The sequence below is a fragment of the Choloepus didactylus genome, chromosome 6 (genome assembly GCF_015220235.1).
Source record: "Choloepus didactylus isolate mChoDid1 chromosome 6, mChoDid1.pri, whole genome shotgun sequence".
Lineage (NCBI taxonomy): Eukaryota > Metazoa > Chordata > Mammalia > Pilosa > Megalonychidae > Choloepus > Choloepus didactylus.
In genome coordinates, this window is record NC_051312.1 from 143458788 (window position 1) to 143530876 (window position 72089).

Consider the following 72089-nt stretch of genomic DNA (forward strand, 5'->3'; position numbering starts at 1 on the left):
ATATTAAAGGCAAGAGCCCTGGACCCACAGGTACTCCTCTTCTCTCCTCTTCTAGGGACCTTTCCAGAAGCAGGTTAGGTAAGCCCAGGGCCCCTCTACCACCCTCATTCTTCCCTCTCCCCGTCCCGGGCCTTCAATCTAACAAAGATGTCATTTCCTGCATTCTCAGCTGGCTGGCTATCTGTGTTTGTGCCTCATCACCCAAAGAACTTTCACATAATATCCAAAATAAGTGAGATGTGGGAAATTTGTGGAGCAGGAATCTCCAGGTATCAGTCCTTCTACACAAACAACTACTAAACAGGCAGAAATAGCCTGAATCAAATACTTTGAAACTCCAAATCTAGTAGAACATGATTACATGGGATTTTCTCCATTAATACAAAATTGATCCAACATAAAGAAATCCATTAATATCATATATTGTATTAATAGATTAAAGAAAAAACATGATTATATTCATAGATAATAGATTCACAGATATTGAAAGCCTTCTGACAAGTTCAAAACTAATGTTCTTTTGTTTTACTTTTTATTACAGAAGTTGTAGGTTCACAGAAACGTCATGCAGAAAATACAGAATTCCCATATAACCCCACTGATATTTATACCATGCATTAGTATGGTACATATGTTAGGAATGATGAAAGGATATTATAATTATACTATTAAATATAGTCCATAGTTTACATTAGGATTCATTATTTTTGTTGTACAGGGCCTATAGTTTTTTTAATGATTTTTATTCTAGTTACATATACACAATCCAACATTTGGTCTTTTAACCACATTCAAATATATATTTCAAAATCATTAATTACATTCACAGTGCTGTGCTACCATCACAACCATCCATTACCAAACCTCTTATAACCCAAATATAGGAACTTAGCACAATTTAAGCACTATATTTTATGATATGTGAATATATCTTAATAAAAATTGTATCAATAACATGCTATCCTTCATAGATAAAAAAGCAAAATAAAATATCTGAATACTTTTTAAATTTTTTCAAAAAGTATCACAAAAACACAAACCAGAAACTTAAAAGATTGGTTACTATAAAGAACAGATGAAAATTAGGCGAAAAAAATTGGAATTGAGACTGGGTATACATGTGAATATTATTTTCTTTACAGTTCTGACATCTACAGCCCTTTTAACTTTTATGTACACAATAAATATATGAATAATTAAAATCAAACAGGATCTTGGAAAAACCCAAATTAAAAACTAACAGTAACAAATAAACTTAGCTTCATTACAAATAAATAGCATAATCACACTGAAAGTAATGGGGGAAAAAGAATTAAGCTATGTAACATGGGAAAATGTAATATTGACATATATTCTGAGGCAAAAGATAAAAAGAAGTAGATGCACCTATTATACTCTAGATATTAAATTTATGTTTCACAGAGGTATAAGTTAGCAATTCTGAAAGTACTATACAAGAATTAAGAATTAAGAAAATATACACTAAAATTTTCAATATACTTAGCAAGTAAATAGATAAATTATAAACATTTGGCTAATAATAAAAAGTCAGATTTCTCACGAATACAAAGAGGAGAGGTGGTTACAATAAAGCTAGTGGCTTTGGATTAGAATCAAAGATATCAACATAAACTCAAAAACTTTAATATATATCCACATAAATAGATAAAGAAATAGATATACATTCATGCATTTCCTTGCTCTGTTTGCTGAAATCCTAGAAGAAATACTACTTGGTAGCAATAAGCACATCTACTTTTCATATTATGGCTTCTAATAGCATTTTCCAATAAAAAGAATCTGGGTTGCTTGAAGAAATGGCTGAATTCAGAGCAAGGATGAAACTAAAATAGCTTGTGCTGACAGAAAATAAGGAAGTACTCAGGCAATTATAAGATATACCAAAAGGTCATATGAACAAGCCTGAAGGAGTTCCAACTGGTCAAATGTGGAAAAATTGGAGCAATAAAAGAAATAACGATGGTAACAGATTATAAACAATAATTCAATTAATTATCCAGGAGTCTATACATATATTTTAAAATGCTACTTACAAAGGAGTCCACACCCTAACTAATAATACCACCATCAAAGGTTCTTTTGATAAATGGGTTCTCACCCCCAGGAATGTGGATCAATCCTGGAATATGTCTTTCAGGGGACAGGATTCAAACTCAAACCGATCAGAATAAGGGTATTTAGAGGAGTCATCTTTTGCTTGTCTTCTCAAAGGAAAAATAATCCAACATACTATTCTAAGAAGGATAATCCCACAATTTTAATCAAAAAAATGCTTATTTCAAATTATAATTGCTCTCCCAGATGCGTTTGAGGTTTTATAACTTAAAATCCATGTGGGGTAACACACGAAATCCAACAAAAGTGTGATTTAGTTGTTTCCGGGTCCTCCGGCCTAAAGGCTTTAACCTTTCTTTAGGATCAAATAACTGAAAACATCATCTACCCAGGGAACTCCTTTAATATCCATAATATTCCTAGGGGCTTCCTTAGGGAGTTGGGAATATGGTAAGATTCAATTTCCCATCATTTTATAGTCTAACTTCTTATTTGAGTTTCATTGAACACTCACTATTTTATCTCCTAAAAGTACCATCCACTTTCTTCCCGATTCCCCAGAAATGTAACCAGAGCTTTTCCTCTTTCATTCCCCAAAACACTATAAATGACATGGTCATTGTGAAGTGTAAGTTTGATCAAAGCCTTATGTACAGCAGAGGATAATGAAAGCACACATGGCACAAGACACAAATTCAGGTTGCAATTTGCTTGTAAATGCTCTGTGACCGTTCCCACCCAGGGACCTGTAATTAAAGAAAATCTATCTCTTTAGACCCTGGCGTAGGACATGATGTTGGTCTCCTTTCTCTCTCATGTCCAAATTCATTGAAATGCAACCATCAGCAAACATTCCAAATTTGTTTTATTTTATCTTGCAGAAAAAAATCAGATTCCTATCCAAACTAATCATCTCTAAATTATACTAACCTCACAAACCTCCTCTCTTCCACAGAAGAAAACATTAAACTATTTTCATCAACAAAAATAGCAAATCCTCTCACAGAAATACTTGTAACCATACACGTTGAACAAAACACTGGAAACTTTCAAAAAGATATATTTTTTTTACCATATTTCAGGTAAACGGAATTAACAACAAAGAATAAAACAGAAGCACATTATATTAGAAAGAAAAAAAAAAAGTTGTATTCAGGACCTTAGAGATTTCTCTAAGCTTTATCAATGAGAAGTTGTGCAACTTTAAATACACCATTAACCTCTCTGGGTTTCACTTTCATGTACAAGCAATAAATATATATTGTACATTTATTATATATATCATATATTATATATATATATTTATATATGTATATTAAGGAAAGATATAAATTTCAAAAACCCTTTGTAAAAAATCTTAGTGCATAGAGTATACATTTCTTAAGGGGATTATTCTTGATTATCTTTATGGAACTTTTGATCTTTTCACCAAACCCTGGCATTTGAAGGAGACATATTCCTGTAAGTTGAAGATGAGAAGATAGTAGTGGGGACACTCTGTTTGATTCATGCTGTCACTGGAGCAATAAAACTGGTAGACAATGACTCACTGGTCTCCAATAACAAAGTGTAACCCTATAATAATTTTCTTCAGTCATTGCAGACCTGTTCATGTTATTCCAGAAGAAAAAAGAAAGTTCAACCTTCCAATGAAAAAACAGGTGAAATAAATTCCTTCTTTAATGTTATTCTCAGAGAAGAAAATGTTAGGAGAGGAAATTCTGCAAAGGGTCAGGAAAACTATAGCTATTCTAATAAAAGTAGAAAAAAATTGAGATGACTCAACTTCCCTTCACTATAATAAGAAACGTGAAAAGGATGCTACCAAATATATTGTAAATAAACACACTGAACCCCCTCCTCATTAAACTACCTTCAAGGAGATTCCATTTCTGATCAAAACTTTCTCCTATGTAAGGTTTCTCTCAGGGCAAGTTTAACATCTTTATTCCTCATGCTATAGATTAAGGGATTCATCATAGGAACCACACTGGTGTAAAAGACTGAAAAGATTTTTCCCTCACCCACAGACTGAGCAGAAGATGGTTGGAGATACACAAAGGAACTAGATCCAAAGAACAGAGAAACAGCAATTATGTGGGAACTGCAGGTCCTGAAGGCTTTGGACCTACCCTCAGTAGAATTGATATGGAGGATATTGCAGAGAATGAAACCATAAGAGATAAAGATGGTGAGACTGGGCAAAAAGATGTCAATGCCACTAACAATGAAGACCACCAGCTCATTGATATAGGTGCTCGTGCAGGAGAGCCGGAGCACAGGGAGGATGTCACAGAAATAATGGTTGATGGTGTTAGCATCACAGAAGGTCAGTCTCAGCATGCATCCAGTGTGGGCCACAGCACCAGAAAATGCCATGAAGTATGAACCAAACATAAGGTTGAAGCACACTTTATAACATTGCCATACAAGAGTGGATTACAGATGGCCACATAGCGATCATAGGCCATTGATGTCAACACATAGCATTCAGAGACGGCGAAAAAGCAGAAGAAGTAGAGCTGAGCCATGCACCCCTGGTAGGAGATAATATTCTTCTCTGATACGAAGTTCATCAGCATTTTAGGTGTCAATACAGAAGAATAACAGAGATCTGTGAAGGACAGGTTAAAGAGGAAAAAGTACATGGGGGTGTGAAGGTGGGAATTCAGCACAATTAGAACAATCAAGGCCAAGTTTCCCAGCATGGTGACCATATACATTGCTAGAAATAGGAAAAATAGGGGGAGTTGAAAATTTGGGTGGTCTATTAATCCCACCAGAATGAATTCAGTCACTAAAGAGCCATTTACAGGACACATTTTTCTCCAGGTGGATCTGTGGGATAAGAAAAAAGAGTTATATTAGAGGGCACCGCAGATATTCTCACAATACCTCTCCCAACAAGGGTGATTTAAAGACTGGGACTGTCCATGGCTAGCTCAACCCAGACTATAAAATCTGCCTTTACCATACTGTGATATTCAATGGTACTGAATTCTCCTTATTAGAGTCTTAAGGTGAATAGAGTTAAGAGCACCTCCAACTTAGTCTATAGAGCAAAAGACAGTGGTGCCATACAAAAACATTATTGATGGCAAAACCAATGGGGTTTGCAGTAGATGGACCAGGACAGAATCATCTTTCTCATTTCACGATCTCTCTGTCACCTGGGACCTCCCCTCACCATGAAAACTGGAAGCAGAGGTGTGATCTACCTAGAGATGGCCTCTAATGCAGATTAGAACTTCCTGGGGTGGTCACATAAATGATTTTGCAGGATCCACACTAAGGAAAGAGACTCTAAGAGAGGTTCAGCAGCTGCCCCAAGTCAGAGAGATAAAGACATACATGTACAAGAGTTAAAGTTCCCTCCATGGACTGGGAACTTACACACTGAAATACAGGAACCCAAAGTCTCTGAACACTCTCTGCTGCCCCCACAAACAGCTTCTTCTAGCTGATTCCTTTGAATGACAAGACTACACAAAATGAGAAGTGGCATGTCTTAGTCCCTGGATCTTCATATCAAAATAAGGAACACATACAGGAACATAACTCAGAAACTCACCTCCTTTAGACAAGAAAACCTACATACTTCTCAATCGCTGTTACTCTCCCCCATGTTCCTGGAAGGACAATTTGAAGCACTGAGATTGCATCCTTTGATTCTAATAGGATACAGACCAGATAATCTCTGATATGCCTTGGAAATAATTCTGATTAAAACTCTGAGTTCTCTAAGCAGCAGGGAAAAAAAGTTATTTATTATTATCACAATTACAACTTGATAAACCCAGGAGATTCAATTAAATTCATTCAATTATATGATGAACTTTGTTACAAAGAAGTGGAAATTTTGCTTAGTCTCCTCCCACAGAATAGATTCTTTGTGTAATAGGGAAATAGGGGGATTGTATTTACACACAAAGCCATGTTGTCTTCAATTATGGACTCAATATTTCTCCAAGTTTTCACTTCCCACTAGGGATTTGTATATGTCCCATTGGAGAGCTAAAAGAAACTCCATATCCACATCATATTCATCTCTGTAGGGAAATCTGTCTATTGTATTGCTTCTTTCCATCTTTTTGGTTGTGAGGATAGTTGTACACCTCTGTGAATACATTATAAATCATGGGGTTATAAATTTTAAATGTGTGGACTGTATGGTATGTGAATTACATCTCAATGGATTTATCAAAAAATAATAAAAGCAACCTCTTTATAAAAGGATTAAATAAAAAGTGAGAATATGAAAGTATTTTGAAATCAATGAAGCTGTAAATACAACCTATAATAAAAATGTGTAATATTTCAGTGCTTACAGGGATATTTATGGCACTTAAGTACCTATATTGGAAAAGAAGAGAGGTCTCAAATAAAATACTTAAGCTTTCATCTTATGAAACTATAACAGGAAAGGCAAGTTAAACCCAAATTAAGCAGACAAAAAATGAAATAATATTGAAGACAAGAGAAGATAACAAAATAGGAAACAAATAAACATTATATAAAGTCAATTAATCTAAAAGCTATGTTTTTAAGATCAAAAGAAGTGATTATCTTCTAGTCACACTGATCAGACATAAAAGACAAAAGACAAAACTATCACTATCAGAAATATGAGAGGACACAGCTACAGATACTACAAAATTAAAAGGAAAATAAGGGAATATTATGAAAGATGTATGCTAATAATCCTATCAACCAATGACATGAATGAACATTTGAAAGACACAAACAGCCAAAGCAAACTTATGAAGAAACATGTAATTAGGATGGCAATAGATGTATTAACGAAAATGAATCTTCCATTAATAATCTTCTCGGAAAGAAAACTCAAGGGCAAGAGAATATTACTTGAATCTACAAACCAATTATAGAAGAAATAATGCCAATTCTACACACACTCCTTCAAAAAAAAAATTAAAAAGGAGAGAAAACATCCTGATTACTTCTGAGACATGCATTATCCTCATACCAAAAACAGACAATGCATTTACAAGAGAGGAAAACTGAGACCAGCCCTTCATTAATGTAAATTCAAAAAGCCAAAGTTTTAGCAAATTGAATCTGCTAGTAACATTAAAAAGCAATACATCACAATAAGTATGAAATATCTCAAGATGAAAAACTGGCTTAATTTCTGAATATAAATCACTATTACACACCTAATAAAAAGAATCTACAAAATATATACAGATAATGTGACACACAGTTGAAATACTGAATCCTTAAACCCTTATTCAAAAACAATGTAAGGATTTCTACTCCAAGCACTCATATTTAGCTTTTTGCCAGTACTCATACATAACGTAATAAAGCAAGAAAAAGAAATACCTGGCATACAGATTATAAAAGAACAAATAAGATTATATCCACTAGCAAATGAAATGATTATCTTTCAGAAAATATCAAAAAATACAATCAAAAATCTTACTAAATAAATGAGTATACCAAAGGTACAGAATATAATGTCAATGATATTTCTATATATGAGTAAAGAAAAATTGGAAATTAAACATTTTAAAAGCAGTGCCATTAAAATAGCACCACAAATATGAAAACTGAGCTATAAATCCAATAAAATATATGCAAGCCCTGATCACAAAACACTAGTGCATGAAATGAAAAAACACATAAATAGGAAGATGAATTATGGATAGGGATTGGAATATTCTCTATTGTTAAGAGGTCCATCCTAATTGATACACCCCTCCCACACAATTACATTAAAATACTCAGAGAGTAGTTTGTAGAAAGCTGATTATCAAATTTACATGAAAAGCCAAAGGAACAATTCTCCAAAAGAAAAAAGTTAGGGTACTCATACCACCTGGTTGCAAGACTTAATATAATGCTACAATAATCAGTATAGCATGGTACTGGCCAAAGATAGATAGATTGATAGAACAGAATACAGAGTCCACTAATGAACCCACAAATACAGTCAATAAATTTGGGCAACAGTACAAAGACAAAGTAGAGAGATTACATTCATCTAAAACAGTGAGGCTGGAATAAGTAAACAGCTATAAAAACAAGAAGAAAGAAGAGCAAGAGGCAGAAGAGGAGGAGGGGGAGTTGAAGAGGGACAAGAAGGAAAAGAAAACAACAAAAACAACCACATCCATCTTTATCTAAAACCATAAACAAAAATGACACATACACTAACGGAATTTTATTCAGAGTTGGTAAATAAACCCTTACATCTATTGTCAACTGACTTTTGACAAAGGTACCAAGTCCAGTTAATGGGGAATGAATAGCTTCTTCAAACAAATTCTGTTAGGAAAACCACATATTCCTATGCAAAAGAAGGAAGATGGACCTCTTCCTACACAATATACAAAACTCAATTCAAAATAGTCTAAGACCTAAAGATGAGAACCAAAACTGTAAAACTCCTAAAAGAAAATTTTGGGAAGCATCTTCAGGACATTGTATTAGGAAACGATATCTTACACTTTACACTAATAGCATGAAAAACAACAAAACATAGGTTAATGGAACCTTATAAAAATTTAAACCTTTTGCACATTAAAATACTTCTTCATGAAAGTAAAAAGAAAACGTACAGAATGGGATAAAATATTTGGAAACCACATATCCTACAAAGATTTAATATCCTGAATATATAAAGAAATCCTATGACTCAACAACAAAAAGACAAATAACCCAATTATAAAATGGGCAAAAAACTTGAATAGACATTTCTCCAAAGAAGATATACAGATGGCCAGTAAGCACACAAAAAGATGTTCAACACCATTAACGATTAGGGAAAACCACAATGATATACCATTCCATACCCACTAGAAAGGACACTATTTTAAAAATGGGGGGAAAACAAAAAAGTGTTGCAGAGAATGCCAGTGGAGATGGGAACACCTGTTAATTGTCACTGAGAATGCAAAATGTTGCAATCACTGGGACAATAGTTTGGCAGTTCCTCAGGAAGTTAAGTACAGAATTACCGAATGACTCAGCAGTACCACTTCTAGCCATACACCCCAAAGAACAAAAAGCAGCGACTCAAACAGTGTTCGTAGCAAAAGCTAAAAGCTGGAAGAAGCCCAAATGTCAATCAACAGATAAAATGATAAACACACACACACAAAATGTGGTATATATACATGCAATGGAATATAATCAGGGATAAAAAGGAATCAAAATTGATTCGTGTGACATGGATGAACCTTGAAAACATCACATGGAGTGAAATAAGACAGATACAAAATGAAGGCATTCTATGATCTCACTTATATGAAATAATTAGAATAAGCAAATTCACAGAGTCAGAAACTACAATACAGATTATCGGGAATCAGGGTTGAGGTAAGCTTTCTATTTGCGGTGATGGTAAAGTTTTAATAATGGATGGTGGTGATGGTAGCACAACATTATGAATGTAATTGACACCACTGAATTGTTTATTCAAAAGCAGTTAAAAGAGAAATTGTGTATATGTTACCAGAAAACAAATTTTAAAAAATTCATAGATTTTACAACAGAAACAGTGAACTCTAATGTAAACTATGAGCTATAGTTAATAGGTGAATAATGTTGTTTCACAAATTGTAATAAAGGTAACACAAGAGTGCCAAGTTTTAATAACAGGGACATGTTGTGGGACGGGTATATGGGATCTCTATCATTACTGCATGATATTTCTATAAACCTGCAACGTCTCTAATAATACATAAATAAAAAAGGAATAAATGTAAAACTTTAATTTATAAGACATTTGGAAGAGAACAAAGGGAAAATCTTTGTGACATAGGATTTAGAAAAGATTTTAAATATGAGTTACCAGAAGCACAATCCATAAAACAAACAAAAAAATATTAATCTAGATATTAGCAAAATAAAAGCCTATTTCTCTGATACAGACACTGGTAAAGGAGAGGAAAATAAAAGCCACAGATCAGAAAAATATTTGAAATCATATATCTAATAAGTAATTTGTATCCAAAATATAGGATGAACACTTCAAACTTAACTATAAGAGGGCAAACAACCCAAAAAATAAATGACCTAACATATGTGAAACAATCACTTAACAAAAAAGATATAGACTCTCAAATAAACATGTGAAAAGATGCTCAACATCATTTTTCATTAGAAAAATACAAATTAAAAGCACATTGGGATGCCATCACAAAACTATTAGAGGGGCCAAAATTTGAAACTAAAATAAAGTAAAACTGACTCTACTTAGTGGTGGTAAGGATGTGGAGCAAACGGAATTTTCCTGCATTACCAGTGGAAATGCAAAATGGTACAGCTAGTTTGGAAAGAATTTGGCAGGTTCTTATATAGTTGTTCCACTCCAAGGTAATTATGTAAGTAAAAGTGTATTTTCACATAAAAATTGTAAAATCATACCTAGAGTTCATTTATCATTCTTCAGCTGATTAATGGATAAATAAATTGTAGTACATCCTTTCCATTAATCCTAAACAGACTACAGGGGATGAATCATAGATGCGTGAAATGACGTGGATGAATTTCAGATTCATTATGCTAAGACAAATAGTCAAACCAAACAACTATATACTTTAAGCTTCATTGTAAATGACATTCTAGAAAAGGGAAAACTACATGAAAAGAAACCATATCAGTGGCTCCCACTGCCTGGGGGTGGGAAAAGGGTGTAACTATAGAGAGACTGAAGGACCATCTTGTTTTAGGTGTGTTTTCTCTAATACATGTGTTTGACAAAACTTAGAGAACTCTAAACTAAAAATTGTTAATTTTACTCTATTTAAATTATATCTTTACAAAACAAAATTTAAACACACATACACTGAATTTCTACTTCACATTTCACATCTGTGAGAATTAGCTAAAATTAGAAAATGTGAGAATACAATGTTTGTGAAGATATAAAACAATTTTAAGTTACCTATACTAATTGTGGAAATGTAGAATAGGAAATAACATGGGAAATAGTATAGAAGTTTTTTATATAGTTAAAAAATACTTACCATATAATTTAGCATTTCAGCACCTAGATATTTCCAAAGAAAATTAATACATAGAAATCCAAAATGACTTAGCAGCATATTATGTCCAAAACCTGAACTTAAACCCAATGCCCATCAATTAGAGAATGGTTAAATAAATTGTAGTATATTCATATATTCATACAAAAGAATTTTACTAAGCAATAATAAAGCTAAACTAATAAGACATGCAACAAAATGGAATCTAATCTATCACAATGAATGAAAAAAATCAAACATGAAAGAGCATATATTCTATGATTCCATTTTTATGAAGTTCTAAAACAGACAAAAATGAATCATAGTGATAGAAGTTAAAGCAATGTTGTCTAAAGGTTGGTTATGAGGATTACACAAAGGCAAGAGGAAACTTTTTGCTATGATGGAAATAGCCTATATTGTGTTTGTAGTACAAACTGGATGTGTACATACTTATAAAAAGCCATCAAAGTGTATACTTAAAGATTTATAAATTTTACTATAAATATTCAAAGTAAAAATTTTAAAATCCCTTATTCTGAACTGTTCAATGAAAAATATTATGGAAAATTATTGTGTTTCTTTCTGGGAATCCATTTCCAAACTCTAAAATTGACATCACAGGGGAAATCCACACCCTTCAATGCTGCCATTAGAGGCATAATACCAGGTTAGCTGGAGCAGTTTTATGTAGCTTAGGACTTCAATGAATCCATAAAAGAATTCTGACACTTATTAAATTCATTTCCACAACTTGGAGAAAGCCAGTGTTTCTGAGGAAAACACAAAGGGAATGCAGAAGAGACACAATCAGATGAATCACAATCATTTCTTCCAATCTAAGCTTGCTATACCCGTAAGATCCACCAATTATTACCATGCGCTTGTGTTTCTTTCATCAACAGTAATGGCCAAGCATCAATCTGTAGGCTTTATTTAATAGCAGGGGTATATTTAAGGAATCATTATGGCTATAAAATTAATAGAAGCTAAAAGGCCCAATAAAGTGTCTCCTAAGGCTGACACCATATGTCACCTAACAGTGGGCTGTAACCTTAGCCAGGAGATTTTACTAGTTAGATCTACTTTAACATAGATGTAATTTTTTAAATTTTAAAAAGGATTATTTTTTGGAGATATTTTTATTCACTTTTATTGAGACAGATTCACATAGCATACAATCATCTATTGTATACAATCAATTCTTCACAGTACCATCATATGGTTGTGCATTTATCACCACAATTTCTAAGCATTTTACTCCAAAAAATTATAAAATAAAAATAAAAGTATAAAAGAACACCCAAAACATTCCATCCCCACATCACACCCTATTTTTCATTTCATCTTTGTCCCCATTTTTCTACTCATCTGTCCATACATTGGTAAAGGGAGTGTGAGCCACTAGTTTTTCACAATTACAAAGTCACTCCATGTAAGCTACACAGTTAACACAATCATCTTTAAGAATCAAGGTTACTGGGTTACAGTTCAACAGTTTCAGGTATTTCCTTCTAGCTATTCCAACACATTAAAAATTGAAAAGGGATATCTATATAGTGCATAAGAATGCTCTCCAGAGTGACCTCTGGACCCCATTTGAAGTCTCACAGCCACTGAAACTTTATTTTGTTTCATTTTGCTTCCCCCTTTTGGTCAGAAGACTTTTCTCAATCCCACTTTGTTGGTTCAGGCTCATCCCCAAGAGCCATGTCTGGCATTGCCATGGAGATTTACAATCCTGGGAGTTATGTCCCACATTGGGGGGGGGGGGGCAGTGGATTTCCTGCTGAGTGAGCTTAGAGAGAAAGGCCACATTTGAGTAACAAGAGGTTCTCTGGGGGAGACTCTTAGGCACCACTGTAAGTAGGCTTAGCCTCTCCTTTGCAGTAAGAAGCTTCATAAGGGCAAGTCCGAAGATTAAGGGCTCCACCTACCAAAATGGTAGTCCTCAATGCTTGCAAGAACATCAGTAATAACCCAGGAAAAAAGGCTTATTTTTATAAGAAGAGTTTATAGTTTTGTTTTTTTCTAAAACAAGTACCAGATAATTGACCCAGACTAAATATAGTTGTGACAGAAGGGAAAGGCATCCCCAATTTTGAAAGTCCTCTCTGGACACAGACCCTTTCAGTCACTCATTTGCATGACTCCCAGACTCTAAAGTGCCCAGATACTAAGTTCTTGCTGTTATTTTTGCAAGAGCGCTGTCTAAATAAAGTTGTTAAAATATCAGACGGTGTCTGAGTCTTATCTTTGATGTAGACTGAGCCAAGGGGTAAATGTCCCTGGGGACTCTCTGACTCAAATCCCCGAATACGACAAGAGGCGCTAAGCATGAGATCAGCATGTCAGATGAGAACTGGCCCCCACGCCTAGGAGACAATCTGGGGACAGTGACTGGGGACCGACCCTCCTCAACCCGCAGGATGGGAAAGCCCTGTGAGCGCCCTCAGTGGGTCTGGAGGGTGTCGTTTTACTTTCTGCTACTTTGCCTCCCTCTGTGTGCATTACGTATGTGTCCCTGCTGCGAAAATTGCCACCACGCAATGCCAAAATTATTCTTAAGACTGCTCCATCGCCCCAGTAGGACAGACAGACTGCCAGGAGGACAGTACAGACACCCCTGGCTTCGGGATCCAACTTATGTCGATGAGTTTCCAGCCGCTGCTGGGCCAGAGGAGCTCCTCCCCACAAGGGTCGGGGCACCATGAGGCCCTTAACCAATAAGCTAAGGTAAAAAATGATCTTTAAAAAGCGTATATACCGCTGTCCGCCATCGAGGGAGTTAAAAGAATCCCCTCCCCCGACAGACCCCTGAACTAACTTCACAGCAAAGTCCACAGAATCACCAAAGGGCACATTGCCGCAAACCCCGCCTGGTCCTTCCGCGCACCCCCATAAACCCGAGGGGATCCTAAAGGGGTGCCCCAACCCTGTGGTGCTTACCGGGTGCTTCTAGCTGGGCCCGAACAACACGCCCGAGTCCCACGGGCTCACCTTCAGGTGGCGGCGCTGAGTCCTGGGGGCGGTGGAAGGATGACCTGAGGGCCCCGGGTCGCCACCGGCTACACCACAGGCGCCGCGGGTCACACCCGGTGTGAGGGAGAGAAGCAGCCGCCACCGCCACCGCCAGCTCAGAGGAGGAGCGTGTCCGGGATACCACGGAAATACAAGATAAAGTCCGCCCCGAGGCAGACAATCATTCCAGGCCTGCACAGAGACCTGCAGCAAGGACCAAATAAAAAGGGCGCCGCCGGCTGTGCCACGTGACCCTGAGGAGGCGCCTCTGCTACCCACGGGCCAAAAGATGCCACAGCTGACAGCTAACTCCAGAAAGGGTAAAATCGGTTCATTACTTAAAGACCCCGTCAGGATGATCCAAAAACAAAGTCAAGTCGTGGCCCTACAGGCACAGAGAGCAGATATAAACTGTTCCTGCCCCTTGTTAAAATGGCTGATTATGGCCTGGGGCATGGCCTGTCCCTACAGGAGCTTACTCACCTCAGAGCCGCCTGTGGCTAGTGCCCCACTGAAGAAGGGCTAGAGAGGCCGCATGACCTGCTCCAAAGGGTCTACACAGAAGACACACTAAAGGGTCAGACAGCAATGGACAGACGAGTCCCAAACAAGCCACTCAGGCCCCCATGCCTTACAATTGTATTTAAGGGGAGCCTTTGCCACAGTCAAGCCAAATCTGTTAGCCCTGGTGGCAACAGCCCTCAGAGTAAATCATGTCTAACAGGTACTCATGACCCTGAAAAATACAGAACACAAACATCCATTAGTTGTTCAAAGCAACAGCCTGCCCTCCCAGCCAGGAACCACTCAGCAGAAAGGCTCCATTCTTGCCCATCCAGGACCTGTGCTGCCCACGGCTCAATCAGGGTGGCAAGTCCCTGGGTTCCTACAGACACTCCCACATGCTAACTGGCACACCACTCCACCCACTGGGACAAACAATCTCCAGATCCTCAACAGTGGCAGGACCTGTTCTTGTATTAGGGTCCCACAGCCATCCCCAGGCACCACCACCAATGAGGAGTACCTATTCGCCAAGCCTATGTTATTTTGAGGGCCTCAAACCCACAAATTGTCATGACTTTATTAGACACTAGGTTACATGTCACGCTGATCCCCACTTCACCGGCACAGTGCACCAGCTCCACAGTGCCAATGGGTGGTCACTTGAGAAACAGGAAAATTTCAGTTTAGAAGAGAGGGATAACTGAGTATGTCACTAAATACACAAGCTGAGAAGACTTAACGGATTAATTCTAGGCAAATAAGACGGAACCAGCTCAAAGCAGAGAGATGGAGAACCATGTGGAGAGAAGCTGAGAAGAAAAGAATCCATCTTATTGCATTCAAAGCTGTACGAGTCATTCAGGAGATGGAGAGGAAAAGGAGAGAAAAACCTAAATTTTATAAACTTATTTTATGTTGTTTATATTTTCTTTGTTTTTCCTTATTTCTCCAAAGTTTTCTTTGAAAATCCAGTGTGAAAAATCTTTTATACCCTGAAAAATAATATTAAAAGTAGGGTCCTTGAGATACAAAACTGGTTAACATTATATTCTGGGTTCAGGTAAAGAAATCAAAGAGAGGCACATTCAAAGGACATGAGGAAGTTCAGTAAAGATTATATACATAGGTATATAATTACATCTAGGTATTTTCTCCCACAGGATGTTGGGTACATTATTTAAATAATTCCATGATATGTTAAAATAAGTCTATCAAATATTTGTTTTTTAATTAGAGAAGTTATAAACTTACAGAAAAATCATGCAGAAAATACAGAGTTCCCATACACCCTCCTTCATTATTAACAGCTTGCATTTGTGTGGTATATATGTGACAATTGATAGAATATTGTGATAATTGTACTATTAAATATACTCCAGGGTTTACATTATGGTTCCCAGTTTGTGTTGTACAGTCCTTTGTTTTGTTTTTTCAATTCTTATTCTAGTAACATATATACAAATTAATATTTCCCCCTTTAACTACTTGAAAAAGCTGAAATATTTAATGGTAGCAAATCTGGAAAAGCTAACAAAACTAATATGTAGGATCTCACTTTTTAAACATTAAATAATCTGTTTATTCAAATACTTCTCCATTTGTGAAGACAATCACCAAAGTTAAACTATACATACAGTGAGTGCACCTAGCTTACTTACCCTAATTTAGGGCCAAATTTGATGCATAAGCTACTTAATAACTTACCTAACTGCTATTGTTTGGCTAGGTGATCAAGACCTAAATCCCCACTGAAAACACCACCACCACCAATAACAAACAGCTAAATACTCAATGAAGTATTCCAACAATAAATTAGTTTATAACCTGGGTGGAGATTACATTAATTTTTGCTTTAGTTATTAAAATGTACATGTATGATTTGGGAACTTTTCAATATATATGTTAAGTTTGATGTGCCCAAGGCATATTACTGTGGTATATTACTGTGGTATTCAAAACTCAAAATTATCCATCATGACTGAAAACAGAATTGTGATTATTTTCTCTCAGATAATATTTCAAAGAAAACATCTTCATAATTCTTAATGAAAATTTGTGCTTGCTTCTGGAACCTATCAGGTTTTGTGAATTAATTACTTGCAATTGCTAATCAGGAGTTCCTAATAATCATAACCACAATTTATTTACAATCACTAACAGTAATAAATATTGAATGCAGAGCTTAAAATCATTTTTAAAACCATGCAAAATGTTACAGCCATTGAAATGATATTTAAATAATTTAAGCCCTTTTCTTTCATTGACAAATTTAATATTGAAGCAATTTGGAACCTAATTTCCTTTGTAATTTCAAATAGTTCAAAATCACAAAGAAGCCCTAATGCAGACAGCTTGTGCACTGTTAGAGCAGTCAGTCACAGGGCAGCAGTTTAGGTCCCACTACAAAGACACATCATCTAGAAATGGACAGAAGTGCCTGGTCTGGGGAGACAGAGATGGAGGTGTAACATAATAATGTTTCTGCATTTTCCAATATCCCCCAACTCTTCCAACTTTGACAGTAACTATGTGCATCCCTGCACATCCTCTCCCAGTTCTATGTCTTCAGTATCTTTCTCCAAGTTTCACTTCATGGGACGTTGCACCCAGAGAGACAAATGTTAAGAAACAGTTAACTTTGTTAGCAATCTTGTGCATGTAGTCTCTTGGTTCCAAGCCTTCTATGTTCTTTGTCTATGTCCACTATAAAACCCTGACTTCCTTTCTCATCAATGCGGACCATCATGGCAAGGAATTGCTATCTGTCCTCCTGCAGCCAAGGATGAGGACTCCACGTAAGCCCCCAATAAATGCTCTACCTTACTTGCCAAGCTGGACTTGTCCAAGTCATTCTTTGTTTATTGTACCCTCACAGTTTGGTGGAAGGCTGTTATTACACAGCCCCTCACCTTACTCGGAACAGGGGGCTTCTGCTTGGAACAGTGACCATTAGTATTCCCTGCCTGGCTTCCTACCAACACAAACGGTAGCACCTGAAGCTGTGCACTGTGCTCCTTGGGCACTTGAAATGCACAGCCCTCCACAGCCCTGTGGGCACTTGTCCACAATTGGTACAGCCCCTTCTCATGTGTCTGCTGAATACATGGACTCACGCATCCCCACAAATGCGTGAGACACCTTTATAAAGTCTCATGCTATTTACAGATATCTTCTGCTGTTTGTTTCCCTAGAGAATCCTGACTAACACAAAGGGGGTGAATGTCAATAAAACAAAGATTTCCAATTTCATTTGATTTCATGGAGCTGGCATAAAAAAAGGATAAGACAGATATACATGACAATATCCATGTCTTTAAGGAATTCACCTATTTACAGATGCAAAACTTCCAAATATTAAGTAGCTATAAAATAAACGTTTTGAAAATATTTCACACCCAATTTTCTTATAAGAATTTTGAAAACACTAGGTTTGAATTTAAGCAATTTTAATGACAAATATCATAAAATGTGATTTTAATTAAAAGAGCGATTATGTTTTCCATGTAATAGAGAAATATATGTTCGATCTTCTACTTTGGAGCCTGGTGACTTTAGTGAAGTGAGCCAGGTGGTTGCCTGACCCACACCTCACCAGGGTGTGCTGGTGATGAGGTTATAGTATTTGGAACACAAGATGTGTGCCATGCCTACAAGACACATTTTATTTTTCTTAAGTACCAAGGATTTATAGACATAGATGTTATATACCATCTTTTATGCCTTATTAAAACTTGAACATTTAAAAATATGTGCTTTAGAGTGGAATAAAAAACAATTTTGAGCTATTTACCAGGCATATCAAGGATAGAAGTAGATAGTAGCCATTCAGTTTCTGCTTAGGGAATAAGTGTTTTCAACAAAATTATGACTGTGTGATGAGTATTATAACAAATATCTATATCACATGATTGATCTCACAGTAATAATTTAATCATATTTAAGTAACATTCTTACCTGTCATTATTTTACTCTAACACTGTATTATATGAGAATATTTTAAAACTTTTCAAAACACATGATGCATTTTGATAAGCATAAAAATTACAGATACACTAACTACAACTCCAAGGGATTATGTCTTCCAAGGAACATTTCTACATGCAGAAAGAACACTACTGCAATATGTTATTCACTTACATTATCGATTAAGGCCCAAAATACAGAACACTAACCATTAGGAAAAGAACAATAACCATCAGGAAAGAACCCTAAAATTTTCTAGAAATATTTACAACTTTATGATGTCCACAACTTTTGTCACCCCTCCTGTTTTAGTGCAGTTGTAAGTAGTTACATAGGAAAGGGCCCAATGTAATTGTTTCAGAGAACTACTGACCTTTCCAGGATATAAGATTCCAATGCAGTCAACTTGCAACCAAGTATTGGCTGGAGTTCTGGTGGAATAATGGCATGTTGGGCCCTCAGTGTTGGTCTTCGTCACTGGCATTTTGGACATTCAGTGGCAGTGCAAACTGTTTCAGCCTAGGAAAGTGAGAGGCCATGCTGCTGGGCCCATGGGTAGCCTCCACCTTTGACACCATGAAAACATCGTTCATGTGCACATAGCATCAGTTCTGCATTGCTGGTGATGAGGACTGGCTTTTGACAACTGGCTAAGCCCCATTTTATCCACTTGGTTTTAGTGCCTCTTCTATAGTGATTAATTTCTGATGGGTGTTACAGGTGACAGTAAAGTCTTCAGACTTCAGGCACAACATAATATGTCCATCCACATGTGTCTATCTGACACAACTGTGCCCTTGATATTCTAAACCATTTGATTCCAGACCCTGACATTGGCCACTGTATTGGCCAAGGTGAAGAATTGTAGATTCTCCTATCAGGCCACATCTTCTACTACAAAGAGTAAATAACCAGGTATCACATTCACTGTACCATCTATCAGGAGGATTTTTCCCTCTGTACTGCCTTTCAAAGACTTCCTTGAATACCTTTTCATCTTGTACCCACACACAGCAAACCCATGCATAAGCCTAGCTCAGGATATCTCCTTCTCGTTCTTCTGGCCACAGTGAACACAGACGTGGCCATAGGAATGTGCGTGGGAAGCAGTGCTGGTGGAAGAACGTTGGACGACATGGTGGTCTGTGACACTCACTCACGCGGCCTGCTGATGCCCTCTGGTTTGTTGGGAAAGAATCTTAATGGGCAATTTTCCTCCATGGGTCCCATATGACTCAGGAATTAGAGGTCTGATAATCCCAGTTCTTAATGGACAGTTCAAGAAATGTGCTGAATTGGTGTCTGATGATCAAAACTCTTAAATCTCTCAAAGCACCATAACAATGAAAAAGCTAATTTTTAATTGGGTCCTGATGGGGAGATTCTCATGAACTCAACACTGAACGTTTTCCCATCACTGACAACTTCAACAATTAAAACCCATTGGATTATATGGCCCAAGGGCAGGGCTGCAGAGCTGCCTGCTGCAAAGCCCTTTCCTGCTCAGAGACCCACTCAATACAGGCATATATCCACGTCACCCAGTGTATGGCTGAGAGCAGTATTCCTGAGAATGGAATAGTTTGCCTCCACAACCAAGAGTTCCATCAACTTCTGCGACCTTCTTTGTGATAGAAGATGCAAGGCAAGATAAAGCAATTTGTTTTTAGTTTGGGTGATGAGAAACAGGTTGTTTAAAGGAGAAATATTAGGTTGAATATATGGTAAGAGAATAAAAATATTAAAAATCGATGGAATTGTACTATATATACAGTGAATCCTAAGTTAAACCATGTACTTCATTAATAGTACAATTATAAAATCATGACATCAATTATAACAAATGTACTACATCAATACAAGCTTTAATAATAGCATGGCATATGTGTATTCTGTATTTTATGCATGATTGTTCTGTAAACCCAGAACTTCTCTAATAAAGAAAAGCTGCCTGTGACAATAACAGAGGGAGTGAATGTCATGCAGAACAAAGAAAACTGATGAACTGTCTGAAATTGAAGAAAACTAAAAAGACATAGAACTAAATGCAAAGGATGAACCTGGATTGTCTCATGGATTAAAAAAAAAAAGGACATAATTATTACAATTGTTTATATTTGTATGAGCACTGAATTTTAAACATTAAATTTCTGTCAGGATAACGGTACTGTGGTTACTAATAAAGTGACGGAAGAGCATAGAGGCATTCTGCACACTGTATTTGCAAAATATTTCATAAATAAAAAGTATTAAAAAACAAATTAAAATAAGAATTACAAATGGCATTATTTTGGTGACATTGGACAGTACAAAAACATCAAATTCTCAAATTACTTGCCTTAATATTTTTTATTATTATATTTTATCAAATATTATTTCTAATAATAAATATTTTATTTCTGTCATTGAAACAAAAAAATCCAATTCAACTACTTTTCCTTGTCCACACAGAAAGGGTGATATTCTGAATACATATAAAGCAGTAGAAGCTTTGGAGAAATAAGGAACCATAGCCTCTATCCTACAGACATTTATTACCTTATTGATTAAGTACACCAGTGTTTCTAGGAACATCATTTATTATCATTAATATGCACCTCTTTTTATGATAAACCTCATGGAAAATAGAAATGGATAAAAATTTTCATCTGACTTAATGCACAGTATTTTTCTTTGTGTGACAAACAAAATTCACAATAAGAAATATATGCTAATTTGCAAGATATTTGATGCCATTTGTATAGTAAAGAATGCAATTTTTATAATATAAACTGCCTCCCTTTATTATAGCATGATATGTAATTTCTCCTGAGATATATGTTATTACTCCTCAAATTATCCTGTGTTAATGCTATTTTGGCAATAAGATATGGAGTAATAAATGACCTCTTCAGTATTGAAACCCTGGGAGGTTGGACAGCATGTGGAACAGTTTGGCCATTCTCAAAAGAGAACAAGAACAGTCAGAATGACAAAAGGAGGGGGTTATGAAAAATAGAACAAAGGACAGGACAAGATCTGAGAATTTGATTGTACTTTAACCTACATGCACAGTTTGTAAGAAAGACATTTCATTGAATCCTACTGTCAATACCAGTAATGATATTGATAAGATGAGATTGTTTCTATACTACCTGACTCACATTCTGAGGGGATGGGCTGCAGAATTAACTCTACCTCAGGGGCTAGATAATGCATCAAATTTGTCCATATTAGGACTACCGCACTGTGCCTCTGCCATATATAGAAGATCCCAAACAGCACAGGTATTTATTTACTTATCTAGACACTTTTATCAAGTGGTAAATAATATTATCAAAAGAAACTTCATGGAAAAAAAATATAAAGAAACTTCAACCTAGGTGAACTTTTTATATATATGGAACTGAAGTGAAAATCAAAGAGGCTGACAATGGAGTCACGAAATGGGGCTTGAATGAGCATTTAAACCAAAAGAGAAGGAATTAGCAAAGGTGCACATCTAGAAAACAAAAATGCAAATCATCAAGGATAAAACTCACAATCTTGAGTGGACATCAGATAAATGGTAAAATAATTATTTTAGATAAATTAAAATCATCTGACTTGTCACTTGATAGACCATGTCTTGGTCTGCCAGGGCTGCTATGAAAGATACCAGATGATGGGTTGGCTTATAAAACAAGAATTTATTGTTTCATGGTTTGGGAAGCTAGAAGTCCAAAATCAAGGTCTCAACAGGCCATGCTTTCTTCTAGAGTCTATAGAATACTGCTGTTGCTTCATGGCAATCCTGGCTTCCACATCTTGTATCTCTACCTCTTACACGTGGCTCTCTACCTTATTTTCTGACTTCATCTGGTTTATGTCCTTGACAGACTTAGGATTCTTCTGTGTGAATCCAAATTCCCTATGCTTATAAGACCAACAATGGTGTAACACATGGAAGCCAACAAAAACAGATGCGATTTAATTGTTACCAGTTCCTCCAGCCCTACTGGCTTTACTTTTCCTGAATATCAAATAACAAAACCATCAATCTACACAGAGAAGTCCTTGATCACCATGATATTTCTAGGGTCTTCCTTAAGGAAGAGGGCAGGAGGGGCATGGGGTTTCATTTTCCCATCTCTTTATATTCTAAATTCTAACTGAGTTTCGTCTACCGTTTCCCATTCACTATTTATCTCCTCTCATTGTTCTACCTGCTTCCCCACAAATGTGACCAGAGCTTGTCCTCCTTTGTTCCCCAAAACACTATTAATGATGTGTAGTCATTGCAAAGTGTAAGTTATCTTGCTGCTTTATGTACACTGGGGGATAATGACAACATGCTATGACACCAGTCAAAATTCAGGATGAAATGCAGTTTCTAAACCCTTACTGACCATCCCAACCAAGGACCTCTTACTATTGACAATTTGTCTCATTGGATCCCAGCATAATAACATATCACTGATCTACTCTCACTTCCATTCCCATATACTATAAAATACAAACACTGGCAAACATTCCAAATTCATTTTATTTTATTTTGCATATATCAGTTTTGTATTTAAGCCGATCATCTATCAACTATACTAACCCTACAAACCGCCTCTTTCCCACAAAAGGAACCATCAAAATGTTTTCACACACAAAAAGAGCTAAACACATGAGAGAAATTCATGTAGTCTCCTGGAACAAGACATAGTCAATTTCAAATTGAAAGGTATTCTCATCATTCATGTTTATTAGAAAAAAGTTAATAAAATAAAATAAAAGCAAATTATTCTAGAAACAGCAATAGTCTTGAATTCTGAAACCTATAATTTGCTCTAGACTTCTTCATTGAGAAGCTGTGTGAATTTAAATGAAGGATTTACCTCTCTGGGTTTCACTTTCCTATCTCAGCAATAAATATATATTGACCATCTATTGTGTATTTGTTTATATGGAAATTAAAAAAATCTCTTTGAAAAAAAATGTATACAGAATTACATTTGCAAGTGTGGGTTATTTTTGATAGTCTGTATAGGACCTTCTTTCTCTGTATAGACTGGCATTTGAAGGAGACATACACCTGCTCATTGGAGAAGGGAAAGAAAGGAGTGGAGGCATAGTGTTTGACTCATGCCTCCTGTAGCACATTACTACTGGCACCAGAGTCCCTAACTCCTATAATAATACAATGTCACCATAGCGTTACTTTATTCATACTTTGGAGAACCACTCATCAAATTACAGGATGAAAAAAAGAAAGTTAAAATGGCAATGAAAAAATAGATACAATGAAGTCCTTCCTTAACGTTACTCCCTAAAAGGAAAAGAGGGTAGAAGGAAATAAATTGGGCAAATGTAAGGAAAAGAAGACCTACCTTAACAAAAGTGGCAATAAATTATTGAGAGAAGGCTCAAATTTCTTCACAATGAAAATAAAGAATAGGATAAGAAAGTTGCTATGAAATATACAGTAACTAAACACATTGAACTACCTGTGGAGGAATTACCAGCAAAGGAGGCCCTATTTATGATCAAAATATTCTCCTACCTAAGGTTTTTTCTCATGGCCAGTTTAACATCTTTATTCCTCAAGCTGTAGACTAAGGGGTTCATCATGGGAACCACATTGGTATAAAAGACAGAGTAAATTTTACCCTCATGCATAGACCTGGTAGAAGATGGTTGGAGATACACAAATGCAGTTGATCCAAAGAACAATAAAACAGCCATTATGTGGGAACTGCAGGTGCTGAAGGCTTTGGACCTGCCCTCAGTGGAATTGATATGGAGGATGCTGCAGAGAATAAAACCATAAGAGATAAAGATGGTGAGACTGGGCACGATGATGTTGATTCCTCCCACAATGAACACCACAAGCTCACTGACATAGGTGCTCGTGCAGGAGAGCTGGAGCATAGGGGGGATGTCACAGAAATAATGGTTGATGGTGTTAGCATCACAGAAGGTCAGTCTCAGCATGCATCCAGTGTGGGCCATAGCACCAGAAAATGCAATAAAGTATGAGCCAAAAATAAGGTTAGTACATACTTTAGAAGACACCTCAATGTTATACAAGAGTGGATTACAGATGGCCACATAGCGATCATAGGCCATTGATGTCAGGACATAACACTCAGAAATAACAAAAAAGCAAAAAAAGTAGAGCTGTACCATGCAACCCTGGTAGGAGATAGTACTCTTCTTTGATAAGAAGTTGATCAGCATTTTGGGTGTAAAAACAGAAGAATAACAGAGATCTGTGAATGACAGGTTAAAGAGGAAAATGTACATTGGGGTGTGAAGGTGAGAATTCAGAGCAATTAGAGTTATCAAGCTCAAGTTTCCCAGCACAGTGACCATATATATTGCTAGGAAGAAGAAGAACAGAGGGATTTGGAGATCTGGGTGGTCTGTTAAACCGACCAGTATGAATTCAGTCACAACTGAGTAATTTCCCAGAGCCATTCTGTTATGAAGGATCTGTGGGGACAAGATAAAAGCATTATGTTAGAGGACAACCCAGATCTTCCCACAATATCTACCCCCACATGAGTGAGCTCTATAATGGGAATGTCTGAGACTAGCCCAACCTGGACCCATAGAATCTTCCATTATCCCTGACACCAGCTTCCCTTTATTTTTGTCCTTAAAGCTAGTTATACTAAAATCACTTAGAACTTATGCCCACAGTGTGAAGTCAAGTAGTGTCATAGGAAAACATAACAGCTGGAAAAAACAAGGGAAAAGAGAGAAGAATGATGAACTGGGGGAGAATCCTTCTCCATCAACTCATCATCTCTTCATTCACATGAACCCTCCCCTCAGCAATAAAACTGGAGGAAAGGCCCTGGAAAACTGGAGCTGCCTCTCATGCAGTTTAGTCACTGATTTGTGAACCATGAACATCATTTCAAGATCAAAACTGAGGAACCAGAATCCAGGAGAATTCCAGTAGCTGCCCCAAGCCAAAGAGTAAAAGCCACTTCTAGAGAATGGAGAGTTGCCTCCCTGGAGATGGAATCTACACACTGAGACATGGGAACTCTGAGGGCTCTACATCTCTGAAATTTCTCTGCTGTCCCCTCAGATTCTTCTACCTGACTCAGCTGTGTGTCAGGAGGGCAGAAAATGGGAGGCAAAGCAGCATTTCTTAATTGTTAGACTTCCACTCAAAATAAGGAGGATGTGTACAAATGGAATTCAGAAACTCACCCTCTTTGGGCCAGAAACTCTGAGCTTCCTGATCCCTCTTTTTTACACCTGTGTTCCTCAAAGAGCAATCTGAAACTCTGAGAATTTGGTTCCTTTGAATCCAATGGGATGCAGGGCTGACTTCACTTCCAATATGCCTTGGAAATCATTCAGAGCTACAGATATCTTCTAATTTTATCTATGGGCTCCCTCAAGCATCAGAGAAAAAAGGAGCATTCTTTAGCAAGAAGGTAGAATATTTAATATTGTTTTAATACTATAATGCACTTAGTTATAAATGGGTTTTAAACTTGCTCAGTCTCTTCTCCAGGGAACAGACTCTGTGAGTAATAGGGAAATAAGGGATTGTATTGAAACTCTAGAGGATGGGGTCTCTTTAGTTCCTTAGGGATGCAGTATTTTCCTCCAGTTTTCACTTCTTTCTAGGGATTGTGCATCCCCCAATACAGTGGTAAAATGGAACTCCCAAACCCTACTATCTTCATCACTGAAAGGGTATCTGTCATGTAGTTTTCTTTCCTTCTTTCTTCCCATGTCCTAAGGATAATTTTCACATGGGTTTTGGCTAAGGCTTCTTTACTTCTTTATTAGAAAATTCTCAAGGATTACAGTAACTGACTTCTTTCATGATATCACCAAATAATTTTTAATGCCTTACCTTCTGTGCTTTATTTCTAAAAAAACCTACTGAAAAGTTCTACCCCAATGTCCTATGGGTCCATAAACAATATTTCCATAACTGAGGTCATCACTTATGTGTCATTATCCTAGTTAAGAATCTAGGCTCTGGAGTTAGGGGGCAGCTGTTTGACTTTTACCTTGATAGTGACTAACTCTAATATCCTGAGAAAGTCACTTAAATCCTCTCTGCCTCAGAGAGTTTGTAAGACAGGGGTGGGAGTAATAGCTTCTCTTTCATTATGTGATCCTGATATGTAATTGAGCTAATATAAGTTAAGTGCTTAGAAAAATGCACTGCATATGGTAAATAATCAATGAATGTCACCTGTCACGATATGTTCCCATAACTTCCAATAGAGACTCCATCATAGCACTCATCACTCTACATTCTTTTTCTTTTAATTTCTGTGCTTCTCTATAATTAGAATCTCTGTGAGGACAAAGACCACTTCTCTTTTGATTGCTATTTTGCTCCTGGTCCTAAGTCCAGTAAAGAGTAAATAGTAGTGATTCAATGATATTTGTGGAAACTAAGGTTTCTTTGCCTGAAAACCTTCAGAATATTTTTTACATGTCTCATATGCTAAGCAATAGAGTCTATCTCTGTAATGTTCTCCATCCACTCCCAAAGCCACCACCTCTATTTTGCTGACCTGGATTACTGAACTGTATTGGCTTCTAACAATTACCCTAGAATTTCCTATACACTTACTCTAATTCAGCCATCCACACTGCTGCTATGAAAACACAGCTGTCTTTCCTTAACTCAAGACTGTTCAATGTTTCTTCACTGCCCCATGGCATTAGAAGTTTGTAAAATGTGTACATTTCCAAAACTATGGTTCTACCTTGGTTAACCTTAAAGGGGCATTTTAGTCAGACTTTTATTTGCTGATAATCCATAATAGAAATATTCTGATTGATTTAAGTATTTTGAGTATATTAATTATTATGCAAGATTTTACTTTCAGAAAATATAAAATAGAGAATGTTGGAGATTTTTTCCTTCCAGAGAAAGCATTGGGATAATGAACAATATATACTAGGCAACTGAAATAAATTATATTTCAAATTTAAGTATAAATCTGCACAAACTGTACTTCTCATAATAAATTACAGAGATTGTCATCAATGTTCATTGAAAAGGACCAAGAACTTCTGGGAAGATGGCAGAATAGGAGAGGCACAGCAAATTTATCTCCCATGGAATAACTAGAGAAAAGGTAGAAAATAACTGGGACAGTGGTTCCAGGGTACAAGTGGCCAGAAAAGGGCTTCTATAATATATATTGGGCACCTGGATGAAAAAGCAGAGAAATTATGGCTGAAAGGATGGGGTGAGTTTATTCTATCATGACCACCACTGGGGCTGACAGCTACATGCAGGCCAAGGTGGGAGAAGGAAGAGCTCTGCACTTCCACACTCCCAGTTCAGCAACCAGCTGGGAAGATAACCCTTCTCAGCCCTACAGCTGGGAGCTCCTATGGGGGAACCTGGGAACCAACAGACTTGTGTTGGCCTCACACAGAAATCTTGGTGCAGCAAGCAGTGCCTAACCCTGAGTTCTGAGGCAGGCCACTGGGGAGCCTGGCTCTGGGGAGGACTGGGTCCCTCCCATCAGGAGGAGAGGGGACACAGAGATAATCAGAGCAGATATAGTAATGATCAGAGGAGAGGGATGGTCTATGTGCCACTGGTTTTATTCTTCCTCTAAAGATGCCTGTGGTGTGCCTGGGTGGAGAGACAGGAATAAGACAGGGTGCCAAGCAGAAGCACCAGGAGGCTCTCCCTGACCCCAGTAGCCCATGGATGCATGGCAGGCAGGGATCTTGTGGGCCACCTAAAAGCACATGGTATCTACAGAATATACTGTTAGATCAAATTAAAAATATACTAGAGACACAGAACAGAAGATTTGAAGAGGCAAAGAAAGAATATGTGAAAAAGAGGATAAGGCACATGAATGGGAATGCATGAAAGAACAAATGATGAAAAGATGGAAAAATTTGAACTGGATCTCAGGGAAATGATGGACAATATGAAACATACAAATATAAGAATCATTGGTGTTCCAGAAGGGGAAAAGTAGAGTAAAGGGCTAGGAAGGGTATTTGAGGAGATAGTTGTGTAAAACTTCCCAACTCTTATAAAAGACATAAAATGCAAAACAAAGAAGCCCAATGTACAACAAATAGAATAAATACAAACAGACCAATTCTGAGATGCATACTAATCAGACTGTCAAATGATGAAGAGAAGGAGAAAATCCTGAAAGCTACAAGAGAGAAGTGATTTACTACATACAAGGGAAATGACATGAGACAAAGTACTGACTACTAAACAGGTGCCATGGAAGTAAGAAGGCAGCAGCATTACATTTTTAAGATTCTGAGAGAGTAAAACTGCCATCCAAGAATTCTTTATCCAGCAAAGTTGACCTTCAAAAACACGGGAGATTTTAAAATTTTCAAATACAAACAAATGCTGAGAGAATTTGTTAACAAGAGACCAGCCATGCAAGAGATACAAAAGAGAGCTCAGTAGGTAGAAAAAAAAACAAAACAAAACAGGAGAGCAAGCCCTGGAGAAGGGCACAGAATTGAAGAATATAAGTAAAGATAATTTAAAGGATAAAAAAAGAGGGAGGGAAAATATAGATCTGACAAATAAAAACCAAAGGATAAGACAGTTGGTTCAAGTACTGACTTTACAGTAACTTTGAATGTGAATAAACTCCTCATTTAAAAGATACAACTGGCAGAATGGATTAAAAATATGATCCATCAATATGTTGCTTACAAGAGACTCATCTTAGAAACAAATTCACTGAAAGTGATAGGATAGAAAAAAATATTCCACTGTTATATAACTGAAAGAAAGCAGGGGTAGTCATCCTAATATTGGACAAAATAGACTTTAAATGAAAATATGTCATAAGAAACAAGGTAAGACACTATATATTAATAAAAGGAACAATTCACCAAGAAGAAATCACAATCATAAATTTTTATGCACTCAACCAAGGAGTTACAAAGTATATGAGGCAAACATTAGCAAAACTGACAGCAGTAAGAGCTGTTTCAGAAATAATAGTGGAAGACTTCAATATACCACTCTCTTTTGTAAACAGAGGGACATTTTATAAAATAATTGGTTAGTATCCTGAAAGACTGAATACCATGTCAGTCACAGAATACTGAGAAACAGTCCCAAATTGGAGAAAACTAAAAAGACATAACAACTGAATGTCATATGAGATCCTGGATTATCTAATGGATCAAAAAGTGGGATGCTGAGGAGCTGGGGGGAAATGCAGAAGTGTTGAACTTCCTCACCTGGATTGTTGCTGATGTTCTCACAAACAAGGAGGACAGGCGGGTTGATATGCCGAGCCCTCTATCATGGGACTTGCCTTTAAGAAGCCTGTTACTGCAAAGGAAAGGCTAAATCTGCTTATAATTTGGCCTAAAAGTCTCCTCCTGAGGTGTCTCTTTGTTGCTCAGATGTGGCCCTCTCTCTCTAGCTAAGCCAACTCTACAGATGAACTCACTGCCCTCCACCCTACATGGGACGTGACTCCCAGGGGTGTAAATCTCCCTGGCAATGCAGGATATGACTCCTGGGGATGAGTCTGAACCTGGCATCCTGGGATTGAGAACATCTTGACCAAAAGGGGGATGCAAAATGAAATGAAGTGAAGCTTTGGTGGCTGAGAGATTTCAAATGGAGTCAAGAGGTCACTCTGGTGGACCTTCTTATGCACTATATAGATAACCCTCTTTAGGTTTTAATATATTGGAATAGCTAGAAATAAATACCTGGAACTATCAAACTGCAACCCAGTAGCCTTGACTCTTGAAGATGAGTGTATAACAACGTAGTTTACAAGGGGTGACAGTGTGATTCTGAAAACCTTGCAGATCACACTCCCTTTGTCCAGTATATGGATGGATGAGTAGAAAAATGGGGACAAAAAGTAAATTAAAAATAGGGTGGGGTGGGGGGATGCTTTGGGTGTTCTTTTTTTACTTTTATTTTTTATTCTTATTTTGATTTTTTCTGGTGTAAGGAAAATGTTCAAAAATAGATTGGGGTGATGAATGCATAACTATATGATGGTGCAGTGAACCATGGTACTGTGAACTATATGATGCTACTGTGAACCTGTGCACCATGGATGACTGTGTGGTACGTGAATACATCTCAATAAAACTGAATTTAATTTAAAAAAGTGGGGGGCAGGATAGGAACGACTGGTGATATTAGAATATGATGTGAAACTTAAGTAACATTAATTTTCTGGTTTGGGTTTTAATACTATAATAATAGTACTGTTGTTGCAGAAGGAAGCTGGGGGAAGAGCACAGAGGAATTCTACACACCAGTCATGCAAAATTCTTGTAAATAAAAAGTGAAAGATACAAGCAAATTTAAAATAAAAATTGTTTATGGTATTACATTCATTTCATATTGACAGCAAAGAACTTTAAACTCCAAAATTACCTGTCTCATTTATTATTGTTGTAGTTATTTTTATTATATTTTCTTAAGGTTTACTTACAATAATAAATATTTTATTGCTGTTATTGAAAGAATATAATCCAATTCAACAATTATTCCTTGTCCCCCCAGAAGGTATGCCAATCTATATATAAAAAGCTGGAGAAGCACTGCAGAAATAAAGGAATTAAAGCATGTATCCTGAAGACATTTGCTATCTTATTGAGACAGTTAAGATACCAAATGTCTCTGGGAACAAAATTTATTGTCATTAATTTACACCTATTTTTTCATGATAAACCTCAGTAATAAGTAAATCAATGGCTAAAAATTTCATCTAATAGTGTACAGTACTTTTCCTTATATGTCAAATAACACAATTCACCCTAGGAATGATATGCTTTTTTTGCAACGTATTTGATGTCCTTGTAGGAAGTAATGAATGCAATTGTTATAATGTCAACTATACTCTGTCCTTATTATAACCTCATATACATGTTGTTTCTCCTGAGATACATGGTATTTCTCTTCTAATCATCCTCTGCTAATGCTGTTTTGGCCATAAAAGGTTGAGTAGTAAGTAAACTCTTCAAGATTGAATGCACAGGTAAGTTAGAGGCTCTCAGCAGCAAGTGGCATGTGGTACACTTTGGAAATTCTCAAAAGGGAACAGGAAAGTAAGAATGACAAAAGGAGGGTAGTAAAAAAGAAAATACAGAACAAAAGAACAAGATCTGGGGATTTGGTTCTCATCAAGTTGCTTGCACAGTTTGTAATGAAGGTATTTCTTCAATGCTATTGCCAAGAACATTAATGATGATGATAAGAACAAGACTGTTTCTATACTACTCAGTACTCATGAGTTGAGGTGAGTGGACTGTGTCACCTCTAACCCAGGTGATAGGGAACTTACCACATTTGTCCAGATTATGAACAGACCACTGTATCTCTGCAACAGAGGATCCTAAATTGCACAGGTCCTCATTTACTAATTTAGAGACACTTTTTTTTAAAGCTTAAACTTTTTTTTTTCCAAATAGAGAGGGAAAAAAAAGAATATAAAATGAAACAAAAAGAGGACCGTAGTCTAGGTGAACCATTTTCTAAAATTAGAACCTAACTGAAAATCAAGCAGGTTGGTGTTAGGGTCAGGGAATGGGGTATGAGTAGTCATTTAAAGCTAAGTGGGCAGTAATTACCAATGTAAACATCTAGAAAACCAAAAGAAAATCACCAAGGATAAAATTCACATTATCTAAATATTTAGTGGAAATAAGAAAATAGTAAAATAGTAATTAAAAGTTATCTTAGAAAAGGTTGAAAGCGTTAATTGCTAGACAATGTGCTGATTTGCCAGGGCTGCTATGATAAAAACTATGCAATGGGTTGTCTTATCAAACAATAATTTATTGTATCATGGTTTTGCATGCTGGAAGTTCAAAATCAAGATCTTCACAAGTCATATTTCATCCTGGAGTCTGTAGCATTGTGCTTTTCTCTTGCTGGCAATGTTGGGTTTCCTTAACTTGTACCTGTGTCTCTGCGACATGGTGATCATGCTTACTATCTGGCTTCTTCTACTATCTGGCTTCTTCTACCTTCTACCTTGCACTTCTGGCCTCCTTTACTGATTGTATCCAACTTCTTCTGCTTATAAGGACACCAGTTATGTGGACTGAGGCCACCCTGATTCAATTTGGCCTCATCTAAATAGTGTTTTTGAAGATCCTACTCACAAAGGAGACCATACTTTAACTAACAATAACATCTCGAAAGGCTCTATGTACAAATGGGCTCACTCCCACAGGAACATGAATTAAGACTTGCATATATCTTAAGGAGGACAAGATTCAATCCCCAACAGAACAGAGTAAGGATTTTTAGAGTATTAATCTCTTACCTATATTCTTAAAAGAGAAATACTCTACCACCCTATCCTAGAAAAGACATGGCCACAATTTTATTCAAAAATGTTTCCTTAAAATAATAATGGCTCTCCCATCTGCATTTTAGGTTTTATAGCTTATAATTCATATGGGATAATATATGCATGCCAACTAGAGCAGGCATGATTTACTTGTGGCCAGATCCTCTAGCCCTGTGACTGTAAGAATTCTTTAACAACAATCCTGTGATCTCCATAAAGATTGTGGAAGCTCCAATAAGGCAAGGGTAGAAGTGGGCAGGGGATACATCAGAATGTAATTCTTTACATTCTAAATTCTAACTCTGGTTGTTTTCACCATTCACTATTTTATTTCCTGAAGTTTCTGTACTTTTCTAGCTGATCCCCTGCCCAAAATATGACCAGAGATCTTCCTCTTTCATTCTCAAAAAAACTACTAACATATATGTCATTGTGAAGTATAAATTTTCTCCAGGCTTTATAGACAGTGAAGGATAGTGACATCAAACTATGACACCAGACACAAAATCAGGGTGAAACATGGTTTCTAAATGCTTCATGACCATTCCCTCCTAAGGACCTCTCATAAGTGACCATGTGTCTCTTTGGTCCTGGCGTAATGACATATCACTAGTCTCTTTTCTCTTCCATGCACATATTCTCCTAAATACAAGCACCAGAAAACACTCTGAAGACATTTTATTTTCTTATGCAGAAAAAATTGGTTTTCTATTTAAGAGAACCATCTTTAAACTATACTAACCCTATAAACCACCTCTTTCCAAAAAGAGGAACAATCAAATTGTTTTCAAATATGAAAATAACAAATAACTGAGAGAAATCCATACATCCTCTGGGTACAAAGTACGATAAAATTTCAAACAAATATATTATACTTCATGGCTACTGAAATGAAAATAATTAAATAGACTAGCACAATGCATACCACAAAGAACAAAAGGTTTGAATTCAGGACCCTCAAGTTCACCCTAGGTTATTTCCTTGAGAAGCTGGGTGACTTTAATTGAATCATTAATGTTGCTGGGTTTTCTTCTTCCATATAGCAACAATCATACACTGGCCAACTATTATGGATATTTTGGGGGTGTAAGTAAAATAAACACACTTTTTAAAACAAGCCTAGTACATCACATTGACAACTGCAAAGGGGGTTTTCCTTGATTGTCTTTATGAAATCTTCATTCTCTTGAAACACTGGCATTTGAAAGAGACACTCTCCTGCTTAGTGGAGGGAGGAAAGCTGCAAGTGATGACATATTGTTTCATATGTGCTTCCAATGGCACATTCCAACTGTCACATGACAGCAGTCACCCTAGTGTTTCTTTATCCAATCATTGCAGAACTGTCCAACTTATTCCAGGAGAAAAAAGAAGAAAGTTCACACTGACAACAGAAAAGTAGATGTAATGAATTCCTTCCTTAAGATTATGCTCAGACATGAAAAAAGTGAGAAGAAATTGGACAAATAGTGAGGAAGACAAGAACACCTACTCTAAAATGAATGGAGATAAATTATTGAAAGAAAGCTCAAATTTCCTTCAAAATGATAAGAATGAAGTAGGATAAGAAAGCAGCTAACAAATATATTGTAAATAAACACACTGAACCTCCTTGTCCTAAAACTATTTGGACAGCAGATCCTATTTCTAAGCAAAAATTTTTTCTACTCAGGGTCTTTCTCATGGCAAGTTTAACACCTTTGTACCTCAAGCTGTAGACTAAGTGGCTATCAAGGGATCCACACTGGAGTAAAGGACAAAGGAGGTTTTTGCCACATTCATAGACATGTAAGAAGATGGCTGTAGTTACACTAATGCAGTTGATCCGAAAAATAAAGAAACAGCCATTATGTGGGAACTGCAGGTCCTGAAGGCTTTGGACCTGCCCTCAGTGGAACAGATGTGGAGGATGCTGCAGAGAATGAAACAATAAGAGGTAAAGATGGTGAGAAGGTCACGATGATGTTGATGCCTCCCACAATGAAGACCACCAGCTCACTGACATAGGTGCTTGTGCAGGAGAGCTGGAGCACAGGGAGGATGTCACAGAAATAATGGTTGATGATGTGGGTGTCACAGGTTAGTCTCAGCATGCATCCAGTGTGGGCCATAGCACCAGAAAATGTCACCAAGTATGAACAAAATGTAAGGTAAGAGCACATTTTAGAGGACAAGGCAATGTTATACAAGAGTGGATTACAGATGGCCACATAGTGATCATAGGCCATTGATGTCAGCACATAGCACTCAGAGATGGCAAAGAAGCAGAGGAAGTAAAGCAAGGACATACACTCCTGATAATAGATAATCTTCTTTGATGAGAAGTTGATCAGCATTTTGGGTGTAAAAACAGAAGAATAACAGAGGTCTATGGAAAACAAGTTAAAGAGGAAAAAGTACATGAGGGTGTAGAGGTGGGAATTCAGCCCAATTAGAGTTATCAAACCAAAGTTTCCCTGCACAATAATAATATATGCCACTAGAAACAGAAAGAAAAAGAGGGACTTGAGGAGCTGAATGGTTGCTAAACCCACCAGAATGAATTCAGTCATAAAATAGCAATTTCCAGGAGAGACCTGTGCGGACAAGAGAAACGGTTTGCATTATAGGGCAACACAGATCTTCATGCAAAATCATCTCCCACATGAGTGGGTTCTAGAGTGAGAATGTCTGAGATTAGCTCAAACTGAACCCATAGAATCTGCTTTTTCAAGTAATACCAAGAGACACAGATTTCCCAGTACTATAGTTCTTAAGTCTGTATATAATAAAGAACACCTAACACTTACCCAACAGAGTAAAGGCCAGTGCTGCCATATAAAAACATGACAACTGGAAAAATCAAGGGAGAAGAGAGAAGGAAGATGGACCAAGACAGAATCCTTCTCTCTCATCTCACCATCTCTTCTTTCACAGGAAACCTCCCCTCAGCAGTAAAACTGGATGAACAGGCCCTGGCAATCTGGAGCTGCCTCTCATGCAGATTAGACACTGTTGGTGTGGGAACCATGAACATTGTTTCTAGTTCAAAACTAAGGGACCTGTGTCTGGAAAGAGTTCGGTAGCTGACCCAAGTCACAGAATAAAAGGTATATAGAGAGAGAGACGTGAGAGTTGCCTCCCTGGAGAGGGAACCTAAGCACTGAGATATGGGAACACTGAGGCCCTGTGTCTCTGAACATTCTCTGCTGCCCCCTCAAACAGATTCTTCTATCTGATTTTCTTTTGTGTCAGGACTACACAACATGAAGAAAAAGCAGCATTTCTTACTCTCTTGATTTCCATCTCAACAGGGAGGACACAGTACGAATGGAATGGAGGAACTCACCCTCTTTAAGTAGAAAATCTCCAAGCTTCTTGATCAGTATTATTTACCTCAGTGGACATTGAAGGGCAATTTTGAACTCTGAAATTTTAATTTCTTTGACTCTAAGAGGACGCTGACCAGACAATTTCCAATATGACCTGGAACTCATTCTGATTTGATTTTTACATTGAGCCTCCACAAGCAGCAGAGAAACCCAAAACATTGTTTAGTAAAGAGGCAGATTTTGATTTGGTTTAGTGATAAAATGCACTTTGTTATGAACAGGTTATAAAACTTGTTCAGTCTCTCCTCCAGGTATCATGTTGTATGAGTAACAGAGAAAAAAAAGGATTGTAATTACAAGCTAAAACACTAATTTTCATTAGTCTTTAAGGACTCAATAATTTACTCTTTTTTCACTGCATTCTAGAGAGTGTACATCCCATAATGCAAAACAAAATTGGAACTCCCATATCTCTACTATCTTCATCTCTGAAGGGAATTCTGTCTTTTACCTTGTTTTATGTCATTCTTTCATCCCATATCCAAAGAAGTGTTTCCATATGGGTTCAGTCAAAATGTTCCTTTAATATTTATTAGAAATTTCTCAAGGATAGCAATAAATTATTTAACTTGTTGTCTCTTCTGGGATATCTCCAAATTAATTTTAATACTTTGCTTTCCTGCTACTGTCTTTATTTCTAATCACCTACTGGAAATTTCTATCTGAATATCCTTAATGGCAAAAGAACAGATAGTCCAATAGGACAGAATATTGAGTCACTAAAGGACCCACACATATAGTGACAATTGATGTGGACAAAAGTGCAAAGTCAATTCAATGGAGAATAGATATGCTTTTCCAACACTGATGTTGAACAAAAAGCTAACAATGTGAAAGAAGAATTAGAACAAAAAGAAGAAAGTAGAGGAGGTAGAGGAGAAAAATGAAAATGAGGAGGAGGAGCAGAAGGAAGGAGAGAGGGGCAAGAAGAACCTCCATCCATACCCAACACCTTTAGCAAAAATGAATCATATAACACAATAGAAAAAGAAATCAGTAAAGCTTTTAAAAGAGATCAAAAGAGGTGTGCTCTGTGCATACCATTAGGCACAGATTCCTAAAATAGAACACCAAAAGCCCAAAACACCAAAAAGCACAATTTAAATGCTTAAATGGGTTGCTAGTGAAATGAAAATCATTTCCTCTGCGAAAGACAGTATTAAATGATAGAAAAGATAAGCCACTGACTGGTAGATTATATGAGCTAATCATATATCTGATAAAGAACTTATATTCATAAAATATAAAAAACTCAAACTCTTAAAGAATAAAAAAATTAGCAACCTAAAAATTAAATGAGTAAAAGTGTGAACACTTTACCAACAAAGATATGTGGATGGAAAAAAAAAAAAAAAAAAACACATGAAGAGCTGCTCAACATCATTATTCATTAGGGAAATGCAAACTGAAACCTCGATGAGATGCCATTACAAATGTATTAGAATGAGCAAAATTAGAAAAAATAAAACTGACTATGTCTAGTACTAGTAAGAATGTGGGGCAACTGGCATCCTCATACATTATTGGTGAGAATGAAATATGATATGACTAGTCTGGAAAACTGTCCCAATCCAAGGTATTTACCAAAGTAAATGAATATTTTAGTTCACACAAAAACTGTGTACTAATTTTTATATTGGGCTTGTTTATTCTTCTACTGGATGAAGGATCAACTATAGTACATCTGTAAAACAATAAAGTGGAATGAATTACTGACACATGTAACAACATAGATGAATCTCATATTCATTATGCTAAGAGAAAGAAGTCAGAATAAACAACTATATTCTGTATGAATCCATTTACATGACATTTAGGAAAAGGCAAAACTATAGCAACAGAAAGCAGACATGAGACATCAAAGGTCTGGGAGTGGGAGGAATGTTTGATGTTTGACAATGCTACCAAGTCCACTCAACTGGACAGAAAAGTCACTTCAACAAAGGTTGCTGGGGAACTGGATATCCATATGAAAAAGAAAGAAAGAGGACCCTGTTCCAGTTTGCTAAAGCTGCTGTAAAACAATATACCAGAAGTGGACTGGCTTTTAGAATGGGGATTTATTAACTTAAAATTTACAGTTCTAAGGCCATGAAAATGTCCCAGTTAAGGCATCAACTAGATGATACCTGGACTCTGAAGACAGGCTGCTGGTGTCTGGGTTCCCGCTATCAGATGGCAAAGACATGGCTGGTATCTGCTGCTCCTTTACTTCCGGGTCTCATTGCTTTCAGCTTCTGATTCCAGTGACCTTCTCTCTGAGCTTCTGTGGGTCCTCTCTTAGTATCTCCAGGGCTTTTCCCTTCAAGATCTCTGGGTGTTTCTGTCTGAACTCTCTCTGTTTTTTCCATCCTTTACCTCTCAGAAAGGACTCCAGTAAAAGGAGTGGGTGGGTCACATCTCAGTTGAAATAAACTAACCAAAAGGTACCACCCACAATAGGTCTATACCTGCAGGAATGGATTAAAAGTGTATGACCTTTTCTGGTGTACATAACAGCTTCAAACCAGCACAGAATCCCATCTCACACCTCATATAAAACTTATCTCAAAATGGATCAAAGACCTAAATATAAGAGCCAGGACCATAACTCCCAAAGAAAATATAGAGAAGCATCTTCAAAAGCTTGTGGTAGGCAATGGTTTCTTAGAATATATACCCAAAACACAAACAATAAAAGAAAAAACAGGAAAATGGAACCTCCTCAAAAGTAAAAACTTTTGAGCTTCAAAGGAATTTTTAAAGAAACTGCAATGACAACCTACTCAATGGGAGAAAATATTTGGACACCACATAAGTGATAAGGGTTTGATAACCAGCATAAATAAAGAAATCCTACAACTCAATAATAAAAAAAGACAAATAACCCAATTTTTAAAATGGCAAAAGAATAGAACTTTCTCCATAGAGGAATGCAAATGGATAAAAAGCTCATGAAAAGATGCTTCAACATCACTATTAGGGAAATGTGAATAAAAAATCACAGTGAGATATCATTTACACCTTCTAGAATGGCCACTAGTAAAAAAACAGACAGGAAAACTACAAGCATTGGAGAAAATGTTGAGAAATATAAACCCTTATTCATTGCTGGTGGAAAAGTAAAATGGTGCAGCTGCTGTGGAAGACAGTTCAGTGGTTCCTCAGGAAGCTAAGTAAACAATTGCCATATAATCTGGCAATCCCACTACTAGGTATAAATCCTGAAGAACCAAACAGAGAAAAGGACAGACATTTTCACATCGGTGTTCACAGTGCCATTATTCACAATTTCCAAATATGGAAGTAACCAAAGTGCCCATCAACCGATGAATGGGTGAACAAAATGTGGTAGAATGTATGTAGAAGAAAAGAGGACATAAAAATCATCCTTTGACAAACATTTCACTAAGAATTCCCTCAGGCCAGTATAATCACTGGATGCTAAAATTAGGGAGCAAAGGATAAAGAGAAACGGGCACTTAAAAGGGGAAATGTTAGGGTATATAAATGGTAAGAGGATAAAAATTTTAAAAATTAAATCCATGGAACTGCACTACACAGTGAACCCGAACTTAAAACACGGACTACAGTTAACAGTACAAATATAAAATATGCTATCATCAACTGTAACAAATGTTCCACACCTATGCAAGGTATTAATAATAGGGTGATATATGGGAATTCTGTGTTCTCTGCATGATTGTTCTGTAAACCCACAACTTCTCTAAAATAAAGCTGTCTATGGCAAGAAACTGTGGAGTTAATAACATGCAGAACAAATATGCTGAACTGTCCAAAACTGGAGAAAATTAACAAGATGCAACAGTTACATACAAAGTCTGAGCCTGGATTTTCTCAAGGATTTAAAAAAAAAACAAAAGACATAATTGGAACAATTGTTCCTATTTGAATAAGAATGAATATTAAACAACACTAAATTTCTGATTTTGGTAATGCAATTGTAGTTATAACACAAAGTGGTGGAAGAGCATAAAGACATCCAGTATATTATTTTTGCAAAAACAATTTGTAAATAGAAAGTTAAAAATAAAAACAAATTAAAATAAAAGCTAAGAATTATATTATTTTGGTAACATATTAGAGACGAAAAAAATTACACTATAAAATTACATTTATTATTGTTGTATTTATTTTTATTATATTTTACTAATATTATTTCTGATAATAAATATTTTATAATTGTTACTGAAACAAGAAATTCCAATTCAGAAACTATTTCTTCTCTACTGAGAAAGGCTGATATTCTAAAAATATAAAGCAGGAGAAGCATTGGAGAAATAAGGAACTATAGCCTCTACCATAAAGATGTTTATTGTCTTATTGAGATAGAGTTTAAGTTCAGAAATGTTTCTAGTAACATAGTTTATTATCATTAATATATACCACTTTTTATGATAAACCTCATTGATAATAGAAATAACTAAAATGTTTCCTCTGACAATGTGCAATATTATTTTTTGTGAATAACAAAATTCACAAAAAGAAATATAAGCTCTTTTGCAAGATATTTGATGCCATTTATATAGTAATGAATGTAATTTTTATAATGTAAACCACCTTCTGCCTTTATTATAACATACTGTGTTATTTATCCTGAGATACATGATATTCCTCCTCTAATAATCCTCTGTTAATGCTATTTCAGCAATAAGATGTGGAGTAATAAGTGACCTCTTCAGTACTCAATGCACTGGGCGGTTGGAGGCTCTCAGAAGTAGGTAGCATGTGGTACAATTTGGTCATTCACCAAAGGGAACAAGAATAGTCAGAATTACAAAAGGAGGGGGTTAAGGAAAACAGAAGAAAAGAACAGGATAAGATCTGGGGGTCTGATTCTACTTTAAGCTGCATGCACAGTTTACAACAAAGAAATTTCATTGAATCCCACTGGAAATATCAGTATTGATAAAATGAGACTGTTATACTATATTCCTGGGCACTCATGAGTTGAGGGGAGTGGACTGCAGTGTTAACTCTATCCCAGGGGATAGAGAGCTTGTCATATTTGTCAGGGGATGAGGATTACAGCATTGTGCCTCTGCAATGTCTACAGAGGATCCCAAATAGCACACTTACTTACATATTTACTTATATATGCACATTTTTAGCAACTAGGACATAGTTTTACAAAACGTACCACAAGGAAAATATTTTAAACACTAGCGATAGGTGAACTTTTTATATACATTGAACTTAAGTGAACTTAAATGAAAACCAAGGAGGTTGACAATGAAGTCCAGGAATGAGAATTCAAACCCAAAGAGAAGGAATTAGCAATGGTGACATCTAGAAAACAAACATGCCAACAATCAGGAATAAAAATCACAACCTTTAATGATGAATGGACATCAGAAAAAATGGTAAAATACTAATTATTATAGATACCTTAAAAATCACTTGAATTGTTACTTGATAGACCATGTCCTGGTCTGTCAGGTTTGCTATTACAAATACCACATGATGGATGGGCTTATACAACAAGAATTTGTTTCATGGTTTGGAAGCTAGAAGTCCAGGATCAAGGTCTCAACAGGCAATGCACCCTCTGGGAGTCTGAAGTGTTCTGAGGGTGGCAATGGTGTCCATCTGGGGTTCCTTAACTTACATGTCTACCTCTGACACATGACTCTCAACTTTATTTTCTGACTTCATTTGGTTTTTCCCTTGATTGACTTCTGGATTCTTCTCAGTGAATCTTGAATTTCCTCTGCTTATAAGGACACCATATGTGGTATCACATGGCCACCAACAAAACAGGCATGATTTCATGGTGCCATGTTCTGCCAGCCCTGTTGGCTTTACCTCTCCTCAACATCAAATAACCTAAACCATCAAACTATGCAGAGAGATCTGTGATCTCCATATTTCTGCATTTTCTCATAATGGAGAGGGCAGGAGGAGGTATGGCATTTCATTTTCCCATCACTTTATGTTTAATTTTAACTCTGGTTTGGTTGACCACTCACCATTTATCTCCTGAAGTTCTTATTCTCTTTCTACTTGATGCCCCAGAAATATGACCAGAGCCTTTGCTCCTTCATTTGCTGAAAGTACTAATGACGTAGTCACTACGAAGTGTAAGTTTTCTCACCACTTTATGGACATTGTAGGATAATATGCTACTACACTGGTCACAAATTCAGGGTGAAATGCTATTTCTAAATCCATATTGTCCACCCCTCCACAAGGACCTCTCATTATTGACCCTGCAGCTTTTGGACCCCAGCTTGGTGGACATTGCTGGTCTCCTTTCTCTTCCAAATTCACTTGGTTTATTTTGCAGAAGTCAATTTTATCTTTGAGCCATTCACCTCTAACCTACACTAACCATAAAAACCTCCTCTTTCCCATAAACGGAACCATCAAACTGTTTTCATACACAAAAAGAACAAAATCCATGAGAGAAATCCATGTAGCCTCCTGGAACAAGGTACAGTCAATTTTAAAATAGAAACATTTACTCATCTGTCATGTCTACTTGCATAAAATAATAATAATAATAAAAAAATAGAAGCAAACCATACAAGAAAGGGCAATAGTCTCGATTACTGGCACCTAGAATTTACTCAGAGTTTTTCATCAAATAGCTCTATGACTAAATAAATCATCTAACTTTCTCAGTTTAACTTTCCTATCTGAGAAATAAATACATATTGGCCATCTGTTATGCATTTGTTTAGGTGTAAACAACAGAAACTTTTTGGAAAGGAGCAACATTTCACTGTATTATATCTGTAAATGGGATTTATTACTGATAGCCTTTATGGAACCTTCTATCTCTATGGCCCATTAGCATTTGAAGGAGACATACTCTTTTTTGGTGGAACATGGAAAGACGGGAGTGGAGGCATGTTGTTTGCTTCATGCCTGCAATGGCCCAAGACAACTGGCACGAGAATCCCCAACCAATCCAATAACAAAAACGTCACACTAATGTTACTTCATTCAATCATAGCAGAACCATTCATTATATTCCATGGGAGATCAAAAAAGAAAGATTAAACTGACAATGTAAATATAGATATAATAAATTCCTTCCTAATTGGTATTCTCAAACAGAAAAAGAGGTGAGAAAGAGAAAAAAGTGTATATATGGTGAGGAAAACAACAGCTTCTTTAACAAAAGTGAAAATAAATTATTGAGTGAAGGCTCAACTTTCTTCACCATGATAATAACGAAACATGTTAAGGAAACTGCCACCAAATATATTGTACTTAAACACACTAAACCTCCTTGTCCTGAACATACCTGCACAGGCGATCCTATTTATGATAAAAATATTCTCCTATTCAGGGATTTTCTCAGGGCAACTTTAACATCTTTATTCCTCAAGCTGTAGATTAAGGGGTTAGTCATGGGAACCACATTGTTGTAAAAGACAGAAGAGATTTTTCCCTCATTCCTAGAGCTGGCTGAAGATGGCTGAAGGTATGCAAATGAACCTGATCCAAAGAACAGAGAAACAGCCATTATGTGGGAACTGCAGATGCTGAAGGCTTTGGATCTGCCCTTGGTGGAACTGATGTGGAGGATGCTGGAGAGAATGAAACCATAAGAGATAAAAATGGTGACACTAGGCACAATGATGTTGATGCCTGACACAATGAACAACAACAGCTTATTGACATCGGTCCTAGTGCAGGAGAGCTGGAGAACAGGGAGGATGTCACAGAAATAATGGTTGATGATATTGGCATCACAGAAGGTCAGTCTCAGCAGGCATCCAGTGTGGGCCATAGCACTGGAAAATGCCATCAAGTATGATCCAAAGATAAGGTTGGAGCACACTTTAGGGGACATGACAACATTATACAGGAGTGGATTACAGATGGCCACATAGCGATCATAGGCCATTGATGTCAGCACATAGCACTCAGAAATGATAAAAAAACAAAAGAAGTAGAACTGGGCCATGCACCCCTGGTAGGAAATAATATTCTTCTTTGATACGAAGTTGAGCAGCATTTTGGGTGTAAAAACAGAAGAATAACAGAGGTCTATGAAGGATAAGTTGAAGAGGAAAAAGTACATGGGGGTGTGAAGGTGGGAATCCAGCCCAATTAGAGTTATCAAGGTCAAGTTTCCCAGCACAGTGACCATATACATTCCTAGAAACAGGAAGAACAGAGGGAGTTGGAGACTTGGAAGGTCTGTTAATCCCACAAGTATGAACTGAGTCACTAGAGAGACATTTCCAGGAGACATTCTGCTATGGGGGATCTGTAGGGACAAAAAGAAAAGTCTTACATTAGAGGGCAACCCAGATCTTCCCAGCACATGTCCTCCCACGTGAGTGGGGTCTACAGTGGGGATGCCTTAGACCCAGAGAATCTGCCTTCACCCGATACCAAGTGACACAGATTTCCCCTTAGCAGATCCTTAAAGCTAATTATAGGAAAGAAACCTAACAACTTTCACCATGGTGTGAGGAAAGTGCAGCCATAAGAAAACACAACAGCTGGAAAACCAAGGGATAAAAGGGAAGGAAGATGGACCAGGTCAGAATCCCTCTCTCTGATCTCACCATCACTTCACTCACCTGGGCCCTCCTCTCAGTGGTAAAACTTGAGGAAAAGGTCCTGGAAACCTGGAGCTGCCGCTCATGCAGATTAGACACTGTTGGTGTGGGAACCATGAACATTGTTTTTTAGTTCAAAATGAAGGGAAGTGTGTCTGGAAGATGTCCAGAAGCTGCACCAAGTCACAGAATAAAAGCATTTTGAGAGAAGTGAGAGTTGCCTCCCTGGAGAGGGAACCTACACACTGAGATATGGGAATCCTGAGGCCCTGTGTCTCTGAACATTCCTTGCTTTCCCTTCACACAGATTTTCCTCCTGATCCACTTCTTAAACCCTGGATTTCCATCTCAAAATAAGGAGAACACATACAAATGAAACTCAGGAACTCACCCTCTTTATTTCAATTTGAAATTTTGAGGTTTGGCTCCTTTGATTCCAAGAGGAGTAGGGCAGCCTTAATATCCAGCACACCATAGAAATCATTCAGAGCTACAGATAACATGCATTTTTATTGGTGAGCTCCCTCAGAGAAGAAATGGACATCCTTTAGCAAGAAATCTAGAAGATTTAATGTTGGTTTAGTAATATAATGAACTAAGCTATAAGCAGGTTTTAAACTTGCTAAGTCTCCTCCCCAGGGAAAAGATACTGTGTGTAATATGGAAATAATGGAACTGTATTTACACCCTAGAGTTCAAATCTTTTAGTTCCTTAGGGAAGCAGTATTTTCCTCAGGCTTCACTTCAGGCTAGGGATTGCACATCCCCCCCCCAATGCCGAGCTATATTGGAACTCCCATATCCCTACCATCTTCACCTCTGAAGGGAAATACGTCTCTTGTACTGTTTCTTTCTTTCTTCCCATATCATAAGGATTATTTCCACATGGGTTCTGCCCACAGGCTTCTTTATTACTTCATTAGAAAACTCTCAAAGATTACAGTAACTGACTTCAGTTATTGTCTTTTCCAGGATAGGCCAAATAATTTTTAATGCCTTGCCTTCCTTCCAATACATCTAGTTTGAAAAACCTACTGAAATTTCTCCTGAATGTCCTATGGGTCCTTAAACATACCACTACAATAACAGATGTCATCAATTTCTTCTTATCATAATAGTTAAGAATCTGGACTCTGGTGTAGGGGGCAGGTACTTATTTGACTTTTAGCTCTGTAATTACTAACTGTAACACCATGGGCACTTAACCACTCTCTGCCTCAAAAGAGTAGGTAAAATAGGGATGGGAATAAGAGCATCTCTTTCATTATGTGATTGTGACATATAATTGAGGTAATATAAGTCAAGTGCTTAGAACAATACACAACATATGGTAAAAAGGGAATAAAAATCACCTGTCATGATTTAGTTTCTCCTAGTTGCCAGTAGATGCTCCATCATAACACTCATCAGACATTGTTCTTTTGCTTTTAATTTCTCTTCTGTTACATAAACTATAAGCACTGGAATGACAAAGATCAATTCTGTTTGTGTGCCACTTTGCTCCTGGTGCTAAGTCCAGTAAAGAGTACATGGTAGTGATCCAAAGATATTTGTGAAAATTAAGTTTGCCTTTGGCTGAAAACCTTCAGAATTTTTTCAGGAGTCACATGGTAAATGATATAATTGAACTCCCTCCACATTGTCCTCCATCCAAACCCAAAGCCACCACCCAAACTAAGGAACTTTATAGGATTTAGATGACCTGTGTTACTGGACTGTAGTATCTTCTAACTGTTCTAGAATTTCCTATATATTAACTCTAATTCAGCCATCTCCACTGCTGCTAGAATAATTTCTGAAACACAGCTCTGTCTCTCCCTAGCTCAAGCTATTTCAGTGACTCTTCATTACTCTGTGGCACTGGAGGCTTGTAACAAAGTTTAAATCCCCAAAACTGTGATTCTACCTTGATTCAATTTAAAGGAGAAATTGAGTTCCTGTTTTATTTGATGAGAGGCCATGAAAGAAATATTCAATTGATTTAAGTATTTGAATATATTAAGTTTATGCAAGATCTTAACTCTTTCAGAATACATAAAAGAGAATGTTGGAGAATGTTTTCATGTCAGAGAAAACATGGGTATAATGAAGAACAGACACCAGCAAATTGAAATAGCTTATATTTCACATTTAATCTTAAAACTGAACAAACTGTTCCTCTCATGATGAGAGATTTTTGTATCAATGTTAATAAAAATGGAACAAGAAATTCACCAAGATATTTATATAATAAAATTAAGTATTTTCATAAAATTTTATTTCCCATGAATTAATCCTACCCATGCTATCACTTACGAAGTTTCAATCTTCATGTTACCAAATGCTCAATTTAAAGCCCTATTAAATAGGAGCATATTTTGCTGACATGACAATAAATCTGGAGGTAGAATATCAAGCGTTCGTTCAATGGCTCAGCTCTCTCATCAAGCTGCCAGGCTCTTCCACTCCATTGTCCTCTACCTGCTGGCTTAGTCCTCAGGCTTTCACCTCAGGGTCACAAAACGTCAGTCATAGCTCCAAGAATCACATCTTCACACAACTAAATCCAAAAATGAGAGCAAGAGAACAAGACAAAAGTATTTCCCTTCACACTTCTTTCCTTATACAGGATGAAGTAAATTTCCTACAAAGCCGACGCATGTCTTCCTCTTGTTTCTTCAGTCAGAACAAGGGCAGCTGCCAACACTTGCTGCAAGGAAAACTGGCAAAATGAGTCTCTCCCTTGTAGAGCCTCTGTCATGGAAAGGGGATTCCAACATAAGGCAGGAATGGAAGGTACCAGCATGGTCTACCACAATAAAGAGGCTTCTGAAGAATTTTTTTAAGAGGAAATTGTGATTATTCACTTAGGTGGATAATATATTTCATATATTTTTATAAAATAAACTTTCTCTTTTAAGCTTTAAATTAACTAACCTGACTCAATATAATCAACTCATCATAGAAATATGTATGCATGTGTTAATGTAAAATAAATATACTCATATGCATGTATATATTTACACATATACTATTTATATACCTGAAGAAGGGGACATCATGCTACCCTTATATAGAGAGCATTTCATGTTAGTCAAAAGTATCAGTATCTATTAGTCCTTTCAAACTACTCAAAATAAGGGGTGCCTCCAAATCCAAAACAATGACTTGTGCTATCACAATTATGTTGACCTTTTTATTGGGGTGAGGGGATGGGAAGGGGAAAGCCCAAACTGAAAGAGATCATTTGAACACTTAGTTTCTGAAACATAAGAGTAAAAATTACAAAGAGTAAAGGTAACAAAGTAAGGTTTCAGCAGCTAAGATTTTTCAAGTGGTGTCAAGAGGCTCCCTGGAGGTTAGTCTTATGCAAGCTCCAGCTAGATATTCCAAATGCCCACAGTATGCCAAGCCCTAATCAACATTTCTTTTGAAAATACAAACGAATACCTAGGTCCCTATCTGAGACTCTATAAAAAGTTTCACTAAGTTTATTTTTCACAAACTTAAACACCCCAGAGTGTTCCTATGCCAGGTAAGTCCGAAAACCCAGAGGAAACAAACTTTCAAGAACATCAACCAGATGCATCTTTCCCCATAATGTGAACACCCCTTTTCAATATGAACAAGTTAGGGTGGTCACTGCCCAGATATTCCTAAGGATTCAGAAAGTGATAGAACAAGAGAGAGGTGTAACAACAGACAAGATAGGAATTTACAAAGGATTATGAATACTGAATCTTTATATAAATATATTCTTAGTTTCTAGAGTACAAGAATAGTTAGAAGGAAATAACTGACATAGTGGAACTATAACCCATAATATTCTTTGAAATTTTCTCTATAGCTACTTTTAAATTGTACTCTGAAAGTTATCAACTTTCTGTATATATGTTACATTTCACAATAAGGAAATAACTGAAACTGTGGAACTGTAACCCATAACATTCTTTGAAATTTGCTCAGTAACTACTTGCTAAATTGTACTTTGAAAGTTATCACTTTTCTGTATATAACTTATATATCACAATAAAAAATGTAAAAAAGAAAGTAAAGATTAAGTATTCTGAAATTTCAATTTTGGGTGTTTTTTTTTTTAAAGCTTCTTCTTTGCTATCTCTTATTTAGGATCTTCTCAATATATCATATGTGATGTTGAAACTGCTAGACTCACTAAATAAGGTAAGAAAAGGGAAATTCACTAGGTACCTTATTGGATAAGGATATAAAGATAACAGAAATTAAAGATATAAATTGAATTTTTAAATCCCCCTGCTAAGTCCACAACTGCTTGTGCTATAGAAAAAGAGACACTAGACCCTCTTCCCTGGCATCCTTACACTAATGCTGGCTCCCCATCTTAACATGATTCTGACTATAGATGGTAAAGCTTCAAATCAGAGTTAGGATGTATCATGAGCTGCCTAGCCTGCCTATGCTTCTCTCTCAGAACTACAGCAAAGATGGAGAAACAGAAAGGGGCTCTGTCAGTCATTTATGTGACCATCCATTCAATTTCCATCCCCTGTCCAGATCCAAGATAGCCTTGTTTGAATGCATACCTTTCCTTAGCTCAAACTTGCTCTAGGTTGAAAGTTTTGAATAGATCAAAAGCATCAAAATGTTGTTTGAAAATGGAAAGGACCACAACATTTCTGGATACTTGGACTCAGAAATACACTTTAGTAAATCCCACAAATTAGCTGTGTATGTCTTATTTCAAGGGAGTTGCAGAAAGTAGTTTACACTATTGTGGTTATTGGCTGTCCTAACAAAGATGGAGTTATTGGAAAATTTTCTGCCTCTGAGAAATTGCTAGATAAATTCTCTCCATGTTCTAAATCATAGCATAGCAGACAGGGAACTCTGGGTCCTCAGGCAATGGCCTTATTACAAACTGCAATTGCACTAAAATAAGAAATTCCTTTTACTTCCAAACAATTTCATTATGAAAATGTTAATGTGTGTATAGTTACCCTGTAAATAAAGGAAAATTGTTGCATGGTCTAAGTAGCTCCCTATCACACAAAAACAAATATTCTTATTAAAAATTAAAGTTTCAGCAATAATGTAGCTAGGAAGTTCCCTGTATGGGGGATTAATGACTTAAACAAGATTGGAACTAATTTCAAGAAAAAAAAATGATCCAGGGAATATGTTATATAAAGGGTCTGAGAAAAAATATTTAAAAATCAAATTAAGATCCTGTGGTATGGAAAACAAAGAACTCTTATGACTCAAAAATATAATGAAAATAACCCAATATAAAAACTGGCAAAAGATCAGATTAATTATTTCTCCAAAGAAGATATACATACGGTCAATAAGCAAATGAAAAGATGTCCAATATTAGTAATCAAAGAAAAGCAAATAAAAAACAATATGTGATGTAACCCCAAACCCACTATGATGGCTATAATTAAAACAAGATAGGTAATAACAAATGTTGTGCAGGATCCAAACAAACTGCAGCCCTCACACACTGCTGGTGAGAATGTCAAACAGTACAAACCACCTTGGAAAACGGTCTGGAAATTCCACAAAAATGTAGACATAAAATTTCCATATGACGCATCAATTCCACTCCTAGGTATATACCCAAAGAAAATGAAAATGAAAATAAGCATCCATGAAAAACCTTTGACAAGAATGTGCATAGAAACTTTGGTGTTCATAAAAACACCAAAGGTTGTCAGCTGATGGATAAATGGAATGTGCCATATCTATACAATGGACTATCATTTGGCAATAAAAAGGAATCAACTATTGGCACATGCTACAACATGGATGAACCTTGAAAATGGTACTGATGAAAAAAAATGCAGTCACAGAAGACCACATATCATATTATCCCATGCATATAGAATTCTGTAATACACAAATCCATAGAAACTGAAAGTAGTTACCTAGGGATGAGTGTATGAAAGGATTGGAGTGACAGCTAAAGTGTGTAAAATTTCTTTGATAGGCAATGAAAATATTCTAAAATTGTGCAAATAATTGTACAATCCTGAGAATACGCTAAAAATCATTGAATTGAACATTTTAAATGAATGAATGGTAGGGTATATGAATTATATCTCAATAAATCTGTTACCAGCTATTTTTAAAAGCAGTAACATTTACAAAAGCACAAAAAACATGAAATAGTCAGGTATAAATCTAACAATATATGTGCATAATCTGTACACTACAGAGTGTAAAACAATAAGGAAAGAACTCAAAGAAGATACATAAATGGAAAGATAAACTATGTTTATGAATTGGAAGATTCACTTCATGTCCATGCTCCTTATCTGATGCACATATTCCATGCAGTACATTAAATCCCCAGCAGGATGTTACATAAAAAACTGATCTCAAATTTAAATGAAATGCCAGGGGAACAAGAATAGCCAGATTATTTTGCAAAATAACAAAGATGGAGGATCACACCATCTGATTTCAAGACTTACACTAATGCTGCAAAAATTAAGACAGTGTGAAATTGGCAAAAGAATAACCAAACAGATAGGACTAAATACTGAGTCCCCAAGTAAACCCACACATGTAGGGCCAATAGAATTTGAAAAAGTGTAAAGGCAATTAAATGGAGACTAGACAACCTTTCTGAATAGTGAGGTTGGAACAAGTAGATGTCCATGCTAGAAGAAGAAAGCAGAAGAAGGAGAAGGAAGAGCGGGAGAAAGGAGAAGAAGAAGGGGAGGAGGAGGGAGAAGAGAACAAGGAGAAGAAGGAGAAGAAAGAGGAAACATTTTGTAACCTACGGTTCTGTAAGGTTCCTAAGATAGAACACCAAAAGCACAGTCCATAAAAGAAAAAAAAAAGGATAATTGGATGTTATCAAAATGAAAACATTTTCCTCTCAGAAAGACAACATTAAAAGAATGAAAAGACAAGCTAAAGAATGAGAGCTAATATTTGCTAATCAAACATTGGCTAAAGAACTTACATCCATAATATACAAAGAACACACAAAATCAGTACCGTATTATAGAGCAATCTGAGGAGGAAATTAAGGGGAAAAATTCCAATTAAAATAGCAACTAAAAGAATCAAATATCTAGAAATAAATTTAACCAAGTATTACAGGACTTGTACATAGAAAACTACAAAACATTGCTAAAATAAATCAAGGAAGACATAAATAAGTGGAAGGACTTTCCGTGTTCATGGATAGGAAGACTTAATATCATTATGATGTCAGTTCTACCCAAATTGATTTACAGATTCAATGCAATCCCAACTAAAATTCCAAAAGTCCACATTTCAGAAATGGAAAAGCCAATCATCAAATTTATTTAGAAGTGTAAGGGACCCTGGATAGCTAAAACCACCTTGAAAAAAGAAAAATGAAGTTGGAGAACTCACATTTTCACCTAAAGTGGTCAAAAAAGCATGGTACTGACACAAGGATAGATATAATGACCAATGGAATCATATCAAGAGTTCAGAAGTAGACCCTCACATCTATGGCCAATTGATTTTTTTTATAAGTGTTTCACTTTTTTTAATGCAATTTTATTGAGAAATATTCACACAAGATACAATCCATCCAAAGCATACAATTAATGTCTCACAGTATCATCATATAGTTGTGCATTCATCACCACAATCAATTATGGAACATTCTCATTACTCCAAAATGAAGAAAAAAATTAAAAAGAACACCCAAAACATACCATAACCCTTATTCTTCCTTATTATTTAATTCTTTGTCTTTATTTTATTACTAATCTGCCCATACACTGGATAAAAGGAGTGTTGGTCACAAGGTTTTCACAACCACACAGTCACACAATAAAAGCTATAAAGCTAATACAATCATCATCAAGAATCAAATCTACTGGATTCCAGTTCAACAGTTTCAGGTATTTCCTTCTAGCTATTTTAATACACTAGAAACTAAAAAGGAATACATATATATATATATATATATGTGTGTGGTTCATAAGAATAACCTCCAGAATGACCTCTTGACTCTATTTGAAATTTCTTAACCACTGATATGGCCAACTGATTTTTGACAAGACTGCCATGTCCATTCAGCATGCAAAGAATGCTCTCTTAAACAAATGGTGCTGGGAGAACTGGATGTCCATATGGAAAAATATAAAATAGGATCCTTATATCACACCTTATACAAGAATTAACTCAAAGTTGATCAAAGACCTAAATATAAGAACCAGGGATACAAAATTCCTAAAAGCAAATATTTGGGAAAATCATCAGGATCATGTGTTAGGCAATTGTTCCTTAGACTTTACATCCATAGAACAAACAAAAGAAAAAGTAGATATAAAGGACCTCCTCAATTTTAAAAACTTTTGTGCAGCAAAGGATTTTGTCACAAAAGTGAAAAGACAACCTACTCAATGGGAGAAAATATTTGGAAACCAAATATCCAAAAAGTTTTAATATCCAGAATATTTAAAGAAATCCTACAATTCAACAACAAAAAGACAACCACTCAATTAAAAGTGGGCAAAAGACTTATTAGACATTTCTCCAAAGAGGATACCCAAATAGCTAAAAATCACATGAAAAGATGGTCAACATTAGCTATTAGGGAAATGCAAATCAAAACTACAAGATATCATTTCACACCCATTACAGTAACTACTCTTTAAAGAAACAACTGAAATCAAAATTGTTGGCAAAAATGTGCAGAAATAGGAACACTCATTCACTGCTGGTGGGAATGGAAAATGGTGCATACATTGTGGAAGACAGTTTGGCAGTTCCTCAGAAAGAGAAGTAAAAAATTACCATATCACCATGCAATCTCACTACTAGGTACATACCCAAAACTGAAAGCAGGGATTCAAAGAGGTATTTGCACATCGATGCTTATAGAGCATTATTCACAATTCCAAACGATGGAAGTGACCCACTGTCCATCAACCCATGAATGCATAAAAAAATGCGGTATATACACACAATGGAATATTCATCGCAAAAAGGAATGAAGTGCCGATGTGTGAGGCAACATGGATGAACCTTGAAGACATGCTGAAGGAAACAAGCAAGACACAAAAGGACTAATGTTGTATGATCAAACTTACATAAATTAATTATAATATGTAAACTCATACAGTTAGAATATGGAATACAGGTTACCAAGGGCTGAACTGATGGTAGAAAATGAGGATTTAATGTTTAATTTGAAGAGAAGTTCTATTTAGGTTGATTGTAAAGTTTTGGAAATGGATGGTGGTGATGGTAGCACATTATTGTGAATGTGATTAGCAGTACTGAATTACATATGTGGATGTGGTAAGGGAACATTTTAGGTCCTATATATATTACAAATAAAAATTAAAAGAGAAAACATAGGACTGCATAATACAGTGATCCCTATAATAAATGACAGAATAGAGTTAACAGTACAAGTATAAAAATGTTCTTTCACAAATTAGAACAAATGTACGCCACTAATACAAGGAGTTAATAATAGGGTGGTATAGATGGGGAAAAACACACCTAATGTAAACTATGGGCTGTAGTTAATTGTACAATTTTTTTTATTTTTTAGATTCAGTTTTATTGAGAATATATAAACATACCATATAATCATCCACAGTGTACAATCAGCTGTTCACAATACCATCATATAGTTGCACATTCATCACCCCAGTCAATTTTTGAACATTTTCCTTACTCCAAAAAGAACACCCAAAGCATTCCATCCCCTCCATCCGACCCTAATTTTCATTTAGTTTTTGTCCCCATTTTTCTACTCATCTGTCCATACACAGGATTAAGGGAGTGTGAGCCACAAGGTTTTCACAATCACAGGGTCACACCATGTAAGCTACATAGTTATACAATTGGTCAAGAATCAAGTCTACTGGGTTGCAGTTTGACAGTTTCATGAATTTCCTTCTAGCTATTCCAGTACACTAAAACCTAAAAAGCGATATCTGCATAGTACATAAGAATGCCCTCCATTGTGACTTCCGGATTACATTTGAAATCTCTCAGCTTCTGAAACTTTATTCTGTTTAATTTCTCTTCCCCCTTTTGGTCAAAAGGCTTTCTCCATCCCAGGATGCCAGGTCCAGGCTCATTCCTGGAATAATGTCCCACGTTGCATGTAGATTTATACCTCTGGGAGTCAGATACCACATAGTGGGGAGGGCAGTGAGTTCACCTGCTGCATGGGCTTAGAGAGAGAAAGATGGTCACATCTGAGCAACAAAGAGATTCTCTAGGGCAGACCCTAAACCACAATTATAAGTAGGCTCAGCCTCTGCTTTTGCAACAAGCTTCACAAGGGTACACCCCAAGTCCTAGGGCTCATCCTACCAAACTGTCTGTCCTCAACATTTGCAAGAAAACCAGTAACAACCCAGGTGGGGAAGTCCAACATTTCTCCATTCTTCCCCAGTTCCCCAGGGGCCCTGGAAATATACCCTCATTCTCTGCCCAAATTACTTTGGGATGTATCAGGATTTCACACTAACCTGTATAAACCTAACAGATCTCACTTCATATTCAAAGTTCCTTGTAATTATGGTATTTGAAAAAACTGACCATACAAGTTAAATTATTTGGTGTGCTGCAGCAAATATAGATCCTGCATCAAATAAACATCTCTTCCCTTGTTCTCACACAGAAGCTGAAGTTTTAAAACAGTCAATATCGTCCTTACCCTTTGGTCTGATGTGCCTTAGTCCTAACCAGATCTGCTTCATTCATATCTGTAATTGAGGTCTGAACTCTTTTTCAGCTTTTTAAACAGTTGCTGTATGAGGTAAAACTGACACTCTTAGCTGCCAAGCTCTAGCTCTGAGTTTCAGGTGTCACATAGATACCCAAAGTTCCAGAGACCAACCAAATTATACACAAAGATTTAAGTTTCTCAGAATTTTGAGATAACCATTACAACTCAGGGATAGATGTGACTGCTATAAGAGCTTACAATCTAGACCACTACAATAAGCATTCCCCTGATAAGCTGTCCTCTTAAGATTCAATCCTCTTAATTTACACATTATAAGTTGTCCACATTAGTGAGGCATTACAATGTTTGTCCTTTCATTTCTGGCATACTTCACTCAAAATACTGTCTGCAAGATCCATTCACTTAGTTGCATGTCTCACAGCTTCAGTCCTTTTGCAGCTGCTCAATAGTCTATTGTATGCATACACCACAGTTCACCATTCTGTTCAAGAGTCGATGTACTGTTAGACCATCTCCACCCATTGCAAATCGTGATTACTGACACCACAAACACCAGTGTGCCAATGTCCATTTGTCTCTCTGCTCTCAGATCTTCCAAGTGTATGCCCCATAATGAGGTTGCAGGACCTTATGACTTAGCTTCTTGTGGAACCACCACACTGTCCTCCAGATAGGCTAATCCATTCTACTTCCCCACCAAAAGTTAATAGGTACATCCCTCTCTCCATGTTTTATCCAGTACTTATGTCCCTCTGTTTATATTTCTCCCTGCAATTTTATAGAATTATGGTCGCATACCAATCATCCACAGTGTACAATCAACTGTTCACAGTATCATCATATAGTTGTGCATGAATCCCCATAATCAGTACTTGAACATATTTATCACTCAAAAAATTTTTAAATAATGAAAAGATAAAAAAATTAAAATACCATAAAGTACAATATAATAATCAGGTCAGACAATTCTTCACCACTACCAAGAATCCAATACCCCTCCCTTATATACCCCTCTCACAGACATTTAGCTTTGGAATATTGCCTTTGTTGCACTTCATGGAAACATGTTACAACATTACTGTTAACCATAGACTCCAGTTTGCTTTGATTATATTTTCCCCAAATACCATCCCATTTTTATATTTGTACATTTAGTCACCATCATTGACTGCTCTATATTTCACTAAGTTATACAGTCCCCATCTTTATCATTCATCTTTCCTTCTGGTGTCACATTGCCCGTAGCCCTCCTCTTTCAGCTTTATTCACAGACATCTTTGTTCAGTGTACATACAATATTGTGCTACCATCACAGAGTATTATGCTATCCATTTCTCAATTGATACAATCAATCCTGTTGAACATTCTATTCTCTCTGCATCAAATGTCCAATCTCTACCCTCTATCTGCTGATAACCTGTGTTCTCAGTTTTTGACTCTCAGTAATAGTACAATTTTAATATTTTTCCATCAGTTGTAGCAAAGGTACCACACTAATGCAAAGTGGCAACAAAAGGAGAATATATAAAAATGCTGTCATTTTTTACATAACTTTTTAATAAATCTACAACTTCATTTAGGTACATGTTTCATAGCCACAGTAAGAGAATCAACTTACTGGGAACAAAATTGGCATTTGGGAAAAAAAGCTTGAATGATAAAATAATGTAGTTTTGTTGAGTAGAAATTTCAATTAGTTCTTTGGATTCAGGTGAAGCCTGACCCAGCATTTCAGATGATGTGACCAAGGCCTGATCTCTCGTGATCCTTTTCTGTCCCTGCCTCTTCAGCGCAGGGTCCATTCTAGCCAGCTCGTCCACTTGTGATCACAAGATGGCCACTGACAGGACCACTGGCTGCCAGCTTCTCTCAGGTGAGGGTGAAACAAGTAGAAAAGGTCATCACTAAAAGCCTCATATTTAGTGGCCTGATTACCAATGTCAGAAAGTACCACTTCACTAAGACTCATGAAATACCAGTGTAACTGCCCTCCAAAATCAGCAATTCCATCAGGCTGAACATAAGAAATGAGAAGTCAGTGGGTGGGTCATTTTAGACTTAGGGAAATTTCAGCTTAGAAGAGAAGGAAATGAGGCATATGCCAGTAAATACACAAGCTGAGAAGACTAGTGGATTTATTCTAGGCAAATATGATGGGACCAGCTCAGCACTGAGAGACAGAGAAACAATAGGACACATTGAAATAATTTGGGAAGAAATGAATCTTTCTAAGTGCTTACAAAGCTCTATAAGCTCATCAGGGCCTGGAGGAAAATGTTCAATTTAAGGAAGTTGATTAATTTATGTTGCATATGTTTTTCTTTGTTTCTCATTTCTCAAAAGTTTCCTTTTGAAAAATGCAGCATGAAAAAGCTGTGGTATAGTGAAAGTAATAATAATAAAAGTAGGGTGATGGAGAGAATAAAATGTTTAATAGTGTGTTCTGGGAGTCCAGGTAGGTAACAGTTCAGGTGTAGGAATGAGAGCGCAGTAAATCCATGAGACATGAGAAAATTTAGGAGGAAACAATGTAACCTACGTATACAGCTATCTCATCTCATTTAGGTATTTTCTCCACAAAATACTTTGCATACATTATGATTTATATGATTCTTGAAAAATTAAAGTAAGTCTATTATATAATTTAATGGAAGAAAACTTGAAAAAACTCACATAAATACAACATTAAGCATCTCACATTTTCAATTTTAAAAGTCTGTTACTCAAATTTTTTTCAACTATGAATTCATTCACCAAGGTTGAAGTATATAGTGAGTGCATCCAGCCCACTTATCCTAATTTGGGTAAATAAACTAAAATAAACTATTTTAACAATTTATCTATCTAGAATTGTTGGGCCAGGTGACTGGGACCTAAACATCTCCTTAATAAAATCATTAAAAATATTGAATAAGATATTAATATCTGGCAATATTTTATTTATGACCTAAGTGGAGATCACATTGATTTTTTTTGCATTATATATTAAACTATAAAGGAAAGTTTTATGAACCTGTCAAGATGTATTTTAGATTAGATGGTAAAATTTTTAAAAATTAGTATTTTAATTATATACCAGGTTACAGTGAATTATTCAAAACTCAATATTATCTACCTTGTAACTTGAAACAGAATTTTGAACATTTTATTTTTTCTTAGAGAATATTTCCACATAAAGTTTCATCATAATTCTTAATGAAAACTTGTGCTTGATTCTAAAACATTATTTTTTCACATTTTGTGTATTGAAACAATGAGTATGATGTCATAGAATAATATAAAGAGTAGTTCTTAATATCGCAACCACAACATTTTTATACTCACAACTAAAATAGTGAATGCAAAAATAATATAGTTCAAAATCATTGTGAAAACCATCTAAAAATTTACAATTGAAATCATATTTCAATAATGTAAAAGCACTGGGTTTTTTTGTTGCTGTTCCCCAATATAATGTTCAACCAATTTGGAATCAACCCTCATTTTTAAATTTCAAATATTTCAAAATAACAACACCAAATTTGCAGAAATCTTGTGAAATATTGGAGAAATCACACTGCAACTAGCTTAGATGTCACTAAAAGGACACAACAGCTGGAAAGGGGGAGAAGTGTCTGATATGGGGAGCCTGAGGCTGGTACTGATGCCTGGAGTAGGAATTACCAGGAACCCCAGCCTGGCTCCCATCACTAAGACTGCAGCACCTAAGGCTGCACACTGTGCTTCTGGGGCCCTTTGACAGCCCCGAGAGCACTTGCCCACATGGGTGCTGCCCCTTCTGCATGTGTCTGCTATAGCTGGCCTTCAGGTGCTAAACCTACTCTTGGGTTTGGTTGTTGAATGGGGCATTGAGTACACTGTTGACTCATTGTCCTTCCTGCCTTCCAAAGACATTGTGTGCTGTCATATCAGATACCCTCTACATTTTACGGAATAACTATGATATAACAACAGGATAAGAAAGATGTATATAACAATATCAATGGATTTAAGAAATTCACCAGTTTACAGATAAAATACTTCCAAACATTCAATAGCTGTAAATGAGTGTTTATATCTAAAGTTTTTGTATCAAATTTTCTTATTTATATTAATGTCAAAAAGCTAGTTTAAAATTTATACAATTTTATTTATGAATATTATAAAATGTGGTTTTAATTTAAAAAATTAAAGTGATTAGATTTTGTAGGACAATACAAGAATATAAGTTCAACCAGTTAAATAAACATATTGACTTCCCAGAACTGAGCCAGGCTGTTGCCTACTCAAAATCCACCACTGAGTGCTTGTGAATATGATATGTTCCTCAGGTCATGAGTGTGCTACATATGCAACTAACATGACATTTTCAGTTAAGTCAAGAATGTAAACATTGGTGATCTATGCCTTATTTTATGTCTTTATTGAAGAATGAAAATTAAAACTATGTGCTTTAGAGCAAGATCAAAACCAATTTCAGGCTATTTAACCAGGCAATTTAATGAGCATAGCTAAAAGAAGGACAGACATATATAGCATGCATTCAGATTCTGCTTCAGGAGACAGAGTTTTAAAAAGAATTACGATAGAAAAATATTATAATACATGTAAATATTTGATGCTTTGCCCTCCTAGTAATACTTTTAATAGGTTTAACTAATAGTTTTAACAGACATTATTATATTTTAAAGATATCTTTAAACACCAAAATAAAAAATACCTATAGAATTTATAGACATACTTAACTATGACCCTTGACAGATATATCCTGTGAGGGGCATTGCTCCCTCATCACAGTAAAGTAGTGGTGGAGACTTTTTTTGTGTATATCACACACACACACACAAAGCAGATTTGGGGGAGGCCTATTTCCTACTGCTGTTCATTATCATGAATAACTCTACTTTTGGTTTCAACAAAATATAAAGTAAAATAATATTGAAAGGCTTTTTTAAGTTCACATGCTACTATGAAAAATGTGGCATTCCTCAGCAGGGAGGCTTGTCCACAAGCTCCTCAACCTCACCATCACAGGAAATGATCACTATTATAAATTGGATTGTGATTAAATCTTACTTTGTGGCTGGGGCTTTATGATCCCCTCTGTTATCTAACCTCTCCGGGACATGAGCATGTTTTGAGTTTGACAATCCCCCCCTCTCTGCTATAGTCATTTTGGCTGAGGCATCATTCCCAGGATGACACCACCTTCAGGCTCATTCTGAAACAACTCTCCAGATTCTCTCTCCCTTCCTTCACAATCTCCTTTTCTTTCCCTTCATTCCTTCACTGGATTTTGTGACATTAGCTGTGTGAACTCAGTCAAGACATATAACTATTTCCTCAACTAGAGAACAGGATGAGGAGACATCATTCAGGAGTATTTGTAAAGAATATGATGCATATTATGGATCAGAATTAAGATTTTTTTCTAAGAAACAAACTGGATAAATAAAATATACATACTGAAAGAACGGTTACATTGAAAAGTGAAAAAAGACATTGGACTGAATAATCTTCAAAAAAGAATTTAGAAGGAAAGAAGAAAAGATGTAAAAAAAATAAGAAGAAGGAGATGAGGAGCAGCAGGAAGAGAAGAAAAAGACACAGCAATGGAGGCAGGGACTAAGGCAGCACCACTGGATCTGCTCTGTTTGTTATTCTCTTCAGGGTGTTCTTCAGAGCAAGTTTGACATCCTTGTTCCTCAGGCTGTAGATAAGGGGGTTCAGCATGGGCACCACATTGGTATAAAGCAGTGAGGAAAACTTCTCCTGTCTCAAAGACCCAGCAGATAATGTCTTGACATGAGTGAGCAGCGCAGATCCACAGAAAAGGACAACTGTTATTAAGTGGGAGCCACAGGTGCTGAAGGCTTTGGACCAGCCCTTAGGAGATGACCTGTGAAGGATACTGAAAAGAATCAGAGCATAAGAGATACAGATAATGAGACCAGATACTATGATAACTATGCCCACACCAATTGAAGCCAGGAGCTCATTGGCATAGGTGCTGCTGCAGGAGAGCTGGAGCAGGGGGTAGATGTCACACATGTAGTGGGTAATGATGTTGGAATCACAAAATGTCAGCCTGATCATGCACCCTGTGTGAGCCATCGCACCAGCAAACCCCATCATGTATGAAGCAGACATGAGCAGAGAACACACCTTAGGGGTCATGGTGACGGTGTACAGCAGGGGCTTACAGATGGCCATGTAGCAATCATAGGCCATGGCTGTCAGCACATAGAACTCAGAGCTAACAAAGAAGCAGAAGAAAAATAGCTGAATCATGCATCCTGCAAAGGAGATGTTTTTCTCTGAATTAAAGCTCATGAGTATTTTAGGGGTAAAGACAAATGAACAGCAGAAATCGATGAAGGACAGATTGAAGAGGAAAAAGTACATGGGGGTATAAAGGCTGGAACTGAGGCAAATAAGATTAATTAGGCATAAATTCCCCACCACAGTGACCACACAATTCATCAAGAATAGAAAAAACAGGGGCAGCTGGAGCTCAGGTTGATCTGTTAATCCCAAAAGGATAAACTCAGTCACAAAAGAGACATTTTCCACAGCCATTCACTTCCCAGACATGAGCTGTAGGAGCAGGGGTGAAGACAACATCAGTGATGTATGCTCTGGCTTTGTCTGCAAAAGGAATTCTGGATCTGCTTGTTTACTAGATGAAGGTTGCCTGAAGACACTCAGGAAGGCATCCAGGTGACTGACTACCAGAGGTGATTTCCCAGTCCTGAGAGTCCAGAGTATCCTTCCCTCTTCTCTCTCCCCTGCTCAGCTTGTGGGTCACTGTGCAGAGGAGAGTGCTGGGAGACCTCTTAAAGCCTCAGCATTTCCTCCCTCTGACATGGGTTCTCCCAGGCTCACAGCAAGTGCTGCCCCAAATCCTTGAGTTATGTAGCTGTGGGTTTGTAAGGAAATTAGAGAATCAGGGATGATTTCTTTGCCTGGAGATCTCAGTGATGCTGGGCCTTGAGGACCCATTTCCCCCTCTGACCTGCAATGGACAGAGTCTCTAATGATGAAAGAAACAACAGCCATCAGCACCATCCTCAATCTTCAACATGCTAGGAGATTTATTCTAGGTAATAAGCTATGATTTCTACTTGAGAATTTGCCCAGAAGGTCATCATCACTTGCAAAGAATCTCAAAACAATCAGCTGGCTTCAGGTCCTATAGTTCTAGGAATATTGATCAGAAGTGCAGAGAATTATCCTCTCCCACATGATTTTCGCCCAAGTCTGATTAGCCTCTTGAGAGCAGACATTACTGAGCCTGTGTTTACATCTTGTATCATGGACCAACTATTGGATCTTCTGGGACTCGGTGTTCTATTCAGCTTCTATTTCTCATGAGGAATTCCTAATCCCCAGTGCAAAGGATTATTGGCCCCTTTCATTTCCCCTTAGCATCACCTGGGTCATAAGCACAGCCCTTAAAGAAGTTCCTGGGACTTTATGATTGCCATTTCTAGTACTTTCTTACAAGCCTCTGTGAGTGCACATATAAAATACTAGCATATTGCTTTAACACTATATATGCTTATGAAAGTCAATAAAATAATGTAATAAAGTTGTTAAAAGTGTGCCATTAAGACAGAATTTAGTCCACACTTTTCTACTCCCTGCGAGACTTTAGACAAGATAGGAAACTCCTCTGAACCTTTTATCCTCATCTATAAAAAAGAGGCTAAAAAAGAGCGATGTCATAGGGTTGTAGAGGGGATTAAATGAGTTAATTCACATAAAGTATTTGGACCATGCCTGGCACATGAAAAGAGCCTGAAAATTCCTAGTGCTTCTTACCTTTCTCCTATTCCACATCATATATATATATATATACAGAGATTCTGAACTAGAACACTAAAGGCTTTTAAATATGAAAATTCTTCATTCTTGTGAACTCTCTATATAGTGTAGGATGTGCAGCATCCCTGGCCTCTACTCACTGCACAATTCTGAAAATCAAAATACCTCTACCTTAGTGCCACATGTTTTATAAAGATTCCTGGAAGTCAAAATTGAAATTTTTTTATAAGTTCTGGTCTACATGTATAGCCATTGCCCTGCCCCTTGGTAGTGTATTCTATGTCTTTCAGATGCCAATAATTCAAATTGCCCCAAACTGAATTGAGAGCTTCCTTATGATTCCCTGTGTAACTCCACCTATGATCATCATTGTGACTTAAATTGTGACCCCTCCAGCAGACAAGTTTCAGTCAGGAAAACAGCAGAATAGGAATTTCATACAAAAGAGGAATTTCATACAAAAGATATTTAATACAGTGCTAGTTATACAGCTATTGGAAGCCTGAAAGAACAAAAACTTCATTGTAAGAATAAAAAGATGAATAACTGCAGAAAATAGTTACCACCCTAGAGATTGTGAAAGAGGCATCATAAGCAGATTCTTAAATCCCAGAGTAGATATTCTATAGGATATGTGGTTGCATGAATGGGGGCCTTAGAGCTGCTCTAAGATGCTTCTGGATGGTGTAGTGTTTAATACAACCCATTAATCCATGCATAGGCTTACTGCTATAATACCATAACTGCAAAGTAGTATCCTGGACATGTACTTATGTTTTGGTGGAATTCATGTCTCTGGAAGGATACTTGCCTATGTAATGGGATTCATGCCAAGCAGCTGGATAGACCCTGGAGGATTAATGCCACATCAGGCCCTCAGTGTTGGTCTCAGTTGCTGGCATGTTGGACATTCAGAGGCAGCAGTAGCTGTATCACCCTAGGGAAGTGAGATGCCATGCTGCTGGGCCTATGGGTAACCTCCTTCCCTGCCATCATGAAAATGTCATTCATGTGCATATCCTATCATTTCTGCATGGCTGGTGATGAAGACCGGCTACTAACAACTGGCTAAGTCATTTTATCCGCTTAGGTTTTAATGCCTCTTCTATGGTGATTACTTCCTAGTGGGTGTTAACAGGTGATGCAAAAAACTTTAAACTCCATACACAGTACAATATGTCCACCCTCATGTATCTATCTGATACAACCTCGTCTTTGATATTTCACTCATTTCCATCCAGACTCCTTACTAGTCCAAGGCCACTCTATCGTCCAAGGCCAGGTATTTGTGTATTCTATATCAGGCCACAAAAAGTATATAACAAAATAGCACATTCAAAGTACCATTTATTAGGAAGCCATTACTTCCTCTGACTCAGTTCAAAGATACCACTGAATATCTTTTCACCTTATACCCACATCTAGCAGACACATCCATAAACCTAGTTTAGGATATTTCTGTCTTCTTCAGCTAGTCATAAAGAACACAGATATGACCATAGGTACAAGTGTGGGAAGTAGTGCAGGTACATGACAGTTGGATGTCCTGGGGGTCAGGGACACCCATTCATGCACCCTACTGATGATCTCTGGTTCCCTTCAGATTGACTCTATATATGTAATTTCTATCTACCAGCCCCATATGACTTAGGAAATGGCACTCTGATGAACCCAGCTCTTAACAGGCAATTAGATAAGTATGCTCAGTTGAAGTGCCATGCTTAAACATTATAAATCTATCAAGACCCCAAAACATTGAAGAATCTGTTTATTGAAAGGCATCCACTCTGGATAGCATGGCCTTGATTCAGAACACCAGGGGCCTGCTGGGAAGATGCTCTATTTGGTTTGCCATGAACTCCACACTGCAACTCGTCTCATCGTGGACAACTCCAACAGCATAACATCTGCTGCATTATGTGGCCCAAGTTCAGGGCTGCAGAACTGCATGTGGTAGTGCCTTTCCTGCTTTAAGACACATGAAAAGGAGGCACATTTCTATATCACCCAGTGTATGGCTGAGAACAGTACTCCCAAGAACAGAATAGGCTGCTTCCACAATGCTACACACTGTTCAAGTACAATGACTGTCTTTTTTTTTGATAGAGGATGCAAGATGGAGCAATTAATCTTTTACTTTGGACAGGATGTTCCAACATTCCACAGACCACAGGACTCACAAAAGTTATCTGAAGTGGTAGATTACTGAATCTTTGTGGAGATTACATTCTATTTTCTAGAGTACATGTGTCTCAATTGCCTCCAACATATTAGTCATACTTGCTTTTCCTATGTAAATCAGCAAGATCAGTTCAGTAGGTCAATGTAACATTTGATGGGATACCTGGATGGTTTTGATCTCTTCTGCTCAAGGAATAATAGAGATCAGAGGTATTGAATTGCTTTAAGTAAAACTGTAAGTTACTGGAATAAAACTCACTTGGTCATGGTGTATAATTCTTTTAATGTGCTGAAGGAATTGATCTGCTAGAATTTTGTTGACAATTTGTGCATCTATATTCATAAGAGAAATTGGTCTGTAATTTTCTTTTCTTCTACTATATTTATCTGTCTTTCATATTAGAGGGATGTTGGCCTCATAGAGTGATTTAGGGGTGTTCTTTCCTCTTCAGAGTTTTCGAAGATTTGAGCAGATTTGGTATTCTTTTTGGAATGTTTGGTAGAATTCACTTGTGAAGTCATCTGGTCCTATGATTTCCTTTGTTGGGAGGTTTGTGAAAACTGATTCAAATTCTTTATTTGAATTGGTCTGCTGAGATCTTCTATTTCTTCTATGTTGTTCATGTGTTTTTAGGAATTTGTCTGTTTCATCTGGGTTTTCTAATTTGTTGGCATACACTTGTTCATAGTATCTTCTGATGATCCTTTTTATTTCTGTGGGGTCAGTATTAATGATCCCTTTCATGTCTGATTTTATTTATGTCTTCTCTCTCTCTTTTACTTTGTCAGTGCAGTTAAAGGGTTGACAATTTTATTGATATTTTCACAGAATCAACTTTTGGTTTTCTTAATGCTCTATTTTTTTAAGTCTCTATTTCAATTGATACTGCTCTAATCTTCATTTCTTTCCTTCTGCTTTCTTTGGGTTGTTTGCTGTTCTTTTTCTAGTTTTTCCCAGTGTGCAGTTAGGTCTTTGATTTTACCTCCTTTTTGATTTTTAATGTAAGCATTTAGGTCTATAAATTTCCCTCTCAGTACTGCCTTTCCTGCATCCTATGAGTTTTTTTAATTTTTTTATTGAGATTGTTCACATACCATAAAATTATTCAAAGATCCAAAGTGTACAATCAGTTGTCCACAATACCATCATACAGTTGTGAATCCATCACCACAATTTTTTTCAATTTTTAGAACATTTTCATTACTCCAGAAAAGAAATAAAGGCAAAAAAAGGAAACTTAAATCCTCCCATACCCCTAACTACCACCCGCTCCATTATTGATTCATAGTTTTGGTATAGAACATTTGTTACTGTTGATGAAAGAATGTTAAAATACTAACTGTAGTATATAGTTTACAATAGGTATATATTTTTTCCTATATGACCCTCTATTACTAACTTCTAGTTATAGTGTCATACATTTGTTCTAGTTCATGAGAGAGATTTCTAATATTTGTACAGTTAATCATGGACATTGTCCACCACAAGATTCACTGTTTTATACATTCCCATCTTTTAACCTCCAACTTTCCTTCTGGTGACATACATGATTCTGAGCTTACCCTTCCCACCACACTCACACACCATTCATCACTGTTAGTTATTCACACAATGTGTTAACATCACTTCTGTCCAGTTTCAAATGTTTAAGTTCACCCTTGTTGAACATTCTGCTCATAATGAGCACCTGCTTCCCATTCTTTAGCCTTGTTCTGTATCCTGGTAATTTATATATCATGTCTATGAGTTTACATATTATAATCAGTTCATATCAGTGAGACCCTGAAATATTTGTCCTTATGTGTCTTATTTCACTCAATATAGTGCCCTCAAGGTTTCTTCATCAACCCAATTTTTTTAAGACTATTTTGTTCATACACCATCCTAAGTAAACAATCAATGGTTCCCTGTATAGTCACATATTTATGTATTCAACACCACCCCTCTATCTATATAAAGATATCTCCATTTCCTCCACAAAGGAGGAGAAAGAGTCAAAGAAGGTAGAGAGACAAAAGAAAAAAAGAGAGAGAAAAAAACAAAACAAAACATGACAGCTAGGAAGCAACAAAAGGAAATATAGCATTAAACTAAAGTAGAATAAAGAGTCAGACAACATCACTAATGCCAAGAGTCCCATATCCCTCCTTTGTGTCCCCCTTTTATAGGCATTTAGCTTTGGTATATTGCCTTTGTTATATTAAAGGAAGCATAAGACAATGGTTCTGTTAATTATACTCTCTAGTTTGCATTGATTGTATTTTCCCCCCAATCCCACCCTATTTTTAACACCTTGAATGTTGACATTCATTCATTTTACCTCATGTAAAAACATATTTGTACCTTTTATCACAATCATTGAGCACCCCAGGTTTCACTGAGTTATACAGTCCCAGTCTTTATCTTTCTTCTTTCCTTCTGGTGTCCCACATACTCCTAACCTTCCTCTTTCAATCATACTCACAGTCATCTTTGTTCAGTCTACTTACATTGCTGTGCTACCATCTCCCAAAATTCTTTTCCAAACCTCTCACTCCTGTCTTTTCCTTTCTGTCTGCAGTGCTCCCTTTAGCACAAACTCTGTCATTGTCTGTTTGTCAGAGAATATTTTAAGCTCTCCCTCATAGTTGAAGGACAGTTTTGCCAGATATAGGATTCTTGGTTGATAGTTTTTCTCTTTCAGTATCTTAAATATATCACACCAGTTCCTTCCTGCCTCCATGTTTTCTATTGAGAAATCCACACATAGTCTTATCAAGCTTCCTTTGTATGTGATGGATAGCTTTTCCCTTGCTGTTCTCAGGATTCTCTATCTTTGATGTTTGATAATCTGATTATTAAGTGTCTTGGTGTAGGCCTATTCAGATCTGTTCTGTTTGGGGTATGCTGAGCTTCTTGGATCTGTAATTTTATGTCTTTCATAAGAGATGGGAAATTTTCATTGATTATTTCCTCTATTATTGCTTCTTCCCCTTTTCCCTTCTCTTCTTCTTCTGAGACACCAATAACACATACATTTCTGCCTTTTGTGTTGTCATTTCATTCCTGGAGATGTTGGTCATATTTTTCCATTCTTTTCTCTATCTGTTCTTTTATGTGTGGGCTTTCAGCTGTCTTGTTCTCCAGTTCCTGAGCATTTTCTTCTGCCTCTTGAAATCTGCTGTTTTATGTCTCCTTTGTGTCTTTCATCTTTTGTGTTGTGCCTTTCATTTCCATAGACTCTGCCAGTTGTTTTTTTGAACTTTTGATTTCTACCTTATGTATGCCCAGTGTTTTATGCTTCATCTCCTTTGCCATATCCTCCCTAAACTTTTTGAGTTGATTTAGTATTAGTTGTTTAAATTTCTGTATCTCAGGTGAAGTGTAAGTTTGTTCCTCTGACTGGGCCATAACTTTGTTTTCCTTAGTGTAGGTTGTAATGTGCTGTTGTTTAGGCATCTGGTTTCCTTTGTTACCCCAGTCAGGTTTTCCCAGACCAGAACAGGCTCAGGTCTCAGAAGGAGGCAATAGTATCACATCTCCCTGAGTGTGTGTCTTAGAAGACTGGTGCACCCTGTGGGACCTCAAGTCACTGTGCTTTTCTGCCCAGCAGGTGGCACTTGTTAGCCTGTAGCTCCAGACTGATGTAAGGAGGTGTGGCCTGTGGCTGTTTTCCCCCAGACTCTGGGGTCTAGTTCTGAATGTAAGGTGGGTAGTAGAGCTGGGCCCCACCTCTTTCCTCTTAGGGAAGATACCCCCCTTAGGGAGAGGTCATTAGAATTTGAATAGTCTCTCTGCCTGTGCTATCTCCACCCTGTCTGGGTCAGAGTGCTGGGAACTGAAAATGGCTGAGGCTTTCTCCACTGAGTCAAAGAAGGGACAGAAATCCCTCCTTCAAGGCCAGCTCACAGCCACCCTCGGCTTCACCCATTGGCTAGAGACAGCACCTGGTCTTCTGGGTTTCCCCATCCTTCCTGAGAGGTCCTCCAGGTCTTCAAGGTCAGTCATCACCAAAAGCCTCTGTCTGCTTGTTGGGGATTCACAGCTTGTATCTAGCAGTCCACAGTTGCCAATTAAAACCCCAGTTGGAGCTCAGCTGAGCTATATTCACTTACTAGGAGAGTGCTGCTCTCCAACACTGCAAGACTTTGCAGTTCAGGCCATGGGTGGAGAGGGCTCCCAGCTTGGATCCACAGTTCTTACTTACAGATTTTATGCTGCAATCGCAGGCATTCCTCCCAATTCAGGTTAGTGTGTGGTGAGTGGATGGTCCTGTTTGTCCCCTTGCAGTTATTCTGGTTATTTACTAGTTGTAAAGGGAGACTTTAGTTCTCCAGGTGACCCTAACCCAGTCCAGGTCATGGCTGACTGAAGCTAGTTAATGAACTCCTAACCCTGGGGTCTGAGTTCCCAAAAGGGCTGGGAACTATAGTGTTTAGCAAATTTTCTCTGCAACCAGTCTCACTGCTTTGTCTCTCAGAGCTGTCTTAGCTCTGCTCTTGTCTAGGCCCAAATTGCAAGTCTCTGAGGCTTTCTATAGTGGGTTACTTAGAGTAATTGTTTTAGAAAAAGAGAAAAAAAATTAAAAAAAAAGAGAAGAAGGGCCCAGTATGGAGTATTTATAGTCTCTGCAGACCTAATGGGCTATTGAAATGCTAAAATACCAGGAGTTGAGGGTGATTAAGGAGTAATCAAGAAAGCAGAGAAGCTGGCTTTTCAGACAAATGCTCTCTCTCTCTGGATTTACATATGTGTCTGATTCTGTTTGAGCCCTGACCTTCTCCTTATTATGTTCACCTGACTCCAAAAAGTCTCTGTTTTTATTTTGTTTTCTATTTTTCTGCTGCTTTGCTAGCCCTATCTCCTCTCTGCTGGGCTGACTGCTCCCAGATTTTCTGGTGTCTGCTCTCAGTTTATCTATGGTTGCAGCTTTTATTCTCCCTCCTGGTTCCCAGCACAGATGGCCCCTCCTCCCTCAGGATTGTGCCTGGCAGGGAGGGACACATAGGCCCCCTGGCCATGAGAACTTACAGATTTCACTGACCTCAGATGTTCCACAGGTTTGCGAGTGTTGTATGAAGTTTATCCAATCCCACATTCCTCTGTGATGTATGGTCCACACAGTTTCTGGCTTCCTTGTACTCTGGTTTTTAAATTTATTTTTCAGAGGTATGATTTAGCAATTTTGAAACTACTAGAATTGAGAAAGTAAGTAATAATATTAAACGTACATTAAGAGGTAGGTAGATATATTATAAACCCCTTGTTGATAATAAAAAGGCAAGTTTCTTACAAATAACAAAAGGAAGAGAGGTAGAATAAACATTTGTCTTGGTTTGAAATCAAAGGTTCAACAAACACTCATTATTAAATATGTACACATAAACAGATATACAAATTCATATATTATATATCTCTACATACATACATGTTTGCAGAAATCCTAGAAGCTATACCACTGCAATAGGAATGAGTATACCTAGTGCAGAAATCTTGGCTTAAAAATATCATTTCCAGTACAAAGAACAAGGAGATCTTGAAGAAATGACTGAATTTTAGGACAAGTATGACACTGCAATAGCTTGTGTTGACAAAGTAAAGAAATACTCAAGCAATTAGAAGACTTGCCAAAAGGACATGAACCAGTGTGAGTGTCCAATGGCTAAATGTGAAAGAATTTGAGCAATAAAAGAAATAGTGACAGTAATGGATTATAACTCATAATATATTATCCAGCAATACATAACTACATATATATATTTATTTATTTATTTATTTGAGAGGAATAGATAGATAGATAGATAGATAGATAGATAGATAGATATAGATAGCTGGTTATATAAATGGCTGGTAGATAGGTTGGTCAGTAGGTTGGTAGGTGGACTGATATACAATCAGATAATTGACAGATGATACATAAGGCAGAAGGGTAAGTCTTCCTTATGCTATAATTCCAATTAAAACATTAGAAGAAATTATGAAAATTTTAAAAATCATTCTTTTTCAAAAACTTCTTAATAATTCTTCCATGCCAGACAGTAAAAGGGGAAATATTAGGGTGTATATATAGTAAGAGGATAAAATTTTTAAAAATAAAATCCATGGAAGTGCACTACACAGTGAACCCTAAATTAAACCATGGACTACAGTTGATACTACAAATATTAAAATGTGCTATCACCAATTGTAACAAATGTTCAAAACCAATGCAAGGTGTTAACAATAGGGAAGTATATGGGAATCCCGTATTTTATGCATGATTGTTCTGTAAACCCATAACTTCTCTAAAAAATAAAGCTGTCTATGGCAATAAACTGTGGAGTAAATATCCTGCAGTAAAAAAAAAGAAGACTGATAAACTCTCCCAAAATAAAGAAAGCTAAAAAGATTTAACATTTAAATGCAAAGTATGATCCTGGAATGTATAATGGATTTAAAAAAAAACAAAAAGACATAACTAGAACAATTGTTTACAGTTCAATAAGGACTGAAGATTAAACAAAACTAAATTTCTGGTCTTGATAATGCAACTGTAGTTATAACACGAAGTGGTGGAAGAGCATAGAGACATTCTGTATATTATTTTTGCAAAATATTTTCTAAATAAAAAGTTAATATAAAAAACAAAAAAATTATAAATGGTAATTATTTTGGTAACATTGGAGACCACAAAAATATTACATTCTAAAATTACATTGTTGTACTTATATTTATTATATTTTAC

General features: G+C 36.7%; 3 protein-coding genes and 2 pseudogenes across 3 annotated transcripts; all 5 read right to left on the reverse strand.

The window, feature by feature from the left end:
• Window positions 1-3972: 3972 nt before the first annotated feature.
• On the reverse strand, window positions 3973-4901 carry LOC119536484 (annotated as a pseudogene).
• A 19161-nt stretch (window positions 4902-24062) lies between these two features.
• Window positions 24063-24992, reverse strand: LOC119536425 (olfactory receptor 8B3-like). Its single transcript, XM_037839206.1, has one exon. It carries the CDS (start codon window positions 24981-24983, stop codon window positions 24063-24065), a length of 921 nt encoding a protein of 306 aa, XP_037695134.1. The 5' UTR covers window positions 24984-24992.
• A 7483-nt stretch (window positions 24993-32475) lies between these two features.
• LOC119537400 lies at window positions 32476-35855 on the reverse strand (annotated as a pseudogene).
• A 7625-nt stretch (window positions 35856-43480) lies between these two features.
• Window positions 43481-44434, reverse strand: LOC119536200 (olfactory receptor 8B3-like). Its single transcript, XM_037838905.1, has one exon. It carries the CDS (start codon window positions 44417-44419, stop codon window positions 43481-43483), a length of 939 nt encoding a protein of 312 aa, XP_037694833.1. The 5' UTR covers window positions 44420-44434.
• A 16568-nt stretch (window positions 44435-61002) lies between these two features.
• Window positions 61003-61980, reverse strand: LOC119537750 (olfactory receptor 143-like). Its single transcript, XM_037840294.1, has one exon. The coding sequence runs from the start codon at window positions 61954-61956 to the stop codon at window positions 61003-61005; it is 954 nt and encodes a 317-aa protein (XP_037696222.1). The 5' UTR covers window positions 61957-61980.
• Between the last annotated feature and the right edge of the window lie 10109 nt (window positions 61981-72089).

Bases quoted from the DNA above. Each gene is read 5' to 3' on its own strand.
- LOC119536425 (XM_037839206.1), bottom strand. From the start codon at position 24,983: ATGGCTCTGGGAAATTACTCAGTTGTGACTGAATTCATACTGGTCGGT.
- LOC119536200 (XM_037838905.1), bottom strand. From the start codon at position 44,419: ATGTCTCCTGGAAATGTCTCTCTAGTGACTCAGTTCATACTTGTGGGA.
- LOC119537750 (XM_037840294.1), bottom strand. From the start codon at position 61,956: ATGGCTGTGGAAAATGTCTCTTTTGTGACTGAGTTTATCCTTTTGGGA.